The 72,089-nt window shown below is 42.4% G+C and overlaps 1 protein-coding gene across 1 annotated transcript; it reads left to right on the forward strand.

The window, feature by feature from the left end:
* The first annotated feature begins 16,384 nt into the window (after window positions 1-16,384).
* Window positions 16,385-44,604, forward strand: GRPR (gastrin releasing peptide receptor). The gene is made up of 3 exons (XM_068533726.1): window positions 16,385-16,797; window positions 42,429-42,780; window positions 44,215-44,604. Exons 1-3 carry the CDS (start codon window positions 16,385-16,387, stop codon window positions 44,602-44,604), a joined length of 1,155 nt encoding a protein of 384 aa, XP_068389827.1.
* The last annotated feature ends 27,485 nt before the right edge of the window (window positions 44,605-72,089 follow it).

The following is a 72,089-nucleotide window of genomic DNA, read 5'->3' on the forward strand; positions in this document are numbered from 1 at the left end:
AGATGGCTACTTCGTTGTTAGGATACAAATATTCAATAAGTCATTTGGACTTAACTACTTAATAAAAAGAGTTGTTAGGTGTTCCTTTTGGCCCAGGGGTCCCATGAAAAAATTACAGAGACACAGAGTGTTGTAAACTGAGAAAGTTTTGGGACCTTGGGTTTATTATATTTTGTCTATTAAATAGCTAATTGAAAATTGAAATTGATTAAAAATATTTGGCACATACAACTTTGTATCAGCCTACTACTTAAAAATCTCAGTGTCTTTGCATGTCTACCAAGAAAACACCAAATTTCCCAGACCATTATTGCAGCCCTTTCATGATCTTCCCCCCCACCACCCCCCACCAACATACCTTTTATTTTATTATTATTTTTTAAACATTTTATTTTTTTTAATTAAAAAAAATTTATTTATTTTATTTATTTATTTTTGGCTGCATTGGGTCTTCGTTGCTGTGCGTGGGCTTTCTCTAGTTGTGGCAAGTGGGGGCTGCTCTTTGTTGCGGTGCACATACTGCTTATTGCGGTGGCTTCTCTTGTTGTGGAGCACGGGCTCTAGAAGCACAGGCTTCGATAGTTATGGCACGCAGGCTCAGTAGTTGTGGCTCACGGGCTCAGGAGCGCAGGCTCAGTAGTTGTGGTGCACGGGCTTAGTTGCTCCGCGGCATGTGGGATCTTCCCGGACCAGGGCTCGAACCCGTGTCCCCTGCCTCGGCAGGGGGATTCTTAACCACTGCGCCACAAGGGAAGTACCCCCAACGTACCTTTTAGATTTAACCTTCTATCACCATCATCTGGCTAAAAATATTCACCATTCTCAGAGTTCCGATTTGCCCTCTCTACCAACCTCTTTCCCAAAAATGTACTCTCTCTTCTGTTTATGGTATCGTACCAATTCTTTAAGAATCTTCAAAGTCCAAAGTAAATTCTGTCTCTTTCATTGAAGAAGGTTGTCTTTCTCTTCTGTCAGATGTGAGTTCTCATGCTTTGGAAATCTGTAGACACTTTATACAACTCTCGGGAGCATTTATCTCATATTTTCTCTTATTTTCTTTTCTCCCCTATTAAATGGAAGGTTCTCATATGGCAAGGACCATTTCTTATATGTGTTTATATGCACTGCAATGTTACTCCCTTGAGTGGATTAGTGGAATGGATGGGTGAATAGAAGGATGGATGCATGGGTAGATGAATGGCTGGATAATAAATTAATGGATGGTTAGAAAGATGGATGCATGGATGGAGGATGGATGAATAATAGATGGATGGGTAGATGAAGTAGTACATGGATGAGTGAGTAGATGTGTGAATAAATGTTACAGCAGTTTAAAAACCCATTTTTCCTAATATTTTAGTCCCTTATAGTCATAAATTACCCAGGGGTTACCTTCAATTAACAATCCTTTTGCCTGCCATTCCATGCCTTATTAGAACTCTAACATCCCTTTTCATCATATCATAAATTAGAACAAAATTTATCCTATTCACCAATAAGATTTACTTTTTATAGTCAAATGTACACATCGGCTTCCTTATCAAATCATTTGATTTGTGTGTCCAAAAATAACTATAGTGATTATGATGTATTTTTATTATATATAATATATTTATATTATATAATCACATAAAGGCAGCGTGCTTACAGATAAAAATCAAGTCTTCCCATAAAAGATAGGAATTAGTTAATTGTATACAATGTGGTTCAAAAGACTACACTGGAGCTGACTGTGAATATCAAGCACAAAGTTAGTCAGTGATATCGCAAAAGGGAACTAGTGTTTATTGAGCATTGCTATGTGTCATTTAATGCTCACAACTACCTTGTGGGTTAGAGATTATTATTCCTATTTTATAAATGATAAAATAGAAATACATGGAGGTTGCGAATCTTGCCCAAGGTCACATGTCTCATACATGGAGGAGGTCGTATTGAGAGTTACACTATTACTACCAATTTAACGTGGCTCAGACCCATGCTCTTTGCTCCTCATCTCAGTGGGATGCATACATGGGCGCCCAGCAATAAGAACTAAGAAGAAATCACATTGTTCCTATACCAAAACTGTAAACAGAGAAAAAGTGGCATAGGTTTGTCCTCCACTCCCCAATCTGCAGACCCTTATAACAGCAATTCCAGTTTTCTACTTCACATTTCAGGGAATCAAGGAGTAGAAAGGAGAAGAGACTGAGGAGAGAGGAAAATAAAGGGAATAAAAGACAAGGGGGCCCTGGGAAATCTGCAGAATTAACTTTATCAGCAGCAGAAGCAGAGAGTCTTTCCCTCTCTTTCTCCCACCAGGCCTCTTAAGTATTAATCAGATTTAATTGCAAGTTGTTCACTTCTTAAGAAGAGATGTCTAGGAAAAGACAAGAACAGGGCCTGCTATTTCATAGCATAGTTCAATATATGGAGCTTGAGTCCTAGCCCCATTCCTTTCCAGATATGTGACTTTAACCTCTCTGTGCCTCTGACTTCTCATCTGTAAAATGGGTACAATACTATTACCTACCTCACTGTGTGGTTGTAAGGGTCAAATAGGTAATTCAGATGTAGTTCTGGTAATGAGTAGTATTCAATAGATGTCAATAGTGATGATGTATGGTAGTGGTGGTAGTGGTGATGATGCTGTGGGACAGTTCTGCCTGGGGAACTCCAGGAAGGTCTTATAGGAGTGACATTCTGGAGGAGAGAATGAAGGGGATTTAGGGCATTTCAAGCAGCATGTTTGAAAAATTATAGGGCAGCAAAAGAGCCTACCTAGAGAAGAACAAGCACTTCTGTGGGATACATTAATTACATTCTTAATTGTATAGGAATTTCTTAAGGGGGGAATGTTACATTAAGAATCACCTTCATGGAAGAGACTGTAGAAAGCACAGTGTTGTATCTTAGCACTGAGAGATCTTACACGTAAGAAAGACAAGAGAGAGGAGCAAAGGCAGTATTCAGAACACTGACTCCTAAATTTGGTTATTTTCTTCCACTTACAATGTTGGCAGTATCAAAAAGTCGACTTGGTTCCTGTTCCCGGTGGGTCCTCCCCAGAAAGCAGGCAATGAAACAGCATTAGGTGAAGAAGAGATGTGCTGGGGAGGTAACACCTGTGAAAGATACAAGGGGAAGGAAAGATACAAGGGGAGAGCCTCAGACCATGACGCAGCTCCAAAAAAGTCCTCACCAACCTAGTGGGAAGCTCTGGGGCAAAGATTGCCCATTAGAAGAGTCGCTCACTGGGCAGAAATGACCAGGTCTTAGTGTTCCCGCCATGCTGGGTCTTTGGCTGGGGGCTGCTGAGAAGAGCATGGCCTCAGCTCAAAAGTTAAGGGGGATCTTGAAGCCACTTATCAACTGGAATTTCTTAGCTAACTGTATTCCTTGTAGCTGAACAAGGAAGATCTGAGAAATGGATCTCTGTGTATGCATTGTTCCTCTGATGAAGTGTCTCCTAAGAGAGCACCGTGGATGGGAGGTGGAAGAAGAGAAGTCAGTAAGCTCCCAGAAGACCTAGTTTCTGACCCCCACTCAACATTAGTTTACTGTGACAGTCTGTTAATTTTTTGGGGTCTCAATTTTCTCAGCTAGGAAGGTGTGGGGATTCTGGTTGAAATCTAGAGTATATTTGATTCTAGATAGCAAGAATTCTTATTCAGAAATCCCATGGAATGAGAATGGTATTAAGAACATGGATTGCCTGAATTTGAAAGCTGACTTTAGCTGTGACTAATTGTGTAATCTTGGGTGAATTATAAAATCTCTCTGGACCTTGGTTTCCTCATCTTTAAAATGGGACTAATACTAGTACCTACCTAATAGGGTTGAAAATCCAAAGAGAAGAGAGCGTTTAGAATAGTGCCTGGCACATGGTGAATGAATCCTCAGCAAATACTAGTTGTAACTCCCATTCCCTGCCTATACATGCTCTTGAAAGGACCCAGACCTTAGAGTGAGAATTTAAGGGGCGAATGGGTCCAGGTTAGGCCCAGCAGCAGCTAAGTCTAAGGAAAAACTTTAGCCCTGCTTTTTGTATCTCCTCATTTCTGAGAAAGGGTAGAAAGTGCTTTTCTTCCAGAGCACAGTTTGTGATGCTTCTGGATTGCCTAGTAACAAAAGCTTCTCCTCACTCGTTTTCTGGTCTGACTGTTTTCAACTCAACAATTTTTTTTTTAATTGAAGATTTTTAAAAATTATTAACTGAATTCTGCTCCCCTGACCATTTGAAGTCACTGCATCTCAAACAAAATACTTCAGAAGCCCGTAAACATCATCGTTTGTTCTAACCTGCTCAAAGTTATTAACTGTCTATTCTTTTATTTTTTGGATGCTTGGCAACCAGGCTGTCTTTGCTGTAGACATAATGAGACATCCCTCTTAAGTCAGCTTTGCAGCCGGGGGGTTGGTGGTGGCAAGGGAGGCCGGGTCAATCTCTTCTCAAAGGCAGGGTTCCCACACTTTCAGACCTTTGATTAAAGCAAGAGAATGTGCTTGGGTAATTGATTCCAATAGTACAAAACCCAAAGAGCAAGACTATTGTCAATCATAATCATCAAAAAGAGAGGTTACACATGAGGGAAGAGGAGTGGATGTTGTTGAATGACTGGAGTGAGGCCTTTCTCATCCCAGCAGTACAGTTGAAGCTGTTCGTTTTGAAAGGTGGTGTCCTTACTGTTGGCAAAGCGATGCAGAAGTGGAATTAGGACTATTAGAGGAGTAGGATATGTGAGAGTGGAATGGAAAACGATGCATCAAGCCTTGCTCTGAGCCCATGAGTAGCCTCTTTGCCAGGAGATCAGAAATGGAGGCGTGTTCACTGTTGTTAAGAGTCACTCTGAAGCCTAGCAGTGTTTTCAGCAAAATGATGCATAATTTGCTCATGTTTCCATGAGGATGTTTCATCTTGTTTACTGAAAGAGGAAGCACAGTTGAGGTCCTGTCACCATTACAAACCAGTGAGTTTCTTCTTCTCTCTATTCTACATCTTAAATTACTTTGGTATTAAAGAAATGTGACTGTAGACATGAAACAGGAACTAAGCATCCTATTTATTTCCCTAGAGGCAAAAACGCAAAAAAACAGAAAAACAAAAAACACAGGACACCATTGCCGAGGAAGAAGTAGAAACCACGGCTGCTGGACTCTCTGTGGTTTTCTTCCACTAGTTTTTCAGCTCCCTAATTATCCCTAGTTTCTACTTCCTTGTGTTTCAGCATTTCCCCTCTTTCCTATTTGTCTGTTTCACCTCCCAGAAGAACTCTGAGGCATGACTGTCTCTCTGCTGCTACCTTTTGTCCCCTGAGGGGCGTGTGGTCTAGTGGTTAAGCACCCAGTTACCGGAACACACTTATTAACTGTGTAAATTTAGGCCAGTTGCTTCCCCTCCCTATGCCTCATTTCCTCATCTGTAAAAGAGATGTTAATAGTCCTATATTATAGGGTGGCTGTAAGGGCTCCATGAGGGAACACGTATAAAACATCTGGAGTCAATGTTAGTTCTTTCTATTATTTTATCCTTTGTCCTCGCCCCTTCCCATAGATCCTGTACTATTCATTATCTGGCAATTTACAAGAAAAGGATGAGAAAACTTGCTAAGAGAAATAGAAAGGTAAATGCTGGTAGTAGATTTCAAGCAGGGGGAAAATGGAGTGTTTAGTTGTCGTTGAAGTATAAGAAGGCCCTTTCTAGAATTTTAGCCTAAGGGTCTAAAACAATCATTTGAGCCTATACAACTCATACGGGAAAATAGGGATATAGGCAAAGCCACTTCTAGTTTTTTGGACTCCTTGATAAAGAGCCTGGGTTAGGACACCTAGTCTTAAAAAGGAATTTGGTCTAAAAATTGGTCTCACATTTTTGAGTTCTGTAGGACACAAGCAGAATTTAAAATACACTAATGTGGCCATGGAGAGGAACGAGAAAGGATATGAGAGAGAGAGAGGGACGGGGTAGTAAAAAAAACCAAATCAGTCCATTTCCCCACTGCATCTAAGAGGCATTTTCCTAAGCTGAGAATCCAACAGCCACTCTGAAATCAGTCCCATCCCAAATCATGTGTGCTCCATGCCACTTCAATCTCGGGTCTCCAGATTGATGTGGAATAGAGGAAATGCATATCTGAATCGCCAGAGTGATGCTGCTAGCCTTCTAGGAAGCTCCACTCTATGCCAAGTTCTCAAAGATACATGTGTAGTTACTTGTTTGGCATTATTTTTCATGTTAATAATAAATTACATTTTTGATACTATTTAATTTAGTGGAGAATTTAAAACATATACAAAATAGATGCATTACATGAATCCCCACATTCCCTCACCTTTCTTCAACAATTACCTACTTGGCCAATCCTGTTTCATTTTTGCCCCTACTCACTTCTCCACTTTACATGATTTGGAAATCCTGGCTGTCACATCATTTCACCCGTAACTATTTCAGTAAGTTTCTCTGAAACAAAGGTTGGCAAACTCTGGCCCATGGATCAACCTCCTGTTTTACAAATAAAGTTTATTGGAACACAGCCACGCCCATTCCTTAACCTAATTTCTATTGGCTGCTTTCCCAGAGACCCCATAGTCCACAAAGCCTAAAATATTTACTATTTGGCCCTTTTAGAAAAAGTTGGCTGCCCCTGGTCTAAAAGATAAGGACTTTTAAAAACATAACTACAATACCATGATCGCACCTCAGAAATTAACAATATACACAGTAACTTAAAATTGTTTAGGAATCTATACCTTTTAAATGTCTTCATGTTTGTTATCTCATTTGAATCTCACAACAGCTCTCTGAGATAAAGACGGAAAACCTTAATGCCATGTAAATCCTTTTTATATATTGAAGAAAAGTATAAGCGCAGAGAATTTACAAGTGACTTTATCGGGCTTCCCTGGTGGCACAGTGGTTGAGAATCTGCCTGCCAATGCAGGGGACACGGGTTCGAGCCCTGGTCTGGGAAGATCCCACATGCTGCGGAGCAACTAGGCCCGTGAGCCACAATTACTGAGCCTGTGCGTCTGGAGCCCGTGCTCCGCAACAAGAGAGGCCCCGATAATGAGAGGCCTGCGCACCGCGATGAAGAGTGGCCCCCACTTGCCGCAACTAGAGAAAGCCCTCGCACAGAAACGAAGACCCAACACAGCCATAAATAAATAAAAATAAATAAATTAATTAATTTAAAAAAAAAAGAAGTTACATTGCTAGCTTAAGAAGAAAGAAAGAAAAAAAAAAGTGACTTTATCAAAGGTAGGCAGCTAATAAGCAATTGGAGTAAGACCTTGTCTCTGATATATTGTGTTAAGACCAGGGGAAGCTTGAATTCTGCAGTATGTGAATGATAAATTCCCCGTGTATTTCTCAGTTGTTCCATTTTGAGAGTATTTGACTTGAAGAACCTAGTATGGGATATATATTTCAGACATGACTTGGAGTTCATTTGAGGTGAGCCTCCTTCAAGCAGTAAAAATAACAGAGTTTTGATATTGAGTGAGAGTTCCCATGGAACCACTCTGAGTTTGAAGTGCTATAGTGGCATCTAGAGAAAAATCTATGGGTAATCCTGTTTCCTAGCATCTTCCTTAGAGAAGAACATGGTGTATTATTTCACAGGCCAAAGAAAAAGGGTGAAATGTGAGGTGTGGAGATTCGCTTTAGCTACACGAGCACTCAGAGTCGGGGGGTACATCCCAGCTTTTTTGGTCCCATAAAGCTGGCTGGATATAAAATAAAAGCCAGACTTTCTGATGAGAAGCCTGATGGCATTTTTATTGGTTTGCCTATGAGATTATACTTCACCTTTGAGAAGAAAATTCAAGAGAGCATATCAAAGTGGGAAATGGTCAGAGAAAGTCCAATCGGACTTCAGAAAGTATAAGAAAATTAGTTTCCATTTTCACATGACCTAAAACTCTCTATACAATTAAATGTCATCACCAAAACAGTGTCCAGATTCTTTAAACAGAAAGCTTGCTTATGTTTATAAACTTGCTTTCTTTAAAGAAATTGCAAATGTTGTCCTAGTTAGGCAATTATCTCCTTGAGGGTAGGGACCATTGCTTGTTAATTTTTGTATTTCCAGGGTCTAGAACTGGGTCTGGTAGGGAATGACACTTAATATAAGTAATTTTGAATGGTTACATAATGTCAACGTCATTACTTTGGGTGTGAATACAATCATATTTCTGGTAATTAAAAGGAATCTATCCCTCCTAATTAATAACTTTACAGTGGAGAATCCTGGCCTACACAGCCTTAACAAAGTGTTCAAGATTAACATGGCCACTGATAAATCATATGGATATCGTGTACTCTGTGTTGGCTGAGTAATAGCCCCCAGTGATATCCAGGTCCTGATCCCTGGAACCTGTGACTATGTTATATGGCAAACCTTATGTGGCGGGACTTCCCTGGTGGCGCAGTGGTTAAGAATCTGCCTGCCAATGTAGGGGATACGGGTTCGATCCCTGGTCCGGGACGATCCCACGTGCTGCGGAGCAACTGAGCCCGCGCGCCACTACTACTGAAGCCCACATTCTGAAACTACTGAAGCCCGCACACCTAGAGCCCGTGCTCCGCAACAAGAGAAGCCACCGCAGTGAGAAGCCCACGCACCACAACAAAGAGTAGCCCCCGCTCGCTGCAACTAGAGAAAGCCTTCACGCAGCAACAAAGACCCATCGCAGCCAAAAATAAATAAATAAATAAATTTATTAAAAAATAATAAAATTACTATTAAAAACAAACAAACAAACAAAAAACCTCATGTGGCAAAGGGCACTTTGCAGATGCAGTCAAGATGGGGAGATTATTCTAGGTTATCTGGGTGGGCTCAGTGTAATCACAAGAGTCCTTATAAGAGGGAGGCAAAGAAAGATTTGCCTGTGGAAGAAGAGGAGGCAACGTGATGACATAAGCAGAGACTGGAGTGATGTGGCCACCAGCCAAGGAATGATGGGGGCCTCTAGAGCCTTCAGAAGGAACCAGGCCTGCCAACAGCTTGATTTTAGCCTGTAAAACTTATTTCAGACTTTCATCCTTCAGATTGTAAAAGAATAAATTTCTGTTTTAAGCCACTAAATTCATAGTAATTTATTATAGTAGCAACTAATACATACTCCCTGATATGATGTGATGAGAAGAGCACCTCACCTCTATGGTTTTCTACCCCAAATTCACATCTCCAGTCTCACAATGAAAAGATGTCAGACAAACCCAAATGGAGGGATATTCTACAAAATTCCCGACCAGTACTCTTCAAAGGTGTCAAGGTCACGAAAAACAGGAGTGTCTGAGAAACTGTCACAGATAAGAGGAGACTAAGGAATCATGATGCGTAAATGCAGTGTGGTATCTCGGATTGGATAATGGAACAGAAAATGACTGGTAGAAAACCTGGTGAAATCTGAATAAAGTCCATAGTTTAGATGATAGTCTTGTGCCCATGCTAATTTCTTAGTTTTATAGATGCTAACAATAGAGGAAGCTGGGAGAAGGGTATATGGGAACTCTTTGTAGTATGGTGGCAACTTTTCTATAAATCTTAAGTTATTTCAAAATAAAATGTTTAAAAAGGAATTCATCCCAGCAACATGTTGTCTTGTCAGACATCTATTAGTAGAGGTATAGACATAATACAGGGGATGTGTTTCAGGGGGGCCTGGGGTCTCACTGATCGGATTCTTCCAGGAGAGAAGAAGAGCTGGAAAGAGAGATGGCTGAGGGCAGAGGGGAAGGTGCCACTTTATGTTGCCTTAGGTGCCACTGGGTGATACTAATGCCTCAAGTTGTCCTGAAGCATAGGCCAAGGGAAAATGCTCTGTATCTTATGGATGGGGAATCCATGGCACAGAACAGTTCAGTGGCAAATAATGTTCACTGAATTGACTTGACTTGCCCAAGCTCACTGACCAGATGGGGAAATGGGATATAAATAGTCTAATTTTCAGGTACATGGTGGCCAGGCAAGAAAGTTCAGCTCATTTATAATTTTTTAAAAATACACATATTTTATCCAGATAAGAAACTCTGGTGGTACTGAATAACAAATGGATTTCGGTCTTTGTAACTTTTCTAGATTTGACCACACTTTCCTTCACACTCTAACCACTCAAGGTTCAACCTGGTTTATAGCACTTGCCTTTTCTGGTATTTCTTTTCTGTTTTATTTTGTCGTTTTGGTGGTTCCCCCCACCCTTCATCCATTCTACTTACCAGGTGTTCCACAGCTATCACTGCATAACAAATTACCATAAAGCAGCGGATTAAAACCAGAAACATTTATTAACTCACAGTGTCTGTGGGTGAGAAATTCGAGAGTGTTTTGACTGGATGGTTCTGGCTTAGAGTATCTCTTGAGATCGTGGTCAAGATGTTGGCTGGGGCTGCAGTCATCTGAAGGCTTGACTGGGGCTGGAGGATCCGTTTCCAAGATGACTTACTCACAGAGCTGTGGATGGGAGGCCTCAGTTCCTCAGCCTGTGGATTTGTCCATAGGGTCACTTGAGTGTCCTCACAATATGGCGGCTGACTTCCTTCAGAGCAGGTAATCTAAGAGACAGTGCACGGAGGGAGCTGCAATGTCCTTTGTCATCTAATCTTGGAAGTTACACACTATCACTGCTGCTTCATTCTGTTTGTTGGAAGCCAGTCACTGAGTGCAGCTCATATCCAAGGGGAGGAAAATTTATCTCCACCTCTTGAAGGAAAGAGTACCAAGAACTGGTGGAATATGTTAAAACCGCCATGCGAGGTGTTCTGTCAGCCTCAGGTCTGACTGAGAGTCTGGTCTTCCACTCCAGGCCTTCTCTGGGCATCGACCTGTCCTTCTGCAGCTTTGTGTGGCACAAAATGAAACTTGACTCTTTCTTTCAGAAGACTCCCCCCATCTCTCCTGAGTTTCCAAGCACCATGAAAAGTCACAGAATGTTAAGAAAAAAGAAGGGAACTTGAAGTGATCCCAGCATTACAGGATCTGGATACAGTCATCCGTCTCTTTTGTTCCTGCTGCAGTGCTAAAATTTGACATCTCTGATTCTTCTCAAGCAAGGGTTGCTGCAATCTTTTCAGCAGCTTCTCCATGGTGCTGCCACAAATGTAATATTGCAATCATGTTTGGTACCCACTGATTTTCAGCACATGACCTTTTCCTCAAAGCCTAACTTCACTTGATTCTTGGTGATTTCTCTGTACAGTTAAACTATTGTCATTCATCATCCTAGTTCCCAGCCAGTCCTCTTAATTATTTACCTCTCCGCCTCCAGACTTCAGCTGTCATTTCCGTTGACTTCCTTCCTTTCCCTTGTTCATATTGTGAGCTCGATATGCCTGAAACCAGATTCAGCATTTCCCTCCAGAGTGGCTTCCCTCTTGTTCTTGCTGTTTATACTGAGTCACAAGCCTAAAAAATTTCACCATCTTGGGCTTCTCCATTGCCTTTGTTCCCTACATTTGTAATGGGATTCTGGCCCCTGTCTTGTGGCAAAAACAGCTTGCCTGCCATGCAGTCTGGGACAACTCCCAGCCATTATCAGGGGGATATCAAAAACCCCAAATGACGGATTCTTCAGTCAGCTTCCAGTTGGTCCAGTTGCTGGTTTCATTCTGAACTTGAGATCCTAGTTTCCTGTCTGTTCCCAGTTCCTGCCCTGGCTTCTTAACCTTTTCTGCCAGAGCTCCCTAACGCCTAGAGCAGTACTTTTCAAACTTTAACGTGCACATGAATCCCTGGGGAGCTTGTTAAAATGCAAATTATGATTAAGGAGTTCTGGGGTGGTGCCTGCGTTTCTGCATTTCTCACAAGCTCTACGGTGATACCCAAGCTGCTGGCTCAAGGACCACACTTTGGGTATCAAGGGCCCGTAGCAATAATCTCCTAAATGTGCTTCCTTGCTCACCCTCTCCCTCCGCAGAGGGCAGGCACAAGGACTGTGATGTTGCCGTGATCTCTGGGTCACACACTGCCTGCATCACTGTCCCCAGCGTAGCAGAGGGCTGGAATCCCTTCGGGACCTCATGAAAAATAGTGATTCTTGGGTTCCATCCCTGGAGATCTCATTCAGTAGGTCTGGGGTATGGCCTCAGAATCTGTATTTTTAAGAAGCACTCCAGGCAATCTTGAGTTTTTTTGAAGAACCAGTGTTTTATAGACTGAAGTCCAACCAGAGACCTTAAATGTAAAGTCTTCCCCAGCAGATCCAATCTCCTTTTTCTCATTTATTACTCTCCTCTACAGCTTTGTTCCAGACTATCTCACAGACAGACCCAAAGCATCCCCTTCTCTTTACTCTGGTTCCACCTACAAATTCTACCCACTCTATAATTAATTTATCTTTTCTGTGTATGTTCATTGTCAGTCTACCAAGAATGCCAGCTGCTGGAAGACACAGTGCCATGCACATAGCTGGTGGGCAGAGACTTTGTCTTTACTCTCTTTGGTCCTGTTGAGTCCACCCATCCTCCCAAATTCTACCAAGTGACTGTGCCCCGCCCCCATATTAAAAAAAAAATCCAATTTTCTGGAAGAATGGAAAATGTGACTCTCTTGACTGAAATAGAAGTGACGCTCCTGCCCCGACACATAAGAAAGGATGCTGAGTCACACTCCAATTCTATTCAGAAACTGGAGTCCCTGAGGACGGGGACTTTGTATTATGTTTGTTCTATGTCATTTTCATAAATCAAAGGCATCTCATGCTCACCATTAAATAAAAAGCTAAGCAAATGTCTAAGTATGTTTGGTGATCTGCTGGAAGGTGACACATAGTGGTAGGGATGGAAAGAGTCATTATAGCTAATTAGTTGAAATGACATCAGAATTCTCTAATTAGCTTTTTAAAACATCCTTGCTCCCAGAAAATATTAGGTGTTGAACCTCAATATATCCTCACTCCTAAAATACCATCAGAACAGTCTATAGTGTTGTGGGACACCTAACACCAACAACAGCCATGAGGAATCACTGCTAACTCTCGGCATCAGTGTAACTTACACGGGAAGAAACACTAACAGCCCAGTTGGATTTAAGAGGTGTGGTTGACTCAGCACACGGGGGTGTCTAAAGAAATGAAGGGAAACAACAAAACAACATCTGGGAGTCCTCTTTGTGAACCAAAAACATGCCCTTCAGACCAAACTTCTTAACAAGAATACAAGATCCATCACAATTTCACCCAAACCTGCCTCAGGCTGCTCTTCACACTGCTCTTCCCCTGCCCCCTCTCTTCCAATCTGGATGCCCTTTCTGGGCTTGAAGCTGTTCCCTGCTCAATGCCATGCTCTTTCCGTTAAGCCTCCATCCTAGGTGCATACTATTTTCTCTGTTCAAAGGGTTCTGCCAAACAGCCTTTAAGATCAAATGTCGGGACTTCCCTGGTGGTCCAGTGGTGAAGAGTCCGCCTTGCAATTCAGGGAACGCGAGTTCGATCCCTGGTCAGGGAACTGGGATCTCACATGCCGCGGGGCAACTGGGCCCGTGTGCTGCGGCTGCTGAGTTCACGCGCCTCAACTAGTGCCCGCGTGCCACAGACTACAGAGCCCACGCGCTCTGGAGCCTGCACGCCACAACTAGAGAAGAGAAAACCCGCTCGCCACAACTAGAGAGAAGCTCGCGCGCCTCAACGAAGATCCCGCGTGCAGCAACTAAGACCTGATGCAGCCAAAAATAAAATAAATAAATAAATAAATCTTAAAAAAAAAAAAAGATCAAATGTCACCTTCTCTGGAGAAAAGGGAGGGGATGGGGTCTAAATGCTGCGACTTTTTTTTTTTTAAAGAAGCCAGTTTATTTCTATTTAAACAATACTCAAGGAACTTTCAGAAGGTTAAAAGGCCCAAAGATGCCCGGGTTTAATATAATAATATAGCCAGGTTCTGGCTTTTGCTACCTCTGTTTCGAAATGCTCAGGACTACCCTGGGCACTTCAATGCCTCACTAATTCTTCTAGTCCAAGAGTGGTGAATTTCTCTGAGTTTTGGCATAATACCTACAAGGCTGTCCCTCCAGTAATGACAACAAAAACAACGCCAGAAGCAATGATTGTCATTGAGAGGAAGAAAGGTAAATGATCAGAGAAGAAAGCCACCACAGCAATTTCAAGAAGCAGAATTATGAATACGGTATAGAACGAACAGAAGCATTTGCAGAATCTGTGTGAAAACCCTTCTTGGCATTATTCTTTGAAACCAGGTCCTCTGACTCTAAGCTTGAGTAGTTGGGATCATGACGGGTCTTATAATAACATGTATCTTCATGTTATTTTTCTCAGGCTCTTACACAGTGCCTGGAAACTGGCAGGTATTTGATAAATGTCTTTCAAGTAAATGGAGGACTGGCTGCTATGATAGAACTTTTAGCCTATTGATCTGAGGTCAGTCGCTCTTCTGACTTTACTGGGCTTTTCCAAAGTAAAATCACAAAAATAGTCTCTTTCAATCACAACAGTAATAATAGGTTTAATAATAGCAGCTGATTATTACTTGAGCACTTACTATGTGCCAAATACTATGAAGTCTTAACACGGGTAATTTCATTTAACTTCACGAATTATCCCCGCTTTACAGATGAGGAGCTTGAGGCTTAAGACACCAAGTAACTTGCCAAGGTAATGAATGAGGGAGCCAGGACTTAAGTACGGAGTCCATGTACAGCATTATTAAGCTCTACTGCCTGTAACTCATCAACACCACTAGGCTTGTGGTTACTGACTCATTACTGGTGCTACTGATCACCACTGAGCAGCTCTTCCCCCTCCGGGCCTGTAACATTAGAGTCTCTACTGCTGGCTGAGAGGAGCACAAGCCCTTGGGTTTATGGAAGAAGCATGGCAGCCGCCTCAGTGTTGTAAGCTGCCGTTGGAAATTTCCATGACAACACACTTGGTGGGCCCTGGCATGGTGATGAGTGCAAGCTTCTTTATTCCATATGAATCCTGAAAAACCAAACTTTCAGTGGCAGTGCCTGCTAGTAACTGGCTTCCTGTGATGTATCTGGAAGAGCTTGAAGAGCTTCACGTAAGTCTTGAAGATTCACCCTTGTAGTGTATTTATACATTTTTGCTAAAGGTCTAAGCTTAAATCTAATAGTACCTCCTCAGTAAAGCCTTTCCTGGCACCTGTCAACTCTAAGTTATTCTTTCCACTCCCCAATTCCTTGGTATTCTATCTGTAACTCCTTTACAGTTCATTTCCCACTCAGAGCTTACGAGGAAATTTGCTATAAAACGCAGCAAACATTAATTAAAAATTGCAAATAGCTGCACCAGAATGCCAATTCATGTACCTTTTAGATCCAATGAGAAAATTCTTCTGGAAGAGACTACTTATCTATGAGAGTTAGAACACAGCTGGCTTCTGATTTTATTTCTCTCTGGTAAAGGGAAAAAGAATGGCCTGGCAGATCTACAGGACAGAGCGTGTGTGCATTCTGCTTTCTGCTTTCTGCTGTTCCCAGATGTCAGGTGCTGAAGGTTTAAGGCAGGAGTCCTGTGCCTATTTGCCCTCAGTAGCAGTCCCTGTTCAAATAGGCAGTGGGAAGGCTGAGTGGGCCCACTCACATGTGGACGCCTTGCTCATCTGTGTGCAATTTAATTCAGGGACAGACCTCATTTTATAGCAACCTTAACATGTCATTCTAATGTATTGGAAAAGATGAGAAAATGGGATGTGAGTCTGGATTTGGAGCCTAGTATCAGAAAGATTTCCAGTGCTTTGCAGAGTGCTGTGTCTGAAAAAGAGAAGCCCAAATTATCTGCTAGGACCCGCAGACTGCTGGGCGAGTCTCATCTGGGCAGAGCAGGCAGCCGGGCAGTGACTGAAGTGTCCAGCAGGGGGCTGGCACTCTCTGCCTGTAAGTAGCCCTGTTCTTTTTCAGAGCCTCAGCTCAGCAGAGCTGCCGTTTGCTGGTGAAGCCGGTGACGTGCAAAGCGTTCCTGCCTATAGCATTCCAGGCTTTCTCGGTGCAGTTTTTTTCTACCCTCTTTAAACCTTCAGGTTCTAAATATCGGGAAAGACGGGAAATGCCGTGTGAAAATAGCAGGCCAAAAGTTCTTAGTAAACTGCAGCCAGGGAGACTCAGACTACTAGAATGGAGGTAGAAGGAGTTGGTACAGAGTGGGTTTGATTCTAAGCCCTTCGGGAGCTGAGTTTTTGTGGGTGTTTTGTTGTTAACTTACTGAATTTAGAGATGTATTGCGTTGGTCACGTAAAGACCAGAGCAGCACCAGCATCAAAATAGTGACAATTTTGAATGCCATAGTCTCTATGTACTCAGAGTATTTTTATTAAAGAAGATAAAGAGCCCAGCATAGATTTTATCATCTTCTTCACCAAACTGCAAAGTCAAAAGTTAAACAACAGCATCTAAGGGCACTTTTTAGGTGGGAAAGAGTCTAGAGGATGGCTCTGAATGACTGTTTGCTTCTAAACTTGGAAGTGGACCATTTCGTACACTGCAACATCTCTAATCACAGTGTGGATCTCCCCATGAACGACGACTGGTTCCACCCGGGGGTCCTGTATGTCATCCCTGCAATTTATGGGGTCATCATTCTGATAGGCCTCGTTGGCAACATCACCCTGATCAAGATCTTCTGTACCGTGAAGTCCATGCGAAATGTACCGAACCTATTCATCTCCAGCCTGGCTTTGGGAGACCTGCTCCTCCTGGTAACCTGTGCGCCCGTAGATGCCAGCAGGTACCTGGCCGACAGATGGCTGTTTGGCAGGATTGGTTGCAAACTGATCCCTTTTATCCAGCTTACCTCAGTAGGGGTGTCTGTCTTCACACTCACAGCTCTCTCAGCAGACAGGTAAGTCCTGGAGGACAGCGACCTTCTCTCTGAGGGTGGTAGATGCCTCGGTAAATGAGCTACCACATCGGGACAAACGGGGCTGTTTGTGCGCAGGGAAGTTTCACTCAAACTCCAATTCCCTTCCAGGCATGTTTCTGTTCTAGGGACTACTTCTTGAGTTTGACATAATGGTTTCAGAAAGAAAAGTCAGTGGATGGGGGGTGGGGAGAAAAAAGATCTCTGAGTATAAGATTGAGGTGCATTTTCTGGAGACAGCTGATTTAGCCTTGCCTCTTCCTAACTTCTCACTCCCTGCAAAATTAATTGACTGGTGAGAAAAAAAAAAAAAAAATCACACCTAATAGAGTTTAAACCCCAGGTAAATGTTTCTTGGAAGCAATTCAAAGTCTTCAGAGAACAGAAAAGTCCCACTGCATTTCTTCTTCAAATATTCTTTCAGAAATAACCAAGAGGAGAAAATAAGCAGCATTTCCTTGAAATCCATTCTCTTCAGACAGTTTAACTTTTCTCACAGCTGATGTTGTATTTGGTTCTCTGGAACTGAACAGTTTGTGTGCTGGTTTTTCTAAGTATCTCTTAGGTGAAATCAAGCATTATTTGGATTTTTTCTTTCCTTGAGAAAGCTCCATTCAAGGTTGATTTCAAATTTTAGTATCTTTATTGATGTACTTCCATATACAATACTTTTAGGGTTTTTTTTTTGGGCGGGGGGAGGGAGTCCAGTACAGTGTTTTATTCTGGGAAGTATACATATTTGTGAACTGCATTTCTTGTGTGAACATATTGCTTAAAAATTCACATTTATTCATTCTTAAACATTCATATTCATTCTTTGAGCATTTATCAGGTGTCTATCATGTAAAAAACACTTCCTTGAAATAACCAGTCAGGAAATATCTGCAGATTGTTCACATAAATTGCTGAGCATGTCTTATGTACTTCTGGGCTCTAGAACTGGACACAGTAATGAATAGGCTTCAGACACATTGTCGACCATATGGTCAAATTAAGAAAAACTGGTGCAAGGAACCAGAGACTATCAATTTTTATTTTAAAATCAACTGTATGTTATGGTGTTAAAGATACAAAGGGATTTGAGAGTGTACTGAGGAAGGCATAGAAGCAGCTCTTGAAAATTTATACTCTGAAGAAAATGTCCCACATTTTAATACATACGGTGCTGGCTTCTCACTTTGTAGAGGAACAAACAGTCCCCAGGTGATCTGGGTTTGTGGAGTAATGGACAAATAAAGATAGTGCTATCAGTATTTGTAGACATGTGTTTATACTTAGCTGCCTGAAGTACACTGCTCAGCACACACAACTTTTTCAGACTGAAAAATAATAGCCCAGGAATGAGGTTTGCACATGGCGCCCACTAGACAGGGTTTCTCGGTTCCTGCCACTCACCACCAGCTTGCTCTAACCCTGAACATATGCCCACCAAGGCCTGATGACCACAGGCAGTCTCACTGTTGAGCCAGGGCAGGCAAACTGTGGAGCTGGCAGCAGGTCTGTGGCTGGTTACCAGTGGCCAAGGGCACCTCAGGATGACAGTCATTTTCTTGATGGGATGATGAGATTTTGGTTTCCGGGTTGGTGAGTGCAGTGGTACAGATGGCGTTTCCTGTCTTCCTGGGATGGGGTGGGGAGTGGGGGAGAGGAAAGTGAGGGAGTGCAATGGAAAGATACAGCTGCAGGGAACTCTTCTCCGGGGTTTCAAAGCAGACCAAATTCCCCATCAGCAGAAAGGCCCTCTCAAAAGCCAGGCTGCACCATTTGGCAGCTCTGGTGTGTTCTCAGTAAGTTTACAGTTACCGCACGTCTTTCCCAAGTTCAGAAATTACTGTAAGCTACCATATAACTAACTTTTTGTGTTTTGCTAAGGCCTAAAAAAGCTGACCGATTACCTGAATCACAAGTAGTGCCTCTAACCAATTTCAACAAGAATAGGTATTGAGCTAGTTAAAATATATAAGACTGTACTTAGCTATGTGTCTCATCTTTAAAAGCTATTGGAGTTTTATAACAACCTCATGAGGTTGGCAGGGCAAATACACATGCGTACACACACACACACACAATATCTGTATTTTTTCTTCTCAACAAGGTATAATTATATACAGTAAACTGAACAAGTGTACAGCTCAATATATTTTCACATATTCTGTATAACAGCATAACCACCACCCAGATAGAGATATAGAACAGTTCCAGCACCCCAGGATTTTCCTTTATGTCCCTTTCCAGTTAATACCCAACCCCATAGAGAGGCAATCACTATTCTGAGTTCAATTACCATGTATTATTTTTGCCAGTTCTTTAATCTCATATACATGGAATCATACTTCTTATGCTTATCCTTATGTCTGGGATAGTCATCCACGTTGGTGCACATAGCAATGGTTTATTCTTTTTAATTGTTGTGTAGTGTTCCATTGTATGAATATACCTCAGTTTATTTATCCATTTTAATACTGATGGACATTGGATTTTTTCCAGTTTGGGGTTGATCATAACCTGCTCTGGGTATTCTTATTCATGCCTGTTGGGGAACAAAAGTGTTTCTCTTGGGTATATGCCTGGGAGAGGGATTGCTGGATCATAGGGGCAGGTATTTAGTAAATATTGTCAAAGAGTTTTCCAAAGTGGTAGTCTGTATCTGATGGATTGGTCAAAGGGTGAACCAGAAGACCCTCAAAACTGGATGATCATCGCAATCATTGGGGAGCTTAAAAATATGCAAGTTCTTAGCCCCCATCCTAAATCTACTGACTCAGGATGGAGGGTAGTCGTCCATCCCTGCCCCCTATAGGTTGACCAGCAATGCGAGTACTCATCCCAGCCTCCCTTCTGCAGCTTTCTCTCCCCCAGGTGAACTTGAGTCTTTGTTAATGTGAAAAGAATAACATTTTTCTAGAAAAGTTTATACTGGGGCACTAAAGGGAAACTTCAAGGCAGTCCCAGAAACCAGAATTCTGTGTTTCACGACACTGACCAATTGCAGATTTGCATTCAAACCCCTTCACTATTGGTCCCAGCCTCCCCCTCGCCCCATGCTATCTTCCCCTCCTTACACACATTGAGATCCTCGTACACAGTTGTTACACCAACAGGTTCCTGGCTCTGCTTCCTTGCTTATGCTGAGTCACATCCACTCTCCAGAATCCTTTCTCCTTTCCTAAATAGAAGACTCTTCTCCCCAACCCATGTGATGTATGGAAGTGGAATGGATATCAACAGCCCTGCATTTTAGGCTTCTTTTTTTCTGCCATTACTACCCATATAAGGGAGTCAGACCAAGTCTCTTAACTCTCTGACCTTAGTTGAATCATCTGTGAGATAATAGACTTGAGCTAGATTATTTCTAAGGTCCTTCCAAATTTTAAACTCATGATTTTTATCTGTCATCTTGCCCATCACTCAGATTCTGGCTCAAGCCTCCTCCTTAAAGCCCTAAGTTGGACCATTCTAGTCCAGATTTCCTGGCCCTCTTCTAAACATGAGGCTTATTATCTGATACATGAATTATCTCGTGACATCTTTCATCTTGCTGTTTTGAAGTATTTCATTCATTTCTCTTTTTTTAGTCTCTCGTATATTCATTGCTTTGACTTTTCAAGTAGATTATTAAGAATGTAGAAGGCAGAGATTTCTTATATATTATATCTTACAGTGCCTCAGATGGTTTCTTGTACCTAATGGGTGATCAAAAAATATTGATTAGGGCTTCCCTGGGGGTGCAGTGGTTAAGAATCTGTCTGCCAATGCAGGGGACATGGGTTCGAGCCCTGGTCCGGGAAGATCCCACATGCCGTGGAGCAACTAAGCCTGTGCACCACAACTACTGAGCCTGCACTCTAGAGCCCGCAAGCCACAACTACTGAGCCCACGTGCTGCAGCTACTGAAGCCCACGTGCCTAGACCCCGTGCTCTACAACACGAGAGGCCACTGCAGTGAGAAGCCTGTGTACCGCAATGGAGAGCAGCCCCCACTCGCCACAACTACAGAGAGCCCACGCACAGCAACGAGGACCCAAAGCAGCCAAAAATAAATAAATAAAATAAATAAATTTATTAAAAATATATATATATATTGATTAGGGGCTTCCCTGGTGGCACAGTGGTTAAGAATCCGCCTGCCAACGCAGGGGACACGGGTTCGATCCCCGGTCTGGGAAGATCCCACGTGCCGTGGAGCAACTAAGCCCATGCACCACAACTACTGAGCCCGCGTGCCGCAACTACTGAAGCCTGCGCTCTAGAGCCCGTGCCCCACAACAAGAGAAGCCACCGCAATGAGAAGCCCGCACACTGCAACGAAGAGTAGCCCCCGCTCGCCGCAACTGGAGAAAGCCTGTGCGCAGCAATGAAGACCCAACGCAGCCAAAAATAAAATTTAAAAAAGATTTTAAAATAAAGTTTAAAAATAACTAAATAAATATTGATTAATTAAAAGTATGGTTAATCATCTGAAAGCATACTCTTAAAAAATATATCACACAGTCACCTGCTTCTTCTCTGTTCCTCTCTATTAAGCTCTCATTATTTGGGCAAATGAGAGAAAATCTATTCTTTGTGAGTCAGTAACTAGATTTGGGGGATGAGATGGGTTGATGGATGGATAGATGGAAAGAGGTGGATGGATAGGAGGTTGGATGGTTGGATGAGTGGATGGGCAGATGGATGGAGAGATAGGTGAATGTTTGGGATGGATGGATATATTTTTTACATACTGGTCTTTGCTACTAGATGCCCATCTCTATACTAGGTGCCTCAGTATTATATAAGTGGAATTTAAGACCTAACAGGAAAAGGGTAAGGAGAGTTTGCGTTTTCTTTTCCAGTATAAAAGCAAAGAATAAAGCTGGATTTAATGTTAATAGCATTTATATTACATGCCCAAGTTATATTGTGTCTGCTTCAGTATTATTACTCAGTTTTATTTCTGCTAGAATGGGGCTGACAGAATAAATCCTAAGGCCAGATGTGCTCCACTGTAAAGTGATCCTTCTTTGATTCCATAGAAAAGACTTTTCCTAGGTTTTCCCCTCCCTTGTGATTTGGAATGTGTAAAGAAACAGGAAAGTATTACATTAATGCAAACTTCTTGAAGTACAGATTCTTTGAACTCACTGCAAGGAATTTATGAGATAATGTAGTTTTCAGCCTCTCCTGACATCTAGAGCTGCATGGTCCAACATGGGAGCCACTAACCACATGTGGTTATTTAAATTTAGATTTAATTTATTATTATTATTATTATTATTTTGGCTGCACCACACGGCTTGCGGGATCTCAGTTCCCTGACCAGGGATTGAACCTGGGCCACAGCAGTGAAAGCCCGGAATCCTAACCACTAGGCCATCAGGGAACTCCCAAGATTTAATTTAAATAAAACTAAAAATTCAGTTCCTTAGTCAAACCAGCCACATGTCAAGTGCTCAGTGCCACATGTGATTCTACTGGACAGCACAGATACAAAACATTTCCATAATTGCAGAAAGTTCTGTTGGACAACGCAGAAGAGAGTTTGTTCTGTGCCTTGGGGTCCAAATCTCTTTCCCAGGATCCATGTTAGCTGCTTTCTTTCATTGAGGGTATCAGGAATCCCTCAGGCAAATATCGAATGCCTCCCAGCTGCATGGGCTCTTCCTGTCTGTAAAATATCTTCTATTGGAAGATACTCAAAGATGAAGGGAGAAGAATACAGGCAACCCAATACAATCACCAGTCACAGGCTTGGGGAATTTAGGCATCCCATTGATGAGGTTTTGAGACTTTCTGAAGAATACCTATGGGGTTCACTTTCCAGTCTGCGCTGTGAACTTCTGTCTGATCCTTCCATTCTCTTTTGCCAGGCCCTCTTCCATCTGCCAGTCTATCTTTTTACCTTCTTATCTCAAACTTCACCAAACACTGCTCTAGCTAAACTCTTATAGCCTCCCATACATGCTGCCTGACTTCTACCCGCTTTTACTTCACTTTCCCCTCCCTGATGACTGGGCTCTTCCCTCCATCTATCCAAATGCTACCAATCTTTCAAGGCACAGTTCAAGCCCTTCTCTTCTATGAAGCATTCCCTGACCCTTTGGCTTTCATTGATATTTTCCCCTTTCCTAAGATGCTTTTGCCTGTACTGTTCTTTAAATATCAAATTTATCCTACCTTGTATTACTAGGTCCTTTTTATAGATGTGTTTTCTACTTCCTTCATTATATGAGACGCTCCGTGGGGTCTGTGCCTGCTACAACGCCCAGGCCCACCTTACATCTAGTAAGAGGACAATAGCTACAGCTTGGTTGATGTTTAAGCAGCGACAAAATGATAAAGTGTAGCAGCTACGAGTAGAAGTCATCCTCAAGTTCATACCCTTATAAATGGTGCTCTGAGACTCAACTTCCAACATTGGGGGAGGGGGTTCCCCACACATCCAAAAAGCAATTCTCAGAACACCAGCTAGGTGTCTGAGAATTCAACTCAATTCTGACACTATCAACCCAGAGATAGCGTCGGATTTCACAGGTTGAGGGCTCAGTCCTACAAGACTGCCCCACCCGCCACTCCCACTTCAGATGCCAGTCACAAACCTGTGCTTCCGACCATCTGGCTAAAAATCAGAGGTCCCCATGACCCCCTGTCCTCAGGTTCCATTAATTTGCTAGAGTGACTCACAGAACTCAGGAAAGCATGTTGCTTATTAAATCACTGGCTTATTGTAAAAGGGTACAATACTTTTATCCTCAGGAACAGCCAGGTGGAAGAGATGCATAGGGCAAGGTATGAGGAAAGGGAGCTTCCCGGCCCTCTCCAGGTGCCACTCTCCCTGCATCTCCACGTGTTCACCAACCCGGAAGCTCTCCGAACCTTGTCCTTTTGGGTTTTTATGGAGGCTTCCTTACGTAGTCATGATTGATTAAACCATTGGCCACTGACAACTGATTCAGCCTCCAGCCACATCCCCCTCCCCAGAGGTCTGGGGCTGGGACTGAAAGTTCCAGCCCTCTAATCACGAGTTGAATCACTTGGTGACCAGCCCCCATCCTTAACTCCTTTCCCAAAGTCATTAACATAACAAAAGACACCTTTATCACTCTCAACACACTTAGGAAATTCCAAGGGTTTTAAGAGTGTGAGCCAGGGACTGGACCAAGACCACATGTATATGAGAAATATGTATTTGGTCATCTGAATGACCAAATATATATTTCTTATAAATCACAATATCTCACCTTGTTTGACACAGAGACCAAAAGAGGTGATGGAATTTGGCCTTGTCACAACAGATTCAGAGTAGAGTCACACTAGAACCCTGCTTTCCTCATTCCAAGTCCCAATTCCTTCAGGGAAACTGAAAACTTTTCTTCAGAAACCATCAAAGCAAAGTCTAATTCCATTTCGCTTCTCTGGGCAGTGGGAGCTACTGATCCTGAACTCTACTGTTCTGTGGGAAGATACCCTGAGTGATTCCAAGTTAGCCCTCTTCTGAGGGGATCACCCCAGTGATTCCAAAGCTCCTCTACTGTTCTAGAGCCCAGCTTCACTGATCCCAAGGAGACTGGCCATTTCTCACAAGGGAGGACAATTTAATCTCTCGTAAAGCATCTTTCCCAGGAAGTCTCTCTGTTGGAGGAGTTTACATGAGTCACCAGTCCATAGCTTCTCTAGGGTATGATTTTTCTGAAGCATATGCTGCCTCTCCAGAAGGAAACTCAGCTCCTGTCTCCCCATTGGGGAGGGATCTGTCACAGCTGCTGGCCGGCTCTGGGAGAGCTCAGAGGGCAGGTGCAATGGGAGGGGGGGTTCCCAGCAAGACTCTTTGAGTTGGAGTGCTATGGAGATAAGGGCAGCAAAGAAGTCTGACCTTGTCTCTCACACATTATCTTTTAAAGTGGTAGACTTTTATGTGATTAATTATCATTTTTGGCAACTTAAAATGCATGGAGGCGAGACAGGTCACATGCTTAATCATGAAACATAGAGCATAGACTGAAAGGGCTCCCTGGTGAGGTTTTTTTGAACTGTGCTTGTCAATACCATCCTTTGAAAATAGACTAAATTTGCATTTTTGCACTTGTAAATCCTCCTAGTGTGTGGGGTTTGCATAAATTCCCTCTTAATTAAAACACATGTTGTGCAGAATAAAAGAAAAAAATTTTTCTCCATTCCTTTTTCTACTTCCCTGTAATAGATCAAGGGATCTTTTTTATTACAGTCATCTTTGAAATTCTGGTTATTAAGTATTAGATTAGTATCTGATATTTGCTGCTACATGAAATGATTTGATTTGCCTAGGAACCCCTAAGAGGCTGCAGGTTCATTTTATACATTAAATGTCACCTTCTGTAGGAGGTCTTCATTGACCACTCAGACTAAAGGAATGACCAACGCTGTTCTATCATCCAGTTTCTTCTTTCAGGTTGACTGAGGTGTAACTTACACAGTAAACTTTTAGTCGTGCATTTCTATGAATTTTGACAATCTTCCACAGTCATGTAACCACCACCAGCACAATCAAGATATAGAACATTCCATCAACCCCCCCAATCCTCTCATGTCCCTCTGTAGTCTATCCTCTTCCTCCACCCAGGAGGGAATTTTTTTTCCACATCCAAACTTTCTTTAGTTTATAACCTCCATTACGCACTAAGTTGTTCTTACAGAAAATAAAGCTCCTAGAAAAAGTAAAAGAAAAAAAAGAAAGAAAGAAAATAAATCTCCTGGCAGCCACTGATCTTTTCCAAAATATATGAATGACATCATACAGTGTGTAGTTGTTTGAGTCTGGCTTCTTTCAACTCATGTTGTTGCATGTATCAGTAGTCCCTCCCTTTCTATTGCTGAGTCCATTGCATGGCTAGGCTACAGTTTCTTTATCCGTTCTTCAGTTAATAGGTATTAGGGTTGTTTTCAGTTTTGGATGATGATGAATCAAGCTGTCATAAACATTCACATACAGTTTTTGTATGGATGTATGTCTCCATTTCTCTTTGGTAAATGTCATCCACTATAATCTTTTTGAGAACTATTTTGTTCATTTGTTTGTTTACTTGCTTACTCTCTGTCTCCTACCACTAGAATATACGCTCAAAAAAAAAAAAAAAAAAAAAAGAGAGAGAGGCTGTGACATTCATTAGCATATTCACTGACACTAGGACAGTCCCTAACCTGTAGTAGGTGCTTGATAAGTATTTATTGAACACATGAATAGGTGGATACATGAAGGAAGGAATAAAAGAATGAATGAATTCTGGTAGGTTCTACTATCCGTGTTGCTGCAAATGGCAAAATTTCACTTTTTTATGGCTGAGTAGTATTCCAGTGTGTGTGTGTGTGTGTGTGTGTGTGTGTGTGTGTGTGTGTGTGTGTGTGTATATATATATATACACTACATCTTCTTTATCCATCCGTTGATGGACACTTGGGTTGCTTTCATATCTTAGCAATTATAAATAATGCTGCTATGAACATTGGGGTGCATGTGTCTTTTTGAATTAGTTTTTTGGTTTTTTTGGATATATACCCAGGAATGGAATTAATAGGTCATATGGTAGTTCTATTTTTAGTTTTTTGAGAAACCTCCGTACTGTTCTCCACAGTGGGTACACCAATTTACATTCCCACCAACAGTGCAGGAGGGTTCCCTTTCCTCCATTCCCTCGCCAGCATTTGTTATTTGTGTTCTTTTTGATTACAGTCCTTCTGACAGACGTGAGGTGACATCTCATTATGGTTTTGATTTGCATTTCCCTAATGCTTAAGGATGTTGAGCATCTTTTCATGTGCCTGTTGGGTGATGTTTTTCTATAGAGAAATTAGAAAGATACCTCAGTCTTCTAGCATGGTTGATTCAAAGTGACTTATTTTTAATGAGAGGTTAGAAAAGTTTCTTTCAGCTTCATAACTCATTATTGGTAATGTCATATAAGTGTTTAAGATTATTATCAAATGTTTAGGATCATCTGAGAAAGCCACTATCAAGTTTCTTTCCTATACGGGCTGTAAAATTTCACAGCATTTCAAGTTTTCTTGTGCCTTGAGTAATCTTAAATACTCATTTAATTGATGACGCCCATTGACCAATTTGCCATGGATGTCTTTGCATTATGAATTTTAAGTTACCTTCGTCAATGTTGGTATTTTGTGTGTATGCATGACGTGAGTGACTTCACACAAATGTATTTGCTATTTGTAACTTGGCTATAGGTTTCTGCCCTATAAACACAGACACTCTGATAACCTCAATTTTGCTGATATATTTGGGTTTTTAAAAAAATTAATTAATTAATTATATATTTTTTTGGCTTTGTTGGGCCTTCGATGCTGCGTGCGGGCTTTCTCCATTTGCGGCGAGCGGGGGCTACTCTTCATTGCGGTGCACGGGCTTCTCACTGTGGTGGCTTCTCTTGTTGCGGAGCATGGGCTCTAGGTGCGTGGGCTTCAATAGTGTGGCACGCGGGCTCAGTAGTTGTGGCTTGCAGGCTCTAGAGCGCAGGCTCAGTAGTTGTGGCGCATGGGCTTAGTTGCTCCATGGCATGTGGGATCTTCCCGGACCAGGGATGGAACCCATGTCTCCTGCATTGGCAGACGGATACTTAACCACTGTGCCACCAGGGAAGTCCCTATATTTGGGTTTAAATCTACCATTTTATTATTTGGTTTTTGTTGGTCACACCTGTTTCATAATCCTTTTTCCCTCCCTTCTTGCCTTCTTTTAAATTAATTAAACATTTAAATTATTCTATCCTCCCCCCACCTCCCAGCATGAATTTGTTAATTATACAAACTCAATATTCTTTTAGGGGCTACTCTAGTGTTTACAACATGTATCCTTGACTTATTAAAATTTACTATAAATTAGAACTTTCCTACTTCCCAGACAAGGGTAATAGGACACTTTAACTTCATTCTAATTTCCTCCTGCCTTTTTTTTTTTGGTTATTGTTATTCTATATTTCAACTCTATCCATATTTTAAAACCCACAAGACATTATGTTAATTGTTTTTACATACTTACATTTACTCACATATTTACCTTTAGATTTATTCCTGTATTCACCTTTTCTTGCTCTCCACTCCTTCCTGCATCTCTGTGACATCATCTGAGATTATTTCACTTCTGCCCAAAGAACGTCCTTAAGTATTTCACTTAGTATAAGTCTAATGGGGATACATTTTATGGTTTCATTTGTCTGAAAATGTCTTTATTTAATGTAATTTGGAGAGGATATTGTCACTGGGCATAGAATTCTAGCCTGGCTGTTCTTGTCTTCCCCACTTTGAAGTTGCCATTCATTGTCCTCTGACTTCCGCTATGAAGCCAGATGTCAGTTTCATTGTAGCTCCTTTAAAATTATTGATTTTTTTTCTCTTTGACTCATTTTAAGATGTTTCTCTTTATCTTTGGTTTTCAACAGCATTACTATGTTGCACTTAGATGTGGTTTTCTTTGTATTTTTCCTGCTTGAGATTCATAGCTTTTTTTTTAAACTTGTGGCTTGATGATTTTAGCCACATTTGGAAAGTTCTCAACCATTACAACTTCAAAGATTGTTTCTGCCCCATTCTCTTTTTCCTCTCCTTCTTTATGCTGTCTACATGTAAATAGAATAACTGCAGGTTAACTTAAAGCTTTTAAAGTTTTTTCCCCTTTTGGTTGTTTTTGCTTTTATTGAGGCAGGCGATTTCATACTTCGGTCAGGCCTCTGTGACTGGGAACTATTTTAAACACAATTTCATTTCACCATTTTGCCCATACATCTCTATTACCTTTTCTGTGTTTTCCGTCCTTTTTTCTCACTGTACTTCAGTCTGGCCATTTTCAGCTCAAAAATTCTCTCCAGCTGTGTCTAGTCTGCTTCTGAAGCTTCCGTTTAATTCTTAATTTCAGTTACTGTATATTGCAATTCTAGAATTTCCATTTGATTCTATCTTGTCACCTAATTTCTTGAATTGGTCCCGATATATTGTAAAATCCCTCTTTGGTAACTCTAACTTGTGGAACCTCTATAAGTCTGTTTCTATTATATATTTCTTCTCTTGTTTTTCGACCATTTTGTTTTCTCTCCCAGTATATGAGGCAATTTTTGTTTGACTACTTGATTTTGTATATGAAGAAGTGTAGATAATTTGGGGCTCTGGATAGTATTATCTTCCAGAAAAGATTAGCTTTTGCTTCTTGTGGGCAGGTAGGAGGTGGTGGTGTATCTGACCTTGTCAGGGATTGAACAGATTGGAGGCTGGGCTTGGTCTTTGTGAGAACTGGTCTATTTATGGTTCAGTGCTACTACTAGGATGTACCTCTTTGGGCATCTCAACTGTAAGCCTGGGGTGTTTACCCTGGCTTCTCTCCTTGGTGGGCCCTGAACTCCATTTATTATTCCCCTTCATCCTGAAACTGCTAGAAGCTCTTCTCAGCTCTCAGTTTCTCTTGGTGCTGCTTGAAATTTGGTAAATGCCTTAAGGGGAAAATGATGCTGAATAACAGCTTCATCTCTTTGCACTTCCTTTCTCTCCAGGATTTTGGCCCCTCAAATCCTTACTGCCTTGGTATTTCTCTGATGTTTTCAAAGGGATTTTCTAGCTTTTCCTTTTCTGGAGAGTTGGTCAGCAACAAGCTAGGTTGCCATTATCAGAAGTGGAAAATCCTGTACCACCTCTCTTACAGACCTGATCTGCTGCCCACAAAGCTATCCACATCCCAGTTCCTCTAAAAAGGAGTCCAGAACTACCCAGTCAGACCTTTGAGATCAGCATTCAGAGCCTCAAATTAAATCAGCAATTTAGATGCAGAGAAATGATCTCTGGCTAACCTCAAAGTGAGTAAGTCAGGAATCTCAGCTGAGGCCTGCGGCAGTGGACACTGCCAAGTATTATAGGTACATCAAAGCCTCTGGGATCTTTCAACTAGGCCAGGTCTCTTAGCCCCAGTAAGCAGGAGCTAGAGCTGACATTTAGTTATGCAGTGATTGATAAAAGCTGAAATTTCATGGGAAGGACAGCGCCAAAATGTTGCTAAGATACACTTCTTTAAACTTCAGTTCTTTATTACTTTTTCTTTTTTTGTATTGTACCCAGACTAATTGGCCAGTGGTGATAGCTAAAGGTTACATAAGAAAGAAACAGGGGGAAAATGTGAAATACGGCACATAAAGAAATTTATTTCCAGTGTGAGAAGAATTTACTGTGACAATAGATAATAGGTCCATGTGACTCACTTATTTCTATGCTGTCTACATATAAATAGAATAACTACAGGTCAACTTTAAACTTTTCAAGGTTTCTTTTTTCTCTTTGGTGGTGCTTGTTTTTATTGTCAGGCAATTTCATACCAGGGTCAGGCCTCTGTTATGAGAAATACTTTAAACATAATTTTAAAACAACATAAAATTATGTAAAAACAAAAGTACAGTAGTTTCTCCGTGAGAACATATGGGAAATGCTTATTTATTTTAACATAAATGGTGGACAAAACAGATTGTTAAGAATTTCATTATTATCTTTTCCCTCTCCACTTTAAATGATTGGAAACATCACAGAAGAGCAGAAAAATCAGAATTTGGCATCTTTTCTTTCCTAGATTGTCAACAGAGGTAAAATTGAAGGTTAAAATGATTGGCTCAGGAATACATATATATACTACAAGATGAAGATAAATGTGGTCAATATTTAGTTTTAAGCATTCTTCACTTGTGCTTTAAAAAGCCTGCAAATCCGAAGTGCTGTAGACAAATATAAGTGACTTGGGGATCCAGAGACGGAGGTTCTAGTCTTGGTTTTCAGCTAACTGGCGGTGGAAACTCTGTGGGCACCAGTTTCCTCTTCTTTAAGTTAAGGAAATGGGACTTGAGGATGCCTAAGTTTTATATTCCATAGTTATATATAAAGCAGGTTTATAATCAAACATATTCTCATATGTCTGTACCACGATGACAGTAGGGCATATACTGACCTAGCATCATCTGTTCTGAGTGTTCCACGAAGGAGAATATACATGTGTGAGTATCATTCTCCTGTTCTTTAAGGGCTTTACCTGGATGTATCTCAGTCCCTCGACCAGATTTTAAATCCTTAGTGGCCAGGGACTTTTATATCCGTAGTGCCAAGGAGAGCCTGAGATACTAAATTAGTATTTAAATGTGCTGATAAATTGACTAAGCATCCTGAGCCATGAGTGTTTAATACTGGAAAACCAGTGCCTGTAGTCTTCACTCTCACAAATTAATAAGCCTAACAGGCGGTTCAGTGTGAAATGGAAGACGGTCTTTCCTCCGTCTAAAGAAGGAACCAACAGCTCCAGTATGGACAGGCAGAGAGCAACAGAAACGTGAGCTTTGGTCACACATTCAGTGCACATAGGCCAGGGATTGGGGAACTTTTTCCGTAAAGGGCCGTATAGTGGATATTTTTGGGTTTGTTTGTTTGTTTTTAAATTAATTTATTTATTTATGTATGGCCGTGTTGGGTCTTCGTTTCTGTGCGAGGGCTTTCTCTAGTTGTGGCAAGCGGGGGCCACTCTTCATCGCGGTGCGCGGGCCTCTCACTATCGCGGCCTCTCTTGTTGCGGAGCACAGGCTCCAGACGTGCAGGCTCAGTAATTGTGGCTCACGGGCCTAGTTGCTCCGCGGCATGTGGGATCTTCCCAGACCAGGGCTCGAACCCGTGTCCCCTGCGTTGGCAGGCAGATTCTCAACCACTGCACCACTGGGGAAGCCCAGAGCTTTAATGATTCTTATTTTGAAATTAAAAAAAAAGATAATGTATTTTACTGAGATAATTTAGAAACTTAGAAATCCTATTTTTATCCCCAATAATTTGAAGTATATTTAAAAACTGAAATTGTCTCATTTTCTGTATATGTTTGATAACTTGACTGGACCAAGGGAAGAACTGACATACTGGTTGCGGTTGGTGGACCCCAGAGGTCACTTACAGACCTGGGCTTCCTGTGTTTCTCTGACCGAGGGTGATCCTGGCCAAGGGAAGGTGTGGGGCAGGCCGGAGTGCCCTGAATTAATACTGCAGGACAATTCTCCACCAAAGAGGGACGGGAGTTGGTGGGTAGACACCCCAGCCTCCTCGGCCCTTGGTGGCAAGTTCTGGAATGTGCTCCCCACAGTCTCTCAGGGGTCCCCAGCCGGCCTGTGCTCCAGTTGCCCTGTGTGGTACCCTATATTGCCTTTCATCCCCTCCCTGTGCCACTTCCCCTCTCCCTCCCCGTGCTTCCGGAGAGCCCCTCCCAAATAAACTACATGCACCTAAATCCTTGTCTCAGGGTCTGTTTGGGGGTGAATGACAATTTATATAGACAATTTATTACCCAGAGTCTATTATACCCTCCACGCTAGAGCATGGGTGATTTTTTTTTCTGTCTTTGTGATTTTTTTCCCGATTCTCTGTGTATCTTCTATGCCACACAGTAGAGTAAATGCAGGCCACGTAACTATAATTTGAGATGGGATTTATAAACGTTCTTCAAACTTTTTGGCTCATAAATTGCTGACAAAGTCTAACAAGTTATAAATATATGTTCCTCTCTCCATAACATTTTTGAGGAATGGCCTTCGAACAACTTGTGCCAGGATGTTTGCACACCTACTGAAATTTAACTGGGTTACTGCTTTCCTTTGTCATTTTAAACATACCCTCTGGCAACTGTAATATTTCATCCTGTTTATACCCCTTCTGATGGGCTCCCTTACAGGATTAGCACCAAGCTTTGGAATTAGATCATCCTGCTGAAACCCATGTTGGGCCCAAGGGTCAATAGTTGCTCAACTCTTTCTGCCAAAGCACCATCAGATGTCCAACAGTTGCTTGTGTTTCTCTTCCCATTTTATACCTCAGCTTCTACATCCCTCAGAGCCCTACACTTCTGAAACCTTCCCCATGTCAGTGGCTCTTTCTCTAGCCTCCTTCCAGCCTTTGGTTTTTAGTCCTTCCCTGATGCCTTTTTACCTCTGCTCCAGTGTCTCACTGAGATGGCCTCTTTAAGCCCTGAGGGTTCTGAATATATGAAAGAGTCCAGACCTCACTGTCGGCCTCAGGCCACAGAGAACTTCAGGGTGTATATATGGGGGTGAAAATGCAGGAGATTAGGTATAACAGACTCAAGGAGGAAGAATAAAAATTTTGTGTCTGTCTAGAAAGATACTACTTTCCCCATGGCTGCAGCAGGCAGGGAAGAGACACTCTGATCCTTTCTTTGGTTTTCTTCCTTAGTTCCAATACCAGTAAAGGGGAGCAGAATTTGCCCCAAAATGTGCCTCATTGGCATAAGGATAATTTTTGACTTTTTTTTTTTTTTTAAGAAAATAGCACATTTAGGAGAAGCTCTAAAAACTGAGTAGAAGTTACCCCGTTATAGGAGACATTTACATTTATAAGGGAAATCTCCATTTGTAAGGGTGTCTCCCTTTTGGTACCAGGAAAAAGAGGATGACTCTAAATCTCTAGAAACTTATCAATGTAGAAGGCATGGACTGAAATCTGTAGAATGAGCTTATACTTCTTTACTGTTCTTTGCCTGGTAACCTCCTAGGACCGGCTCCCCCACCCACTTCTTTTGTCTTTAGCTGAAGATGGTATTTAAGGTGATGGCTTGGGCCTTTTCAGGGAGTTACTCAGTCTTCCTGGGTCTCTCCCATGTTGTCAAGGAGGTATACATGTTATTAAACTTCTGTTTGTTTTTCTCCTGTTAAGCTGCCTTTTATTGTACGGGGTCTTAGTCAAGAACCAAGAAGGGTAGAGGGAAAATGATTTTTCTTCCCCTACACTAGAAAGCCCAGGTTGCCTGTTCAACCACAGGACCATCATTATAGGAAGCAGTAGGGCCTGGTGGTAGAGGCTTAGGGGACAGCCTGCATGGGCTCAAATCTTGTTTCCAATGCTTAGCACTGGTGGCCGTGGAAAACTTACTTCGCCTCATTTCCCTCATCTGTAAAAGAGCAATAATATTAGTACCTGCCACGTAGAATTGTTGTGAGGATAAAAAGCAACATTTTAAACAAAATTCATAGCTTAGTTACCTGATCCATAGGAAGTCTCCAGTAAGTTTTAGCTATTATTATTGTTGTTGTTTTTAACAGAATCAATCTAATTGAAACCCAGGTACAGAATGGTCTTGTTCCTCGGCAATCTGTTACAAGAAAGAAATCCCCACATGATAGTTACAGAGTAAGCCTTTGAAGAAAGTAAATATTTAGAAGTCTAACTGCCTGCAGCCATTGCACCCCAAATGTCTCTTCCATCTGCTGGATGGAGGAATAAACAAAAATACCTTGATTGGGAAACAGAGCCTTCCTTACATAATCAGAGGTAGAACTCTACATACAGGAGGGTGATCTCATTGACTTGAATCCATACTAAAGAGCAAATGACTCATACACACTCCCTTCCTCAAAGCAGGGAGACAGCGGGCTCCTACAGGGGGAGAACACAATGGAGGGGAAATTTTGATTCACAAAGATGTAACTTCAGGATTTTACTCAGAGGTGGTCCTGCGTGGATCCACGATCTGTATCTGGATCTCTCTGAAGAAAATAAGAAAAAGAAAAATTATGAGTACACTTTGTAACGTGGATCTTGATCCTCTGTCTTGGTCTGAGTTTTAAGCTCCCCTCTTCCGGAGACAAGAAGGTCTTCACTGCAGACCCTTAGAAAACTCCCTCAAACCTTAGCTAAATTTTCTAGAAAGTGTGTTCTGGGACAATGGACCCCAAAGTGGAGTTCACTTCTACTTATTTTGATTTTTATTTAAAAATAAGGATGAATTAAAAGTTAATACTGTGTAGTATCCAAATTGAGGCTCACCCTGTCACTGAGTCCACGTCAGAGGATCCCTTGTCATGTGCAGCTCAGGCAGCAGGAGTGGGGTTCCCGCCATGTACAAGTCTCAACAATGACCTTACTCTTCCCCGCACTTTCAGCTAATGGAGAGGCATTACAGACTGACATCTGCTTGTGCATGATCTAGTTTTAATTAACCTCCCTAAATGAACGTTAGCTTAAAAATATTCCTGCCAAAACCAAACAGAGCAAAACAAAACCCCACAGATTGTAGATGATACTAAAATTGCAACTCCAAGAGAACAATATGAACGTAACAGAGAAGACACTTCCCTCATTCCTGGTAGAGGTGCTAATCATATATGACACATTCAATCCCATTGAAATTATAATTATAATAAAGTTTTTCCGATGACAACAGCATTTACTGTTAATAAAATATATACCACATTATTTTAAGATTATTATTTTACTACTTGTTCATCTTTTAAAAATTCTATATTTTAGAGTAAGTTTTCTCCCCAACCTGTTTATGAACTCTTGTATAATACCCACCCACATTCCACAATGAACATTTCCTAGATTTTGTTCTTGCTCTCTTTGTAGCATATATATATGTAAAGTATGTAATAATTATATATCTCTCTAGTATATATATTTGTTTGTTTGTTTTGTTTCTTTTTGCCGAACTCTGGAAAGTAAGGTACAAACATCCTGACCTTTCACTTCTAAGTATGTTTGTGTATTTCCTAAGAACAAGGATACACATAACCCCTACATAACCCCAATGCTGTTATCATACCCAATGAAATTAACAATAATTCCTTAATACCAAGTAATATGTAATCCATGATCAAATTTCCTCCATTGTCCCCAAAATGTCTTTTATAGCTTTTTTTGCCCCCTAAATCCAGGACCAAATCAAGGCACATGCATTGCATTTGGTTATTATATCTCTTTTTTTCCGGTTTTATTATGATATAATTGACACATAACATTGTATAAGTTTAAGGTGTATAACATAATATTTTGACATATGACATATTGTGAAAAAGATTACTTGTTATATCTCTTTAAGGTAGAATAGTAGCTCCCCTACATTCTTCTAAAACAATGATGTTGACTGTTTTGATGAATCCAAGCCAGTTATCTTGTAGAATGTGCCAGAAGTGGATTTGTCTGATTGTTTCTTCATAGTAGATTCAGGTTAAAAATTGGAAACAAGAACACTGCGTAGGCAATGTTATGTCCTTCCCATTGCATTGCATAGGAGGCACAGCATTGCAGATTGTCCTGCTATCAGTGATGCTAAGTTTGATCAGGGCCACATTATGAATTTCCTGGGCCCTTTGCACTTTTACCTTTATGGGATCCTTTCTCCATAAAACATATAAAAAATTATATTTTATAGTTGTATTGGCACAAAGATAAATATAATCCAAGGTGGGTTACGTTCATTTTTTTCTTGATTTTAAAAGAAATTAAAACATTTTCCTCAGCCTCTAAAGGTATCATGGGCCCCAGACCCGTGCCTGCCTAATGGAGAAGTTCGCCCTGGGTTTGACCACTTGATTAGAGGGGTGACCTCTGGACCTCCCCAACATAAAGGTGCATTTTCCCTTTGTAATTAAATAGTAATCTGTGGGGAAACTCTTTGAGACTATGTGTATATCTTGTTCCCCTAAAACCTCTCCCTCAGTGGTTTTATTATTTTTGCTCGAATCAGTTATTACATTGAAGGTTGCAGGAATTATGTCCTGTTCAGGGATGAGAATACTGAGGTGCAAGGAGTCTGTGATTTGTCCAAGATCATAAAGCTAGTGGGTAGAATCACCATGAGGAACTAGGTCTCTCTGCTTCCAAATTCACATTAGAGACCCGAGGAAACTGGAGTATATTAAGGAGTGAAAAAGAGCATTGGAGTTATTTGGCCCAGAGAGAAGAACAGAAAAGGATGACTGTAATCTGTTACATAACTAAAGATAACGGTTGGATGGGCACCAAGGACCAGCAGACTCTCCATTTGCAGCATGATAGCTCGAAGGAGATAAGACTCCATTGCTCTGGACTATAGTCATTTTACAGACCAGCTAATAATTGCCTCACATTTCATCAGAAGAGTTCTTGGTGTTATTCTCAGGAGAAAATAAAGCCAATGTTTAATAGTCTTGTCAAATCTTATTAGGTATTAGGATTCTAATTTAAATGCCGACAATGTGTCAATTACCCTAGAGAACATTTAGTTCATTTCGTTTTCTCTTCACCTCAGTCCTCTCCAGGTAGCGTGCATTAGGATTGTAATGGAGGTTTTAAAATATTGTTGTTCAACAATTCCTACAGACTTCGGTAGGTAATTATGAACAAATAAGGGCTGAAATGCTGGATCCTTAAAACTAAACAAACTGCCCGTGTTTGAATAAAAGACATACCTTTCTGTGGGCAAAGGTTTCCAACCCTGGGTGTGGAAGCCAGCTACTTCTACTTGCCAAGAATCCCTTTGACATGTTAATCTTGCACAGAGAATGTTTTTGACCTTTCCGGTGTTTGCATAAGAAAAATGAAGCACGGATGTTTTCAGAAGTGGGAAGCAATTGTCTTTGGCCCCATATTGTCAGAGGAGTGAATTGGTCAGTCTGTGGAAGAATGACTCTTACTAGGTGTGCGAAAGTGAATCTGCTGTCACTTTCTTATGAGAAGTTGAAAATAAAAGACACATCTGCAAGTCACATATTATTAATCTTAATTGATTGGGAAGTATTTGCTGAGCCTCTACTTTGAAATAAGTGGTAAGCGGAACAGGGGACCTGGTGCATTTTCAGTAATACAGAAAGAAGAGAAGAGGAGAAGATATAAGCTTCTGACCTCAGGAACTTATGAGAAAGTCAGGTAGAAAGGACATGTCCATGGAAAGCTAGCAAGCAATTCAAGGTAGTGCAGAGTAAGCGTAACACGAGAAGAGTAAAATTAGACAGGTTGGGAGAAGGAACGGGAATTATCGAGGCCTAGATTGATCAGCAAAAGCTTCAAGATGATACTTATAAGCTGGAATTTGGAAGGACAGGCTTCAGATGAATGGAGACTTCTGGAATCAGGCATGAAGAAAAGGTGGAGGCAAGAAAGTGATGGCGAATTTAAGAATAGGACATAGACTAGTCTCTCTCTTGAGTACAATCGAAAGTTGTACTTTCAAAGGACCGCAAGGGGGGGATAATCTATGCGAAATGATCCTGGATATAAAATCTGATGATGGCTTTAAATGACCACCATGTCTAATTGTTCTAAATAAGGCTCTTTTGTTGACAAAGAATGGTTGCCACTTAAACTAACTCAAGTGAAAAGGGAACGGGAGAATTGTAAGATTATAACAGAACACCTCTTGGACATTCAAAAGTAGTTTGTGGGCCAGGAACCAAGGACCCTCTGTATGACTTAGAGCCACATCATCTCAGCTTCTTCTGCTTTTATATCTGCCTCATTCTCTTTGTCTCACTCTACCTACTTTGCTTATTCATCTTGCACTGATCCCTTCCTCGACATCATAATATTTTATTTCCAGCGTCTATGATTGACTAACTACATCCTCTCAATTTTTCAGTTTAAATGCTTAAGAGAAAGAGAGACTCTTTGGTAGTTGGCCAGGCAGTTTATTGGCTGGTTTCGATTATTGAGTATCCATCCTAGTCCAACCAGTCATCACTCTTAAACGAGAACCGCCCAGTGGGGTCTCCCTTCATTGGGAGCTCCAGGCAGAGCAGCCCAAACCAGAAGATATAGACTGCTACGTTCCAAGCTCTATAGAACCATTAGACTCCCAGGGAACAGTTGGTATGTTCCGTACACATTTGGGAAATGGCTGGTCTATTTTTCTATCTCTAGGAAGGATTTGCCCAAAGCTTTCTTCTGAAAGAGCTGTACTATCCTGAAAAGAGCTGGTCCTAAATTGAATATTGACTTCACCACCTCTGAAACCATCTGAGCTTCAATTTGTTGCCTGTAGAGTGGGGATAATAGCACCTACCTGTTGGAGTTGTCTGGAACATAAATGAGATCATGTCGATGCTATTCTCTGCTTGGCACAAGGCAAGAGTTTAGTAAATGGGATTTCTGTAATTTCTTTGATATTTTATGAATATTCCATAATAGAAAACTGTTTGCAATGCATTTTTACTTATTTTTTAATTGTACAAATGATATATGAATATATCTGAATATTTTAAAGCAAACCCTAGACATTATATTATTTCACTGATAAATATTTTAGGGTGTGTTTTTGGTTTTTTGGGGTTTTTTTTGGCTGCGTTGGGTCTTCGTTGCGGTGCGCGGGCTTCTCATTGCGGTGGCTTCGCTTATCGCGGAGCACGGGCTCTAGGCGCGCGGGCTTCAGTAGTTGCGGCTCACAGGCTCTAGAGCGCAGGCTCAGTAGTTGTGCGCACGGGCTTAGTTGCTCCGCAACATGTGGGATCTTCCCGGACCAGAGCTCAAACCCGTGTCCCCTGCGTTGGCAGGCGGATTCTTAACCACTGTGCCACCAGGGAAGTCCTAGGGTGTGTTTCTAATAAATAAAGTTTTTTAAAAAGCACAGAACCACAATACCACTATTATACCTAATACATTAAAAATAATCCCTTGATATCACCAGTACTAAATCTATATTTGATTTTCTTCAATAGTCTCAAAAATATCTTTTTATGGTTGTTTGGTTTGGATCAAAATCCAAAAAGAGTCTACATATTGCACTACTGATATCAGTCAGTCTATAAACCATTTTCTCTGCTCTTTTATGCCATATATTTGTTGAAAAAATGGGGTCATTATTCCTGTAGAATTTTCCATTCAGGATTTGACTGACTGCATCATCTAGCAGGTTCTTCTATCCCCACATTTCTTGAAAACTGGTACATAGATCTAGAGGCTTACTTAGATTTAGATTCAAATTATTTCTCTGGCAAAACTATAAAAGAAATATTTTATACTATCTTTTATGTTTTAAAAGCTGTGAATTTGAAATAGTGGCTCAATAGTTCCCATGGCATTTTGCACTTAGGAATACAAGACTCCCAAGAGAGAAGGAGGTAAGCCATTCGCTCTGGTTTCTGCTTCATGCCTGAGGGAACCACCTTCCCTTGGAGAGTTAATGGTACTTGTGACTGCTATCTGCCAGAAAATGCAGATGGAAGTCATAACTACCAGTTTATCTCTAATTGATTTATCAGAGATATCTTTAGTCATATACATCTTTGGCTGAGGATATTCACATATCTTTCATTAAAAATATCAATTCCTTGCCTACATTCTAAACTAGGAATTAAAATGTTTGAAATGACTAGTGACTAGAGAAAGCACCACAGGACAGTAGAACCTCCTTTGAAATTTTTTTTTTTAATAAGTGTTTTTGTTTTTTGTTTTTTGTTTTGTTTTGTTTTTTTCGCCATGCCGTGTGGCAAGTGGGATCTTAGTTCCCGGACCAGGGATCGAACCCGCCCCCCTCCCCTGCGTTGCAAGCGCGGAGTCTTAATCACTGGACAGCCAGGGAAGTCCCTGTAATTGTTTTAAATGCACTAATACAAATTATGGACAGAAAAGCAAACCCGGGTACACAGAAGCAGGACTACAGTGTTGTCCTGGAGTGTTGGGGATATCTGATAAATAGTCGCCTTTTCTCCCCTACCTGAAGTGGGAACAGAGAACTAGATATAGAAATAAGACAGATGACAGTAAAAATAATTACTTCTATATCTCATAAAGCTGTTTGGAGAATGTGACCTAGGTGCCCAGCAATAATGAACTTGCAGACACTCTGATCTCCTATATTAGATATGCTACTCCCCTTGTCAGGGACACTTAGATAAGCACAGGCCTCTCTGAGCCCAAAGCACATGCCAGGTTCTTTTTCCCAAACTCACCACTCAAAACTCACTCCCGGGCTTCCCTGGTGGCGCAGTGGTTGAGAATCTGCCTGCTAATGCAGGGGACACGGGTTCGAGCCCTGGTCTGGGAAAATCCCACATGCCGCGGAGCAACTAGGCCCGTGAGCCACAACTACTGAGCCTGCGCGTCTGGAGCCTGTGCTCCGCAGCAAGAGAGGCCGCGATAGTGAGAGGCCCGCGCACCGCGATGAAGAGTGGCCCCCGCTCGCCGCAACTAGAGAAAGCCCTTGCACAGAAACGAAGACCCAACACAGCCAAAAATAAATAAATAAATAAATAAAATTTAAAAAAAAAAAAAAAAAAACTCACTCCCCCTTCCCTGGAGGGACGCAGAAAGTGAGTGAGGAGTCAGGGTGCAGCCAAGAGTGGTAACTCAATGGAGGTTTAATCAACATGGAAATAAGTGGAAATAACTGTTCCTCTCTCACTGAAGTCCACGATATAAAGGAGTATCAGAGGCAGAACCCGGTGTCAGCACGGTGTTTTCAACAATGAACACCCTCACATTTCGGTGGTCCCAACTCATATCACCTTCTACACTATAGCAGCTCATGTGCAGTAGAACAAATGTTTGTGCAGTGTGTGCAAATCGCAGTGCTGGCAGATAGCAAGATAGAAAAAGACCCAGTCTTTGCCCACCAAAGGCTCATCCTCTAGTGGGTTCTCAACAGGTGGACCCAAAATAGGTGTGTGGCCCACTGTGCTAGGCGTTGCATGGGGAGTTGTAGCAGGCATGGAGATGCTCTGCTCAGACCTCCCTTGAAGAAGAGACTCGCTGTCCAGCTCTCAGCTCCTTCTGGGTCCACTTCACCTTTCAAGCTATGGTCATGCTCTTCTTGGGCAGTTCCTGCCTAGTGACAGAACCAGGTAGTAACTGAGGTCACCTTCTTTTTGGGTGGCCCCAGCCAGTGACCAAGCCAGGTGGTGATACAAGGGCTTGGCCATTTCCACCGAGACAGGACCCCTTCACTGGGCAATCTTTGCTCCTGAGCTTCCCACTGGGCTGGTGTAGGGCGACCGGCTGTCACGGTCACTGGGACTGAGAAGTTTCCCAGGGCATAGGACTTTCAGTGCTAAAACTGGGAAACGCCCAGGCAAACTAGGATGGTTGGTCACCTTGGCTGGTGTAGATCTTGTCAGACCTGCATCAGGGTCTGCCAGCTCCCTCTGCCCAGTCCTGCCTCCTTCCCTTTCCCCACGGGTGTTCATCAACAATAAACTCTGTGTCCTCCTGACTTCATCTCAATGTCTCATTCCCAGAGCACTCGACCCACGACAGGGGCACACGTAGCACAGAAACCAGGAAGGACCTAAATACTGCAAGAGAAGATGAGGCTGAAAGAGAGTAGGAGGGCGGGGGGGAAAGATTAATTTGATAATTACAGGGATGCTTCTGTGTATGACTTTTTCAGCGGACTATTTGTTCTGCAACCTTTGAAAAAGAAAAGAGGCGTATGTAAATACTCAGTGACTAAAGGTTTCCTAAACTGCATTTGAATACTCAAAATGAAGGCTTTGTCAAAAAAAAAAAAAAAAAAAAAGCCAACCTTCTTGTTCCGGCGTCCTTTGTTAAACATGCTTTGTTATTCATTTCTGTGATTTAAGAAGAAAACTAAATGGAGCTTCAGCTTTTCTGAGAAGTATTCTTAAAATCAAGAAAGAATGTGGGCAGAATATTACTGCTGGGGGAAGGGCGCAGTATCCTTCAGGGCCAGGACTAGGATGAGGTGAGCCAGGTACTTGGGGTGCAACATTTAAGGAGGCGTTCACTGTGAGTTCAGAGTCGGCACTTGCATGAACCTGACAGTCAACACCTCCTTAAGTATTGCACCTCAGGGCCCTCACTGGCCTCACCCCAGTCCCGGCCCATGCATCCATAATAGTATTAGACAACTTCCCTCTTCCCTGCCCCAGGTACAAAGCCATCGTCCGGCCAATGGATATCCAGGGCTCTCATGCCCTGATGAAGATCTGCCTCAAAGCTGCACTGATCTGGATCATCTCCATGTTTCTGGCCATCCCAGAGGCTGTGTTTTCTGACCTACATCCCTTCCACGAGGAAAGCACCAACCAGACCTTCATTAGCTGTGCCCCGTACCCACACTCTAATGAGCTGCACCCCAAAATCCACTCCATGGCTTCCTTCCTGGTCTTCTACATCATCCCGCTGTCGATCATCTCTGTTTACTACTACTTCATTGCCAAAAATCTGATCCAGAGTGCATACAACCTACCCGTGGAAGGGAATATACACGTCAAGAAGCAGGTGGGTGCTTAGGAGTGATTCATTTCCTCCTTGGGGATTTGATTCCTTGCGTTTCTTTAGGACTCCACTGACAAGTTCAGTATTTGGGTGGTCATGTTGCCTGATTCTGCAGTAGAAGAGGTGAGTGATCTGTGGCCAGATGGTAAACAGGAACTCCTAGCTTCAGAAGACTAGGCATGCAGGTGTTCTTTAAGAATCTTGTTCTCTTATTAAAGAGACCTAGGCTAGTGAGGTGTTGAGAACCTGAAAGCTTTGGAGTATGGGTTTCTTTCTGAGAAAAATCTGGAAAATGTGTTGTTGTTTTTTAAAAAATAAAATGTTGAGGCTCGTAGGGATGTGACTTCTTTAAGCTCCAGTCACATTGTTTGGGTAGGAAGACGGTTACCACATGTGATAAAGCAGAAAGGGCAGGAAAACGAGGCTGGTTGAAGAAAAAGCAGTAGTTTGATTAAGATGGGTTCACATTGATTTGAGTTCAAATCCAGGCTTCCTGACTTACGTACCCTCTCTGACAGTCAGTTTTCTATCCATGATGAGGGTAATAACCCATATGTTGTAAGGCTGTTGGAGGATTACAAGAGAGACACATGTACCCCCAGATGGCCCAGAGTGCAGGATGCCCTCCTTAAGCGTTAGGCTCCCTTCCCCAATCCCCCTGTCACCCCCATAATTTCATCCTGTGGTATAAATGGTAGAAACCAGGGGCTCTGGCTTTGTCGTCTTCATCAGTTTTTGTCTTCTAGTCCAAATGTAGATCGTGTGGTATTTATGATGGAAAGGCAGAAAGACTCTCCCTCCATTTAAAACGTGTAGGTGACTCAGTTGGAGGCTTCACCCTCTAAAATTCTTTTTTTCCCTCATCAATTATGGGGGGAAAATGGCAGTTCTCAGTGAAACTGTCTCCCTGCTTGAAAGACCTCTCAATGGTGAACATCCAGTGTACCCCAGATTCTTTAAAGAGAACAATGTTTTCCCCTTGCCGTAGCAGAGGGAGTTGGGAAAAAAAGGAGATGCTCAGCCCGCTTTTGTCTGAGACCCTTCCTATGTTATATAGGCCAGAAAAAACTTGAGAGTAAAAAAAATAATAATTGGCAGTTATCTTGGTTTGGCGAATGAGGAAGAACAAAGCTGGCTGCTTTTTTAAGCATCAGAGGGAAGAAGAAATTATTAACTGTGGAGCCAAGAAAGACGTGAAGTCATATGGCTGATAACTGCACCAATGCCCTCCTGAGGACAAAGAGGGCACTTACTAGAATTTCACTGTGCAGTCCACTCAAGCATGTAATCAACTTTGTTTCAAGAGCTGCTCTCAGAGGCACATTCGAACTATTGAACTTGTTTTCTGTGGCCTTGTGAGCCCGTCCATTTCCCTAATTCATTTTCCCCATCTTCTGCTCTGCCCACCTCTTTGTCTCTGTGTCACTCTCTCCTCAGATCGAATCCCGGAAGCGCCTGGCCAAGACAGTGCTGGTGTTTGTGGGCCTCTTCGCCTTCTGCTGGCTCCCCAACCACGTCATCTACCTGTACCGCTCCTACCACTACTCCGAGGTGGACACCTCCATGCTCCACTTCGTCACCAGCATCTGCGCCCGCCTCCTGGCCTTCACCAACTCCTGCGTGAACCCCTTTGCCCTCTACCTGCTGAGCAAGAGTTTCAGGAAACAGTTCAACACCCAGCTCCTCTGTTGCCGGCCCAGCCTGATGACCCGGTCTCACAGCACCGGCAGAAGCACCACCTGCATGACCTCCTTCAAGAGCACCACCCCCTCCGCGGCCACCTTCAGCCTCATCAACGGAAACATCTGTCACGAGGGGTACGTCTAGACTGACCCTTGACCCTGCCCCCCTAGGGACTCCTGGTTTTGCTTTATGGCTGGTAAGGAACCCTCGCCTCTGTTGTTGTCTCTGTACCCTCCGAAGACCCTTTGGCAGGCTCATGAGTGATGTGGGTGGGTTGGGGAGAGGCCCAAATGGGTCACCATTATGTTTGAAAGGCCCATCAAGGCCTGTGTTTTCCATTTCAACTTGTGAATGCTGCTTCTGACGCAGAGCAAACTTTCCCTTTTTTAGAAAAGGGAACAAATAGGAAACCATTATTTTAAGCATTAAACCCTGACATACAGATGTGCTCAACTAAGTCATAGAAACTATATGAACAACCAGATTTATATAGCAGAGAAATTGTACACTGAATGTCCACTTTGTGAAAGACTTCACCTTGTCATTTCTTTAAGCAGAAGTTAGTGCTTTAAGAATACGATTTGAGTCGTTTCTCAGGAATACTTATAATCACAAACCAAGGAACTTTTTTTTACACTTGTAATATGAAAAGTCAACCCTAGGCGAGTCCCATGTATAAGGGACAGTCCCCAAGCTGATAACACCGGAAGCCAATTTAAAACAAATCCCTGAGTGTCGATTGTTTTTAAAAGACATTGCTGAGGACATGGGAGAAACACTCACCACATCATTTTAAGGCAAAAACACAACGAAACACACTGACACATATATTGAGGTCCAGGTGTGGCTGGGGAGTGATAGCTCACACTCCGAATTCTAACTCAATGCAGGTCCTTTTTGCTTTTACCCAGTTGCAGTCATCCATGGTGCGGTTCCACCATATCAGAGAAATCCTTCGCGGGGAAAATTGATCATGCTATCCATTCATCAAACATTTATAAAAGTGCATAAAATATAGTATTTATTTTAGGCATATAGGTTTTCAGACAAATGTATTTACTTCTATTTGGCTGTCCTTGTCTGCTACGCTGAAGAAGTAGTTTCACATGAGAAGAAAGGGATCATATTTGAGTGGAAATAGAAACATGTTTACATTTAATGCCTGCTTTACCTAAAGTCTGTGGCAGGAAATGAATTCAATGTCAGTAATATGTGTTTCTGTCTCAGTATGTGTAAGAAAGTTGCGGGGGGAGGTGTCAGCTTTAAGAACTGATTGAAAGACAGCTACAGATACATTAAGTTTCTACTTATGAAGAGTATTTATGAAACAGCCCATGTGCAGAAAAATACTGGATTTAAATCTTTTTTTGTTTTCTAAGTGAGTAAAAGGATTTGAGTCTCCTTCTTTGGAAGCCCTGAATCAAGTTTTTCTTGACTCAGAGACAGGCCAATTCTGACAGATTGCAAATGTGTTACCCCACTTTCAGATAAATCCAAATTCTGCAAATGTGCCCTCATGTGTAGCCCTCACACACTAAGTTTTAGTTCCGGTTTTCTCTATCCAGGTGAGATAGAACAGTCAGCTCTCTTTTCCACATGAGATTTTTGTAAGATTTCTGTGTCTTGTTACAAGGAAGTGCTCACTGTCTGCAGAGCTTTAGAAGTTGGGACCAGGACTGTTGTAGAGATCTGTATTTATAATTGTATTAGCTGGAGTGAACCTCTGCACTTCTGTTTGCTACATGCACTTACATACCGTACACACCTGCTTTCCTGGCGCTCCATAATTACATGGGACAGTTTGAAAAGAAGACAGGTAGTATAGCTGAAAGAACCAAGATTTTTAGCTTGACATCCCAACTCTGTCTCTAGCCATATATATATGTATATATATATGGCTATCATTTTTTTAAATCTCTAGAATGAGAGGACAGTCCCTTCTATTGCTGAGATCCTCTGAGCCCCATCATTGTTTCTATTTCTGTCTCTTAAGCATTTATGTAGCCACCTGCTCACAGTTGTCCCACTTCTGCCACCTTTGCAGCAACTCCTCTTGAGAAATCCTTCAACCACCATTCTACACTCATGTTCCCAATAGTGGAATGGAAGGAGACAGACAATTCCATCGCTTCGAATAATCTGTATGAATGATATCCCGTTAGCTTGTTATGTTTTGTAATTAGAGCTGAAAGAGACAGAAGAAAACACCTTGCTCAATCTCCTCCTTGTACAAAGAGTACTTTTCCTATTCACACTTCTTCAACCTCCACGCACCTGTTATCTTGAACTGCTGCTCCACAGTTTTACCCTTGGCTTTCTTCAAAACTCTTGAGTATAAGTGACTCCATACATACATATGCTAAAGTGCATAGCATTCTGGGTTCCTATCATGACTTGTTCAAGCATCTCTGATCTCCCTGCTTCCGAAGACGTTTTGGGAGTAGGACTTATCTTAATGCCTCCTTCAGTTAACATCATGGCATAGGCTGTGTCTGGCCTCCTTTCTAGCTTCTGGATAAACAGGAGATCGATGTCTGGGTCTAGCTGTGTGTCCTTAGGCAAATCTTATCACCTCTTTGAGACTCTTCAGTGAAAAGGTTGAAGGAGGCCTTTGCCAGCCAGTGACCTAGAGGACTGATCAAATTATTTTGTGAATCAACTGATGGATTGACTCCAACTTTCTCACTGGGAGGAACTCAGCCGGGCCCTTCTCTAGGGAAGTCAAATTTTTATTTCACCTCTGGAACCTAAAATCACGGTGAGGGAGACCCAAGCCCCCACGTGGTATCACCTCTCTGTTAGGGCTGAGTGTGGCAGCGGCTGGAGCTAAGACATTTCACTCCTGGCTTCCAAAGATAATCACGTTTAGAGCTTATGTCTTTGGTGAGGAAAAAAAAAAATCAATTTTGGCTGTGGAAAACCATCTGTGTTTATTCAGTTGACAGACACTACCTTTCAATCTATCTTAAATTGAGCCTCCCTGAGGCAGGCAGCTCAACAGTGACAGATTAAGCAATAAACAAAGCAGTCCTCCCACCAACGGCTGCTGCTCGGAGGGATTTTCCACAGCAAGACGATCCTGGCCCCGCCCTGTTGTTGAGGTGATGAGTCCCCATAAGTGCAGATGGCTGAACCCTGTTCTTCTGGCTGCCCTCACTCCCCCACTGAACCTGGCCTTCCGCCTCATTAATAAGCCCTGAATTTCCCTGCTTTGCCCCACAAACAATTTGGGTTCATCTTGAAGGATGGAGAACCCTGAGATAAATAAACAGTTTAGAGGCTACCTCACACAAACCAAGTTCAGCTTGTTATGAAAATATACGTTAAATAGAAATAAATAAACTTGTCCACAGGACATGGGCACACTTAAGTTATAAAGTCTTCGTTTGTGCCCAAGCAGCCGTTGGTTATTGGTTTCGGAGTCTACTCACGTGCCAAGTAGCTTCTGGTAATAGTGATTAGCTTTGTTTGGGGACTACAAGTTGAATGACACCCTCAGTCTGTGGACTGCAAGGTGGCTAAGTCACTTTTCCCAGGAGCCAGATAGAAACGATGGCCCCGGGAACCTGACTGTGTGAGAGTGGGATAAGTGTACACATGGTGTTGTGAGGAGGTGGGGAGGTGCAAACTTTCTTGCCATTTGTGCCCTTCACACCCACACCAGGAAGGAGCTCCCACTAAAGAGTAGCTTCGAATTAACCCTGGGTTGCTGAGAGGAATGGAGCACATTTGACACATTTGTCTAATATTTGGCTGAGTTTTTATAAAATGGATTAAGAGCTGAAAACAAAGGAATTAGTCACTTTCCTGGGAGCAGGCTTTGTGTGAGCTAGTCAGTGAAACCGAGCCCTAACAAGCTGTACTTCACTCTGTATCTGGATGGCCACTTCTCTCAGCCCCAACCTCGACAACTCCGCCCCCCGCCCCCGACACACATACACGCCCAACACAAACACAACAACTGTAATATCAAGCAATCTCTTACCATGATATTTGGCCTTCAAAGACACCCTTTTTTAGGAGCAATCAACAAACCGAACACTGAGAACAAATTTTTCTCATGTGGAAGTTCACGTTAGAAATGTATTCGGTGGGATTTATCTAAATTTTTAAAAAGTTGAAGAGCCCCTCGGTTAAAATATTACATATTCACAATTAATTCAAAAAATACTTTGCATTGACCTAGTGTTCATGGTCTACATTGCCTCATCTAATCCAAGCCTTCGCTGCTGACCAGAGAGCTGCTTTACATCCTTTACTGTGGAAATTTGTAAATGACATTGACTAGTGACCATCCACTATTAGATTAAAAGGCCCAGGGAACTATGAGGCTGAAGCATGAAAGTGTGGGTATGGGACCAGATTGACGTTAAAAAAGATGATTTCATATGGTTCAGCGTAACCTGATCTCATTCATTCTCATGGCCCATTCTGTGCTATTGAAGAACAGTGCTGATCATCGCCACCCCAGTTTACAGGATAGTCTGTTGCCCCCCCAAGTGACTCTGTTTAACTTGGCACGAGAGAGTGAATGGAGTTGTCGTTGGTTGCCTCAGGAGAGGCATACTATTGGGAATGGCATTCCGCGTCTGAATGGAGTCCTGTGGCTCTAGAAGTGCTGGAAGGGAGGGGCTCAACTTCCCCAAGCCCCGAGGACGTGCCACATGCAGTGCGGAGCACATTGCTGTTCATCCTAACCAGCACCTTGAAGAGCATTCAGAAGATGAAGCCAAGGCTCAGGGAGATCGCTCCACGATGCCAAGGCCACATGGCACAGCTGAATGACAGAGCATTAACCTGGGCCTGCATCTCTCTTACGTCCTCGTCCAGTCCACTGCTCAGCGTTGCTTCCCAAATCCAGCCCTCGTGAGAAATTCAGTCCGTGGAACATAATAGACCGTCCTGTTCCCTACTCTAGATTTTGTCCAAAGGCCTGAACTAGTGATAAAGTCAAAGAATATGCACAAAGGGCATCGAAGATGTTTCTAAGCACATAAGTTAAGGACTCACTGCAGGCAGAGGCTGAAATGCAGCACAAAGTAGGTGGGCAAGGAGGTCCCTTAGTTCAGTTGCCCCCAGAGACACAATTCAGTTGCAATCGAAGGCCCTGGGAAGAATTTCCCACCTGGTTATGTGACTAACTGAGGAGAAAAAAACCTTGGTGAAGTGCCATGTTCAGAGAGAGGACCCCAGTGAGAGGAATCAGTCCAGGCATCCTCCTTCAAATCAGGATTAGTTGGCGAAAAGGTGTCAGGAAGAGGTGGAACCACCCACTTCCCCCTCAAAAGAGTAAGATATGACAGTGGATGGTTTCCTGGAGTCTGGAGACGCAGGCTACATGAAGAACCTTGCATAGAAAACGATCTCCCGGACTAAGGGGCCAAGTCATGGGCTCAGGTATGGACCTAGCTATCTGAGTGCCCAGCCCTAAGTGCCCTGTTATAATCCCAGACACCACTGTCTCTCTGCTCTCTCTGAGCTCTGGTTCTAGAAAATAAGATTATTTTCCTTTTATTACCCAAATTTAAATTTCATTCCCAGAGCTATATAATGCCATGGAAGGACTCACGTAATTTTATGGTCTTTTAAAAGGATCATTTTAATGGATAGTAAAACCTCACACACTGAACACCTCATTAATTCCCAGACAAGCTTGAAAATTTTGGTATAATCCAGGATTTCAGTGTTCAAAGTACATTATATAATTTGGGCCTGTTGTGAATCTAAATTTTTCATCACTTTGCTTCAAGTTTAGCTACTGATATTGATATATCATTATTGACCATGTACAACATTAAGAAAGTTAAACTGATTTTCTTTAAAAATGTTTTTTCCTTTAATTTGGGCTTAACTGATTCAAACATGACCTTTTGCATCCAAGTCAGCAGGGTTTTGGGTAATAAAATTTGTTGAAATGGTCAATTCAGTGAGTTGTAAAAATACCTGGCACAAACTTCTTTAATGTCACTTTCCATTTTGTTTTAAATATTATACTCATACTTTGTAAATTATAATTGTACTTGTTACAATTAACTGTAAATATTTATTACATTAAAAATGTGTTCTGTATTAAATAACTCGGAACAAGTTCCAGGTGTGGTACTTAGTATAAATAATGTCATGGCTTGGCTTTGCCTAGACTCCTTAGAGTAATGAATTATTTATAAGAAATTCACAATAATAATGTGAATGATTCAGATCCTTTTAAATGTGCAAACTTAACTGTGTGACCATGTAAAATTTTGTCTATGAATCGTGCTCATTGATTGTACTCTTATTTTTCAAGAAATGTTCCCAATGCTATCACATTGTACCTGGTCTGTATGACATTAAGTCAAATCCAGTGTAGTAAGCTGAATATTCAAGTCACAGAAGATAAGAAATGTGTTTTATTTCTTAATATAATAAAGCATAATTTATGAAATGGACAGATGCATGTATGCAATGTTCAATAAAAATATAGCTGTTGCATGAATGTAGTCTGTGGCTATATGCCCCATAGTTCCTTGGTTCCAGAACCATCTATCAATACACCAGAAGCACCCAGGCTGCTTGTTGCAAAAGGCAGATTCCCCAATTCGATCCCTATTGACTCTGGAACATCTGAGGGCGTGGCCTAAAAAAAAATCTGCATTTTAAAGCACCCTAGGGGATTCCTTAGAACGTGAGAGTTTTGTTTCATTAAACTTTTAAAACACATATTTAACTTTTGAATAAGTAAGCCATTCTCATGATTCAAAATTGAAAACACAGAAAGGTATTCAGTGAAAAGACACTAGGCTACTGCAGTCCCCTGCCCTCACAGTTCTCAGCATCCATCGCCACCTTCCTCCAAAGGGTGGCCATTGTTATTAGTTCCTTACATGTGTATACCCCTGGACATTATTTATGCATATGCAAATAAATACAAATATGTGTTTTCCTGTATCCCACCACCGTTTTACATTTTACAGAAATGGTAGCATATTATATGCATTGTTTTGCCTCTTGCTTGCTTCACTACCCACTGTATCTTGGCAATCTTTCCATATCATTATATAAAGTTCTTCCTCATTCTTTCTTTCTTTTTTTAAAAAATATTTATTTATTTATTTCGTTGCACCGGGTCTTAGTTGCGGCACGCGGGCTCCTTAATTGTGGCGTGCAAACTCTTAGTTGCGGCATGCATGTGGGATCTAGTTCCCTGACCAGGGATCAAACCCAGGCCCCCTGCGTTGGGAGCGCGGAGTCCTAACCACTGCGCCACCAGGGAAGTCCCCTCATTCTTTCTTACACCTACAGAGTACCTCCTAATTTATTTATCCAGTCTGCCATTGATGAACATTTAGGTTGTTTCCAATATTTTGCTATTACGAGCATTGTTGCAGTGAATCACATATATAATTTCATGCATGAGCAAGTGTTGGAAAAAAAAATCCTAAATGTGGAACTGTGGAACCAAAGACCATGTATCTTAATAATTTTGACAGTTATTCCAAATTTTTCTCTTTAGGGCTTGAATACCAAAGTTTGAGAGCCTCTGCTTTCTGGGATAATCCTAGTCATCAGAGAGCAGGAAAGCCGCAAAGAAACGACACAACAGCTGGCCGCAAATGGGGGCTGTCCATGCTCCCTGCGCCCTAGGTGAGAAGGGGTAACCAGGCGTGCCCATCAGATGCGGTCAGCCAATTCCCGGAGGGGCACACTGCCAGCCAGGCCCAGGGGCTCCAGCGTGTGGAGGTGTGTATAACCACCACCGTGGGGTCATCTTGGGAGAAGGCTCTCTATTCTCAGGTATATCACCACCTCCCCTGCCACGCACCCCACCCCCATGAAGTATAGCACGTACACCCCCTGGTTAAATTGTAAATGCCCTCTGAAAGTGTCAACGCTTTAAATAGCTAAAAGTGATTATTCATATTTGTGCCTGAAGTAGACTCTGTATCTCTAGTTTCCCTGGGTTACATGGGAAGACGGCAAGACTAAAATCTTTGAGGCACCCAGGGCATAAAAACCCAAACTGACATTTAAGATGGATCCATGTTAATTGCTCAGAGCTCCACCCAAAGCACAGGTGATTTTTCCTATTAGAAACTCTGAAGCATGCTGCCTACTATGTCAGAAAAGAAAGCTTTATTAATGCACAGATTGTAGTTTGAGAATTTAATATTCTCTTAGAGTCATGGATTATTGGAGTTGGAAGACACCCCAGAGAATGCCCAGACCCAACGCCACATCTCACAAATGAGGAAGTTAAAGGAAAGTGTCATGATTTGTGTTTCCACACGTCATCAGGCTTTGGGAAAATGAAAACTAATTGGCTTGGAGATGACGTGGATGAGGAGAGGTTCATCAGGCCCTTCTGCTAGACGGAAGGTGAATCACGCAGGACTATCCCGTAACACACCAGGCAGAGAACCTTCCTGTTCACGGGGTTCAATATTGAGAAACAAGAGAAATGGGATAATACGTTGTCAAGAAAACGACACAGAAGCAGGAGTCCTGCCCCTTAAATATGGACTGAACTGTGTTCAGTATTATAGAAATGAATTTATAAAAGCACAGCCCCCTTCCCAGAGCTGAGATCAAGGAGGTCAAGCATTTTGCTATCACTTGTCAACTTTGACACCTACCCAGTGTGTTTCCCAGTGTGTCCCTCCCACCTCAGTGCCTCTCAGAGGGACTAGACTAGCTCTGACTCACTAGTGTGCCGTTTGCTAGAACAGTCTATGTTGGTGTGTCCACTCTTGGGGAGTCTTCCAGGATATTGCAAAAGTATGGTCAGTGGACCAGCAGTGTCGCCATCACCTGGTAGCTAGTTGAAAATGCAGACTCTTGTGCCCGGCCTCACACCTATTGCATCGGAACTCTACCAGATGCCCAAGTGAATCCCATGCATATTCAATTTGTGGTCACTGGCAGAGGACCTCATTTACTGTGAAGAAATCCACATTGGGCTTGATATTTTTTTCTGTGCCATCTGGTGATGTCTACACATTTCCCCAAAGCACCTGGGTTGAGAGCCTTGGAATCCCTTTCCTAATGTGGCCTGAGTTCAATTCAACACCTTAGTCATTTGGACCTAAACTCTGTCCATACAGAGTGGCAAGGTCCCCCAGCATCCCATCCCTGCTCAGAGCTGGGAGTATATGAGTTGAGGACAGACATCAGCCTTGCAGGACTGCTCGCCCTTATCGACCTAGAGTCATCTTAGAACTCACCACACAATTGATTGTTTTTCCTTTCTGGTGGTACACAAATGAGGTCAGCCAACAGTGGCTGTTGTCTGTTGTACTCGTCATGCCTTGCTCAGAAAGACTAATTTTACCTGATAGCAACTAATGGGACATGTCATGCTTCCCATGTTCCCATGAGAAACCTTTGTAAAACAACAACAACAAAAAGTTGTATCTGCTTGTTGCTTAATGTTTCTTTTAAAGAACTGAGAGCTATCTGCCCATTAAACCCACCTCAAAGAAGGTACTGCTTTCCTGATTAGATGTTGCTTTTCCAATTTTACCTGGGTCAAAACAGGTTGTTAAAAGTCCAGTGTACCTGCCTTTTCAGAAGTGGAATCCTGACTGCAGGCAAAACCTTCTTTGCTGTTCCTTTAAAGCAGGAGGTGCAGTTCTGCTTGAACAAATGAAAAAGAAAAACATCTCACAAGCCAAGGGCTAAAACCAGTTGGGTCCTATCTGAATGCCGTGACAAGAATGAAGGGGCATCACCCCCTTACTGGTCTCTAGGTCTCTTGAAGTTTCTGCCTTGTTGCACATTTTAAGAGAACACAGAAAAGGGATCACTCCAAATTATTCAGGTGCCTAATAACGAAAGCCAGTCCTCCTTTGATGCCAACTGGTTATTTATATTCAAGACCAAAATCACTCTCTCTCCAGATCCTTCACCTCTTTTTGTGTCCCCTTTGCCTTCTAAGGGCCATCAAAACTCCCCCAATCACTTAAATTCAAAACCTCACCATCGTCTCTGGCTCCAGCCATTCGGCATCACCCACATCCAACTAGCCCCCAACGGCTGCAAATGACCACCCAAAATGTCTCGGGTAGCAGCCGTTTCCCAAAGGCTATGTTCTTCCGGTTCAAAAAGACTTCTCCTTCTGCTCCAGGACCCCACACTTCTCCATGATGCACAAACTAAAGGAGTAAGTCCCCAGAGCAGGGGTCTCTGAGGCTGGATAGTGGAGGCCATTCTGATGGGTTGGTACCCATGTCACGCCCAAGTTGTTATAAGTTTGACCCTCACCCCTGAATCTGCCCAGCCACATGTCACTGCCCTAGATAAGATATACTCCTTGTTTTGCTTAAACCCTTGCAAATAGTCCCTAACAGGCGCTTATTTTCTATCTATTCTTCACATTTCTTCTGGATTATGCTTCCTCACGTACACCTCTAATCACGTTGCTCTCATGCCCACATTCTGTTACTGTCCCTTTTCCTGGGACAAAATCCAATGTTTCCGGCCTGGATGTCAACTCCCTACTCCCCAAGCTTATCTCCCATGCGCTACCCTTCCCCCTGCACCTAGAGAGTTCTTCCGTCCACACCTTGCTCCTGAGTGGTCCCTGACACCTCTTCAGCCCAGTGCTTCTCAACCTGGGCCACCCTTAGAATCATCTGGGGAGCTTTAACAAATCCTGATGCCCAGGCCCTGCCCCAGAACAACTGAGTCAGAATCTCTGGGTTGGGGGGGAGAACCAGGCATCCCTATTCCAAGCTCCCCAAGTGATCGCAATGAGCAGACAAGGTTGAGGACCACCTCACCTGGAATGCCCTCTTGGATCTCAGCTGGCCCGAATCCACCCCGTTCCTTAAAGCTCAGCTCCGGTGTTCTCCCTCTGAGAAGCCCTCCTGCTCTCCTGTGCTCACACAGCACTTCCTCTGTGGGTCCCAGCTTTTATCATATCCTGCCTTGAATTATATTTACTTGTGTGAATGCTGGTCTCTCCTGGTAGATCAGGGACTGACAGTCATTTTCTATAAAGGGCCAGAGTAAATATTTTAGGCACTGTGGGACATACAGTCTCTGTCAAGACTACTCAACTGTGCCCTTGTAGCATAAAAGTAGCCACAGATAATACATAATGGATGAATGTGGCTGTGTTTTAAGTAATCTGTATTTGCAAAAACAGGTGGTGGGCTAGATTTGGCCTGAGAGCTGTCGTTGCTGACCTCTGCATGAGACTAACATAGTACTTTAGGGGCAGGAATCTTTTCTCCTCCCTCCCTCCCTTCCTTCCTTGCTTCCTTCCTCCCTCCCTTCCTTCCTTCCCTCCTCCTCCCCTTCCTCCCCCTCCCCTCCCCCACTCCTCCCCCCTCCCCACTTCCCTTCCTCTCCTCCTCCCCCTCCTCCTTCCCATCCCCCTCCTCCTCCTCCTCAGAAAAATCCAAAAAATCCCTTTGTGGAGCTCTATGTGGTCAGTCTCTCACAACCACAGCCTCGAGCATGAGCAGGCAAAGTGAGGTAGGAAGAGTCAGGGTTCATCAATTCTGCCTTTTAGGCAAATATTAATATTTACCTAACTTATTCCCTATAGAGCTGTCAAACAAATGATTCCATCTACAGTGCACAGAATCACTCACCGACAGTGAGAATGCATTTCCTATGCCAGGACTAATTTCCAGCAGTACGTGGACTCCCTTCTACCTTGCTGTAGGCTGGAGAGCATCTTGAGAAAGTTAATAAGGTGCAGGCACCTGAATAGAAGTCAGTGTCTGTAAGAGGCAGCTGTCCAGTTTACAAACCCAGACTGGAGGAAAGCGCTCTGATTAGCAGCACCAACTGACATTGACCTAATCCACCCTTATTAAAAAAACTATGCCTGCTCCAGACATGAGTGGAAGGAACCAGGGCTCCCTGGCCTGTAACCACAGACAGGTGAGGCTTCTGAGAGCTCCTTAATGTGGGTGGTCAAATTTGTTATAAGGTGTCTTAATCCACTCGGGCTACTGTAACAAAAATACCATTGACTGGGTAGCTTATAAACAACAGAAATTCATTTCTTACAGCTCTGGAGGCTGGGAAGTCCAAGATCAAGGTGCTGGGGATTTGGTGTCTGGTAAGAGCGCACTTCCTGGTTCAGAGATGGGGCCCTCTAGCTGTGTCCTCACACAGTGGAAGGGGCAAGAGAGCTTCCTCAGGCTGCTTTTTGTAAGGGCACTAATCCTGTTCATGAGGACTCTACCCTCGTGACCTAGTCCTGTCCCAAAGGCCACCCTTCGTAATATCATCACCTTGGAGGCTAGGATTTCAACATATGAATTTGGGTGGCGGCGGGGTGTGAGGACAAAGACATAGGGGTTCATTTCCATTAGGAAATATGCTGGTGAAAGAGGTGCAAAGACAAAAGTAAAAACTTTCTCACGCACACTCCCAGAGAGTGGCTTATTTAAAATAAAACCACTCTCACACTATCCCAGTCATCCCAGCCTTGTATCCCTTAATTCCCCTTTCTTCTCTCTACTTCAAAATGTATCTCAGGCAGTAAGAAGAAAGACTGTACAAACTACTGGACTGGAATACACAGAGCAATAAGAATACCAAAGTAAATGAAAAATATGAATAAAGAAAAAATGATAATATTTAGCGACCACATGATCATCTATATATGCAATGTCAGGTCACCTTGAAAGCACAGAGGCTCATAACACCTTGAGGCGCTACCCCTTCACTGTAGAAAGTTCATATAGTCGAACTGAAGTTACGTAAGAGGCTAAGTCTGGCTGGTGAAGAGAGGGGATGGGTCAGCTTGCTGTTTCTCCCACAGCGCGCCACCTGACCTGGGCCTCTTGCCTTGAGGGCCAGCTGCCTCATCGCTCATCACTCCAGGACAAGGAACCATTTTCTGTCAGGTTTACAGAAAGGGAAACTGCTTAAAAGTTTGCAGGGGTGTGGCATTTCCCAGGAAGCCTTTAATCAAGGAGACAGGAGCCAAAATGAGGACGCCCATGTAGGAGGACTGGAGAGACCAACCCCGCAGAGCACAGACAACCCCCAGAGCCCAGCCTACGGCTGCTCCGAGACCTCCAGGGCCCAGGCAGGCCCGGGAGGCTGAGCAACCCCTCACTTGCCCTTCAGGAGTCTCAGGATCAGGTGGGTGCCCTCAGGTCAGCGGAGGGCGGAGCGTGAGCCTCTGACAGCCATCAAGGCGAGGACCCGGAATGAGGAATGAGGGAAGCACTCAGAACAGTGGGGTCCCGTAGAGCCCTGCCCTGGCTGTCGCCCATGGAGGTCTGGAACAGCCGTGGCTGGATTTGGGTCACCCTGACTGCCAACTCGGAGGTTCCAGAAAGGTGAGGATCTTGATCCGAGGGGAGCAGCCCCAGGTCAGCTGAGGGTGGCATGACACCACAGTGCTCGGGGGCAAGGTGAGGATGGAGAATGAGGAGTGGGGGAACCACCCCCCAGGACATAGGCGGCCCCGCGACTCTCTCCCCTCCCGCCTCGGCGGGCCACCGGGGGAAGCCCAGGGAAGAATCATCAGCTTGAGGCGCCGCCTCGTTTTTGCCTGGAGGGTCACAGGGAGAGGATGGCTTTGGTTTAGCGGAGTGGCTCCAGTTCTATAGCGGTTCAACAAGAATGAAGGTTAGGGGTCTAAGCGATGTGAGAGGATCCCCCACAACGAGCAGAGAGGTTCACACCGAGCCCCAGTTGTTCTTATCCCTGGAACGCCCACGGCAGAGCGCTCAGGTCAGGAGCCCTTCATTTTTGCCTGGAGAGTCACAGGGATTGGAGGGCCTTGGGATAAGGGGAGGCCCCAGTTTTGCAGAGGGAGGAGCTTTAGCCCCAATTGGTGCCCCAGTTAGGGCCCTGAGTACTAAAGGGCTTCTTCCCAAAACAGGGGGCCTGTCAGAGTCCCATCCCTGTTCTTGGTCTTAGGAGACCTGAGGCAGGGGTAACGAGATGTGCCACGCCCAATGTCCTAAGGACTCATTGAAGTGAGGACCTTGGTTGGAGGCTGATGAACCCAGATCTGCAGAGGGAGGAGTCCCGATACGTATCAGTGGGGTCCCAAACAGACCTGCCCCTGCTGTCGGCCCTCAGAGGCCCTGCACAGCCTTGAATGGATGTGGTTCACCCTTTCTCCTTGGGGAATCCAAAAGTTGGGGGAGCGTGGTCTGCTGGACACAGACTCAGGCAAGTGGAGGGTAGATAAAATATCTTAGTAGTCTTTGGCCTTTAGGCTCTCCAAGGATTGAGAACCCTTAATCACAACACTAGCAGGGAAAAACAGGAGCATGACAAAATCAGGAGTGCCTTTTCTTTTCTGGGTTAAGATTAATAAACAAAGTCAGAAATTTCAAGACATCAGTGCATTGAGATTATCCAGAGGGATTTGATATCACTCCTCTTTTTTTTTTTTTAACTCTGAAATCTATAGTGCATATAGAAAAGCATATAAAATATGCACGTAGAGTTTAAAGAATAATTATGTGAACACCTATGTGCCCACTTGTAGATTAAGAAATAACACATTGCCAATACCTCAGCAACCCCTAGTGGTCCTTTCCCAATGGCATATCCCTTCCTACCTGGTATGGATTGAATGATTGTGCCCCCCCCAAAATCCGTATGTTGAAGCCCGAATGTCATGGTATTTGGAGGTGGAGCTTTTGGGGAAGTAATTAGGTCTTGAGGGTGGAGTCCTCACGATGGGATTAGTAGCCTTAAAAGAAGAGGAAGAGAGCTAGCCCTCTCTCCACCTTGTGAGGACATGACAAGAAGACAGCCATCAACAAGCCAGAAAGAGAGTCCTAGCGAAGAACCAAATCTGCTTGCACCTTGATCTTGGACCTTGCAGCCTCCAGAATTCTGAGAGATAGATGTTTGTTGTTTAAGCGCCCCAGTCTATGGTAATTCGTTATAGCAGCTGGAGCTAAGACACTACCCCAGAGGTAACCACTATTTTGAATCTTGTGTTACTTGTTTTCTTACCTTTCTTTTTCCCAACTTTGAATGTGTTCCTGAACAATTTAATCCTTTGTCCAGTTTTACCTGCTTTGGAACTTTGAGTGGAACTACATTGTAGGTAATCATCTGTGACTCGCTTTCTTTCCTCTCTATTATGTTTGTGATATTCACCTGTGTTGAAGCATGTGCTTCTAGTTTGTTCATCCTCATTGCTGTATAGCATTCTGTTTTGTGCCAGTCTCAGCCTATCAATAACCAATGTTGTGGTTGGACTCGCCCTTGTAGTTTTTATTATGATGGCAAGATGCCCTTCAGCAATAACCATCAGGAAACTCTGAAAAAATAAAGGTTTATTACTTACAGGACCTGGAAATTACACAGCACACCTGGGGCCACACAACGAGGTCATAGGTAGAGGGAGAGGGAGGGGGAGAGAGAGAGAGAGAGAACACAGGACTGGGGTTCTGCTTTTGTTGGGGTCGGGGGTGGGGTCGGGGCACTAGGGTTTTGAGGGCTCACTCTTTGTTGGTGAATTTAAAACATAAGTGGGGGGATTTAAAGCACAGGAAGAGAAAACAAAAAGCAGCCCAAATGGTCAGTTATTGAAATCAACCAAGATCTCTAAAACAGAGGAACCTGGAGGGGTGAGGGCGGGGGGTCGGGGGTCGGCTGGGCTCTTTATCTAGTCTTGTGGCTGGTGATGTGTTTATTCAAGATAGCCTTCTTTGAAGTGGGCTGTCAAAGCTTCAGTCAGGTCCTTGCAGTACAAAAACAAAAGCCAACTGTCAGGGCTTACACTACACATTCCAGTGTCTAAATATACCATAATGTATTTATCCACTTTACTTTGGTTAATATTTGAGTTGTTTAATGCTGCTGTGAATATTTTTGTAGATATCCTCCGGTTCACCTGCACAAGAGTTTTTCTAAGTTTCATATTTAGTAGTGGAATACTGGGCCATAGGGCATGCATAAGTTTAACTTTACTAGGTGATGCCTAACTCTTTCCAAAGTGGTGGTACTCATTTTCACCACAGTAGGAGAGAATGTGTTGACCTATATTTTTCACCAATGTTTGGTATCTTTCCACTTTTTAATTTTTGTTTCTTTTGATGTGTAGTGATGTCTCATTGGGGTTTTAGTTTGCATTTCTCTGTTTACTAATGAGGTTGGTGGCCTTTCCAGATGTTCATTGCCCATTTGGATATTCTCTTGTGAAATGTCTGTTTAAATTCTGTACTCATTTTTCAGGTAGGTGATTTCCGTATTGATTTTTATATGAGTTCTTTATATATTCTGGATATATTCCTCACACAGTTAATATGTTTTGTAAATATCATCTCATACTACATGACTTTTGTTTTTTTCATAATTTTTATGGTGAGTTTTAAAGAAGTCTTTAATTTTAAGAATTTCTCTCAAATTTATCAATGCCTTCCTTAAAATTTTGTGGTTTTTATTTCTTGTTTACGAAATCCTGCCCTACTTTAAGATGATAAAATATTCTTTCATATATTCTTCTGAAGCTTTGTTATTTTGCCTTTCATATTATTTCTTTAATTCAACTGGCATGAATCTTTGGAAAAGTTGTGAGAAGTGTATTACATTTCTATTTTATCCATATTCAATATCAATTACTGAAAAATTCATCCTCTCCCCAATGATCTGTGCCTCCAGTCATGTACTAAGAGTCCACACATTCGTGTATTTGAGGGCTCTGTGTTTTTCTATTGGTTTATTTGTTTATCCCTGAGTCAACACTACATTGTTTTAATCATTATAGCTTTATAGTAAGCCTTGCTATCTGGGAGGGTAAATCCCTCCATCTTGATAGCGACAGAGTAAAGAGACAAATTAGGTAATTAAATAGTTAATCCCACGAGGGTACTGTAAGTAAAGAAAAAAGTATGGGAGACCCCTGTAAGTTAATGATCACTCAAGAAAACAGGTTTACTTAACCACAAAACCAAGCAGGCTTGCTTAGCAACAAAACCATGTGACAGAAGCACGAGGCATGCCCCCAAACAATAAAACAATGGTGGCATGAGACCCACATCCTGCCCAGTGAGCTAAGTTAATGATCCCTAGGACATGCTCTCTGTACACATAAAAAACAATAATTTATGGAAAGGTGCTCATTGTACAGAGACCTGAAGTAATTTTTACAGACCTGGATTGACCATGTAGGGACAAAAAAAAAAACTCCCCTGCCCAACCTGGAGGAGGAGCTGATGATGCAAGCATGACGTCTACTCAAGAATGAAGAAGAAAGTGGTCTTTCACAGCCCCCCACCCCCACTTTTCCTTGGAGTATAAAACTGTAGCCCCCAAAGTTCTGGGGGCACGGCACCCTCTCACCCGCCTGCCCGCTTGTAAGCCTCACAAGCGTTCTATTCTAATAAATCACTTCTTAGCTATCACTTTGCCTCTCACTGAATTCTTTCTGCACTGAGACATAAAGGACTGGGCTCCTCGGAGCCCCCCGAAATGACCCATATCGGTTTCGATCTCACTCTTCTTCTTCAAAAGTTTCTTTTTTCTTCTTGGCCCTTTATACTCTTCCACATAAATTTTATTTTATTTTTACTTAATTTATATTTTTGGTGAAGGAAAGTGTTGCATTTATTGTAAGGCACCAGACAATGAGTGCAGGACAGCTAATGTTCAAAAACCCCTGAGCTCCCCAATGGGTTTCAGGGAGGCATTTTTAAAGGCAAAGGTGAGGGAGGGGAGTCCCAGGGTATGCGATCAGCTCGTGCACAATTCTCTGATAGGTTTATGGTGAGGTAAGAGGGCGAGGTAAGAGGGCTCAATTTCAGGCATCCACTGGAGGTCTTAGAACATATCCCCCACAGATAAGGGGGATCTACTTATTTCCTTAGGTATTTAATATTTTTTCATACTCTATAATGGAATTGCAAATTTTTTGTTGTTGGTATATGAAAATACGATTTTTGTTGATTGATCTATCCAGAGACCTACCTAGCTAAAATAATTTACTAGTTCTATTGGTTTGTATGTAGATTCTTTTGACTATTTTTTTAATCTAAATATTCTCATAAACTGCAAATAATAAAAGTTTTACTTTCCTTAAAAACAAAACAAACAAAAAACAAAAAACGGGGCACCAGACATTAAAGCTGGGGCACCTGACGTAAAACCGGGCGAGTGACATAAAACCGGCGCCTGACCTAACTCCGGTGCCTGACGTAAAACCGGGCGCCTGATGTAAAATCGGGCGACTGCCGTAAACCCTGCGCCTGACAGAAACCCAGCACCTGAGGTAAAGCCGGGCGACTGACGTAAAGCCAGCGCCTGACATAAAGCTGGTACCTGACCTAAAACTGGGTACCGGATGTAAAACCGTGACACCTGATGTATTACCGGGTTCCTGACGTAAACCTGGGACCTAACATAAAACTGGGGCACTTGATGTAAACCCTGGGGAACCTGACGTAAAACCCGGCACCTAACCTAAAACCGGGCACCTGACCTAAATCTGGGGCACGTGACGTAAAACTGGGCGACTGACGTAAAACCGGCGCCCGACGTAACCCCCGGTGCCTGACGGTAAAGCCAGGCGCCTGATGTAAAACTGGGAGACTGCCGTAAACCCGGCACCTGCCGTAAAGCCGAGCGACTGACGTAAAGCCGGCGCCTGACCTGGCACCTGACCTAAAACCGGGTACCGGATGCAAAACTGTGACACCTGACGTATTACCGGGTACCTGACGTAAACCTGGGACCTGACATAAAACTGGGGCACTTGATGTAAACCCCGGGGCACCTAGCGGAAAACCCAGCACCTGACGTAAAATCGGGTACCTGACGTAAAGCTGGGGGGGGCACCTGACCTAAAACCGGGCACCTTGACATAAAGCTGGCGCCTGACGTAAAACCGGGAGCCTGACGTAAAGCTAGCAGTGACGTAAAACTGGGCGCCAGACGTAAAGCTGGTACGTGACGTAAAGCCGGGCGATCTACGCAAAACCGACTCCTGACGTAACCCCGGCGCCTGACGTGAAACCGGGCGACTGCCGTAAACCTGGCGCCTGACGTAAAGTCGGCACCTGACGTAAAATCAGGTGCCTGACGTAAAGCCGGGGGTACCTGGCATAAAACTCGGCAGCAGTCTAAAACTGGGGCACTTGATGTAAACCCCGGGGCACCTAACGGGAAACCCAGCACCTGACGTAAAATCGGGTACGTGACGTAAAGCTGGGGCACCTGACCTAAAACCGGGCACCTTGACGTAAAGCCGGCGCCGGACGTAAAGCCGGGAGCCTGACGTAAAACCGGGCGCCTGACGTAAAGCTGGCACGTGACGTAAAGCCGGGTGATCGACGCCAAACCGACTCTTGACGTAACCCCGGCGCCTGACGTGAAACCGGGCGACTGCCGTAAACCTGGCGCCTGACGTAAAGCCGGCACCTGACGTAAAATCGGGCGCCTGACGTAAAGCCGGGTACCTGGCATAAAACTCGGCACCAGTCTAAAACTGGGGCACTTGACGTAAGTCCAGGGCACCTGACGTAAAGCAGGGGCACCTGGTGTAATAACGGGGCACCAGATGTAAAGCTGGGGGACCAGACATAAAACCGAGCACCTATGTCAAACCGTGGACCTGACGTAATACTGGGGCACCGGAGGTAAAAACCGGGCGCCTGACGTAAAACCGGGTATCTGACATGTGTGAAAACTCCCTCCTGGGAGATCCTGGCCCTGGAAGGAAGGCACAGAGATGCCGCCCGCCTGTCTCCTTCGGAGAGAACTCCAGCAGGCTCCCGAATGTGTCAAATCAGACGCCTGCTCCTCAGGCCGATGCTTCAGGACCAGCAAACAGAGCCTCTCCCACACTGTCCGGAGGCAGCTTCGGCCCTGGGCCCTGGGCCGGTGAGTCTGAGCGCAATCCTTACGGAGCTGTTTGCTTCTCGGATGGCTGTAGTGTGGGTCTCCTGAAGTGAGCCCTGTTGGTTTTCAAAGTTAGATATTTGGGGGGCTCATGTCTCAGGTGCAGGTCTTAAAAGCTGGGGGTGCTCCATGTGGAGTTCAGAGCCTTCACAGGGAGAAGCTCGGGGTTTGAGTTCTCTCCTGACTGCGAGTTGCTAGCAGCTCAGGGGTGGCGTTTATGGCGATCGGTGTCCGGCCTCTCGTACCCCCTCCCTCTCTTCTCCTTCTCTCCTTCACCTGAGGCGTAGGCGCTGCTCAGCCAGTTTTCAGGTTTTTTTCAAGAGAAAGTTGTTCCATATGTAGCTGTAGGTGCGATGCGTACGTCACTGTCTTGGACTGGAATCTCCTTAATAAGATTTTCTTGAATGTTCTATGTTCCACTGCTGTTGTTTCTTTTAGCAGGAAACTGAGGCCAAAAGTGGGCCAAAAGATTGTAGTACAACACGGGGGCATTGGTGTCAAGATACTGGCATCTTGATTTACAAGCCAGCGTCCCATCCTGTTGGTGTTTTGAATCACTTTAAGCAGGACCTTCCATGTAAATTTTAGAATCAGCTTGTCAATATCCAAGATTGTTGGAGTTTTGATTGCTATGAATTTAACTATAGATCAGTTTGAGACTTCGTACCCTGATAATACTGAGTCTTCTAATCCATGGATGTGCTATATTTCTCTAATGATTTGTCTTCTTTCATAATTTTCTTTGAAGCTTTATAATTTACGCCACATTGTTTGTTAGATTTAGAGGCACATATATTTTTGATGGTATCAATATTATACATGGGAATCTCATTCCCTCCCAATTCTTTTTAATTGATAAAAAGAAATGAGAGATATATATGTATGTATATATCATACATACAGTTAAGTAATCTTATTAAACTCTCTTAATTGATTTTCATTTATATGTGCATAGTTTAGACTTTTTTTTATAAACATAAATCACATCCCCTGTAAATGATGATATTTTGTTTCTTCCTTTCCAATTTACCTTATGTTTGTTTTTCATGCCCTACTGCACTGACCAGGACATCAGCACAATGTTTAATGGAAGTGATGAGTGAACCTCTCACCTTGTATCTGAACATCAGAGGGAAGGCTTTTAGAATGTCCTCATTGACTATGATGTTTGCTATAGCTTTTTGTATTAGATTGAAAAATATAAAAATCGGTGACATTTGACCATTTTTGAGTTACAAAAACAGTGATTTCATATATTTTAACATAATAGTTGCTCTTACCAGGTTAAAGTAGTTCCCTCCTATTCTGATGTTTTCTAAAGGTTTGGGATAATTTTTTATATTGATATTATGAATGGTGCTGGGTTTTTTCAAATGCTTTTTCTGCATCTACTGAGTTAACATATATTTTCACGTTTTCTTGTTAATGATTGATTTCTAAGTACTAAAACAGTCTTGTGTTTCTGGATTAAACTCAACATTTCTTATTTAATATTTTGTATTTATGTTCTGGAATGAACATGTCCTGTGAACGTGAATTATGAATTCATGTTGAATGAATTATGAATTATGTCCTGTGACTCTACTTTATTATACTGTTTGTTCAAATATTACCAGTGCCTATTTGCTTTCTCTTTGCCATCCATAATCCTGATTAGATGTATATTAGTTTTCTCATGCTGTTCTCCATATCTTTTAACCTCTCTTCCACATTTTCCTTGTGTTTGTCTTTCTCTGATGCATTCTGGTTAATTTCTTCAGATAAATCTTCCAGTTTATTAGTTTTTTTCTGCAACTGGGTCTGATTTCTGTTAAAGTCCTCTTTTGAGTTGTTTATTTTTAACTTCTAGAAGTTCCATTTCAAATCTGCATGGCCATTTCTCACAATTTCTTGTCCCCTACATGTATTTTTTAAATTATTCATTATTTATTTAAGTATAGTAACCATTAGCTGCTTCATATTCTGTGCCTAATGTGTGAAATCTTTGTAAGTCTGTTACTCCTTGCTCTTATTTCTTTCTGCTGTTTCTCACTCGTGGTACCATACTTTCTTGACTTTTTTTATGATTTCATTTGTCTCTTGCTTGTATTCCTTAAAAATTGTATTTGCTGGAATCCTTGGAGATTTGGAATAAACTTCCTAGTATAGGGAGAATTGGCTTTTGCTTTTTTTTTTATTGGAGTATAATTGCTTCACAATGTTGTGTTAGCTTTTGCTGTACAACAAAGTGATTCAGCTTGGCTTTTACTTTCACCTGCCAGTTGTGGGCACTTATCAAGCCTATCTTAAACCACTTGATTGGTTTCAGGTTTTGTTGAACACCCATATGTGTTATAAGAAATATGAATTTGGGCTGCCTAGGTTCTAAAGGGGCAGCTTATGATTGCCTTTTCCTGAGGGCATCTCTTCCCTCTCTTCTCAGTGCAAAGGTTTAGAGAGCAATTTTCATTGCAGTCCCTTGAGACAATAGCCCTTTGGGTTCCCAGTGTTATGACTGGGCCTTCTGTTAGACTCTTCCTTTTAGGCAGGCCCTTGGTTTCTTCTCTTATATCCATGCCACACAGGAGTGTGACACTGAAGTTCAAGTTCACATCAGTTTGGCCACCACTCTCAATGTCAAAGACTGCTTTGGTGCACTACTTACCTCTCCGGGTTTCCATCTTTAATCAATTTATTACCTACGTTTTCCTTTCTTTCTTGCCTGCCATCAGCTATTTTAATAATTTTATTAATCCAGTATTCTAAATTGTTTTCAGCAGGAGGGTCAATCTGAAATCTTTGCCTACTCTATTACTGGAAACTGAAGTCCAAATGCAATATTTTTTGCATAATTACTTTATAAGTGGTTACTTTTCTACTGTAACACCTATCATGAAGTCAGTGAATATAATTAGCAGCCCTCAGGCTCAAACTTATGTATTTCCCCGGGGAAGCTGAGACAGAGGCACAGAGAGAATCACGTATATTCTGCTACTTAAGAAGGATAGTATCCCGCTCCATCCTGCCCCATCATTTGGCAGTAACGAAGATCACAGCATTGACTTGGCATAGGGGTCCAATAGAATCCCTACTGCCTCTTTATTCTCTTCCCCAAACAATGTTAAGCAGTACAGTCAGCCCTTTGGATCCCTGGGTCCTGCATTTGCAAATTCAACTAACTGCAGATCGAAAATATTAAAAACAAACAAACGAGAAAAAAAAAAAAACAATTCCAGAAAAGTAAAACTTGAATTAGCCACACACCAGCAACTATTTACATAGTATTCACGTAGTTTTAGGTATTATGAGTAATCTAGAGACGATTTAAAGTATATGGGAGGATGTGTGTAGGTCATATGCAAATACTACGCTATTTTATACGAGGGATTGAGCATCCATGGATTTTGGTATCTTCGGGGGTTCCTGGAACCAATCCCCCTCGGATACAGAGGGATGAATGTATTCATATTGTGCCTGCCATGACTTAAGGCTTCCACTTATGAGATTTCTTCTCCCCCTCACCCATGTCCGAGTGTGTCTGAATCGAGATGCTCAGTGGTTCTCAGACAGAGTGATTTTTCCCCCCAGAGCACACAGGACAAAGTCTGAAGACAGTTTTGGTTGTCACACCTCGGGGGGGGGGGGCGTGCTACTGGGGTCTAGTGGGTAGAGGCCAGGATGTTATAAACAGTCCCCCCAAGAAAGAATTATCTGGCTCCAAATGTGTGTAGTGCTGAGCTTGAGACATGCTGGGAATTGATGAACCCAGAGAGTTTTGCCCGTGAGAGGATGAATTCCTTAAAGAATGTAGGTGGCAGAAGATATGGGCTACATCATCAGCCAAATGCAATTCTATTGCCTCATGAGAGGAACGTCTAATTGTTAGGTCCCTCTCTAATGTAAAAATATGACATTATAGCAGGCTAGCACCACCTCTGGGCTGAGAGAAACCTTTCACAGAAATATTTAAGCAGTACATGTTTCTTTCATTGCAGTGCATGAAACGGTCTTTAGGGACATGCACACAGTGTTACTTAGTTAAGTACAAAAGAAAAAATCCCAATTTCCAGTCCTATCTGTTTCCCATAAGAGTGGAAAAAATCACTAATTGTATATTGAGATATTGAGTGTTAAGTCAGGGCAATCCAGGACCATTGAAACTTCCGCACAAGGGAATTTGACCAAGGGTCTCCCAGGACAGCCATGTAGTAATTTGGCTGAAATCTGATTATTAGAGTTGCTGAGTCAGTATACATCACCAACAATTTCAGTGGCTTCCATTCAGGAGACCATTTTCCCTCAGAAAAAAATAATTCTCTAGCACTTGAGAAACAAAGAGATTTTCTTCAAGCTGATTCAATTACATTTTAATATTGATGTGTAACTTAGGACATAAAGTATATAAAATTTCAATGATTCTGTACCAAATAATATTGTATCAGCAGACTTGCTGAAGTCATTAATGAGAAGGGGTGAAATAATTTCTAGGAGAAAATGTGAATCAATCACAGTTCAACAGAGAAGCCAAAACATGATGCATGACATAGAGTAACGGGTTTATTATAGGGTTTATTGTGGGGATGGTGGAGCAGTTCATGGAAGGCTATTTTCTCTGCATCTCGTGTTGAGCCAGAAGTTCAGCCAGACCAGCAATTGGAGGTGAGCTGGGCATACGTGAGAGCCAAGACAAACCGGAAGCTGCATCTATCTTTTTCAACCTCCAGCCTCAATGCCGTGGGTAACCTTCAGGAGAAGCTGGCTTTGCCATGGCACTGCACATGTGCTTGTACCAGAGAAAGCTAAGGAGGGAAGCTGTCAGGAGCTAGATGAGCTGTGTGTCCAGGTACTGCCCCTGGCTGACAAGGTGAACCGGCAGATCAGTGGCAACTCTCCTGGTACTCTACAGCAGGGTTGTAAATATAGCTGCTAAAACATAGCTGCTGCTTAACTTCTAAACTTCTCAATCCCACGCAACTTTTTACTGTGGCCAACCTCAACCTGGAAGCATACAGGGAAAGAAATTATGGGAAGCACAATACAAAGACACCACAAACACCCTGCTTTCCAAAGGAGGAGCAAATACTTGTGGCTAAGCATTTCCCACCTTGAAATTAGTGGATGACAGTATGAGAGGCTGGCAGTAGCCTTGGGAATGTGGATGTTAGAGAATATAATCCCAGAGGATGACAAATAAAGACAAAATGACACTGGGAGTCTTTCTCAGGGAACTCTCTATCCAAGAGGATGTGAACTGTGGAAGAGGCCATGGGCATCTTGTTTAAGCTGGCAGCTAGAAATGTGATTGGAACTAGGCATCAGTGGGAGCTGGAAGCTATTTCCTTAGACACTATGACATCTGACTCTACCTTATAAATGTGGGAGTGTAAAAACATGTTTGAAAGACTAAGTAAGCTGGAGATTGGAAGGTTAACAAATCAAAAGAAAATGACACATAATACTTTTTATAGACTCAGAGAAGGCATTTGATAAATTCAGCATATATTCATGATTTTATTTTATTTATTTATTATTTTTAACATCTTTATTGGAGTATAATTGCTTTACAATGGTGTGTTAGTTTCTGCTTTATAACAAAGTGAATCAGCTATACATATGCATATATCCTCATATCTCCTCCCTCTTGCATCTCCCTCTATTCATGATTTTAAATGAACTATTAATAAAATAGGAATTGATTAATTTACTTTCTCATCATGATAGAATTTAACCAAAAACTCAGTATTATGATTTATGGGAAAATGGTAGAAGCTTCTCCCATTAAAACCAGGACAAGACAAGGATAGATTTTATTACCATTCTTAATATTATTTTTAAATTTTTAACCAAAACAATTAGACTAGAGGATAAATCAAGAGGCATAAAAATTGGGAAGGAGGAGGTAAAGTTATCATTACTCATGGATAAAATTATATGTATAATTTTGTATATTATTATATAGTATATATAATAATATATATATTATTGCTAGAAAACCCAATAGAATGAACTAAAAAACTGTTACAAATGATAAGGAATTTTAGTACATTTCTGGTGATAAAATCAAATACAGAAAACAATAGCTTTCATACAAATAAACAATAACCAATTACAAGTTATACTGAAGACCCTACTTGAGCAGTTGTGATGTGAACTGTATATGCTGCAAAGGTGAAAATATCTCTTATCTGACCCTTTATAGAAAAGGTTTGCCGACTCCTATTCTAGATCACGAGAAAACACTAGAAAACAAAACACCCAATGCAATACAAAACAAAACAATCTTTGCCCTCATGGAGCATATATACCAATGGATTCTAGAAGATGAGAGCCACCTATTAGACAAAAAATATAAAATCCTAAATATCTTTACAAAGTCTATGAAACCTAAAACAAAATTTCTTTATTAAAGGTATTCTAAGTATTTACCACTTTGCAGAGAAAAAGTATCTGATCAATTTTCTAATTCCTTTCAGTCCTTAAGGAAATGCTACCTCTCCATGATTAATCTCTGTGTGAAATAACTAATTACTTCCATCAAAGGCCGATTTCCCTTAATGCTATTTATCTTATGCTAATCTCTTATGTTGATGTCAGTAATATAGCCTGAATTTCAAGTTCATTACCTGTTAACTTTAAAAATGTACTTCTAGCTTATGTCTCTGAGGTCCTTTCCTCCATGAAACAAAATCAAGGCACTTAAAATATGCATGGTGCTTATAGTAATATAATTTAAATATTTCCTCCGTTTTGATCTCAACAAATGAGATTTAATCTGTGAGCAAGGTTTCTCAGTCTTAGCACCATTGGCATTCTGTGTGAGGCTACTGGAGCCCAGGGCAAAAGAGGCCCTGATTAAAAAAACAAAACCCAAAAAACTATGGTAGATTAATTGCATATTCCGGACATCTTTGTAATTGGCAACTCTATAAAATATGATATCCCCTCTTTCTTGCCAGAGTAATGGTTCACAGAGCGAAAATTAAAAGCCAACTTTTTCGCAGCTCTGCGTTTCCTGGTTATTAAGCCTCACTCTGTATTTATGGAATGATTTAAGTATTAGCCTAAAAGTTCATCACCAAGCAAACAGAATAATATACCTGCTTCACAAACCCAGAGGGCTAGATAGAGCAGGTCATTCCACGCCTGCAAAGACTTGTTCTGATAAATGCAAATACCCAAAGGGCACAGACATTAGCTTTCGTGGGTCGATGGCTACTAATTCAGACTTTGAGAAAGAAAGCCTTCTCGGTGATTGGGTTCTCAATCTTACAAGACCTAGAACAGCAACTTCTCCAAGATTCTTATTCCTCACAATCTGTAGGAAAGAAATAGGGTGGTTAATATAACAGGATTGATAAGCGTGAGGGTTTTGATTAGGCAGACCTGGGTTTGAATCCTTGAACCGTCACTTAGTAGCTGGATGATCTTGGATGGGTTACTTAACCTCTCTGTGTCACATTTTCTCTATCTATGACATCATGATGATAATCCCTAACTTACAAGGTTGTTGTAAGATTTGAAAATGACATGAAGAGATGCACAACTTAACTAGTAATCAAGAAATGGGAAGACAAGACTGCAAGGAGATTCCATTTTATACCCGTATGATTGTGAAAAATAGGAAGCCTGGCTATACCAAGTGTTGAGAAGGAGGTGGAATGATGGATCTCTTATATAACACATCTCTCATACATTATATATTGGTCCAAATACTTTGGAAAATGATAAAACATTGTATCGTAAAGTTAAATATTCTTAAATTCTATGAACTAGAAATCCTACCCGTAGAAGGAAACTTACAAGTGGCTATCCACAAATATGTACAAAAATGTTTA

The sequence above is a fragment of the Eschrichtius robustus genome, chromosome X (genome assembly GCF_028021215.1).
Source record: "Eschrichtius robustus isolate mEscRob2 chromosome X, mEscRob2.pri, whole genome shotgun sequence".
NCBI lineage: Eukaryota > Metazoa > Chordata > Mammalia > Artiodactyla > Eschrichtiidae > Eschrichtius > Eschrichtius robustus.

Bases quoted from the DNA above. Each gene is read 5' to 3' on its own strand.
- GRPR (XM_068533726.1), top strand. From the start codon at position 16,385: ATGGCTCTGAATGACTGTTTGCTTCTAAACTTGGAAGTGGACCATTTC. The intron at 16,798-42,428 runs GTAAGTCCTGGA...TCCCTGCCCCAG, and splicing joins ACAGCTCTCTCAGCAGACAG to GTACAAAGCCATCGTCCGGC. The intron at 42,781-44,214 runs GTGGGTGCTTAG...CTCTCTCCTCAG, and splicing joins ATATACACGTCAAGAAGCAG to ATCGAATCCCGGAAGCGCCT.